Here is a 71,272-nt window from a genome sequence, read left to right as displayed (position 1 = left end):
TGCCCCCCCCCCCCTGGCATCTCCTCCTCCCCCCTTGGTCTCCGGTTCACCATCCTCATTCCCTCCCGGTGAGTCGCCCTTGTCACCCGTCCGTGACCAGCCCTCGTCTCCATCCAACTCCTCTTCCCCTCCTACCGCCGACATACACTCCTCATCCGGTGTGTCGTCTCCTGCTCCTCCCGGGGAGTTCCCCCTTGCTTCCGCTCCTCCTTCTGTCGATGGTGACGATCAGTTGGGATGGCCTATTGCTCTACGGAAAGGGGTCCGTCAGTGCACTAAGGCCTCCCTATACCCTCTCTCTCATTTTATCTCCTTTGACCAGTTGAGTCCTCCCTACCGTTATTTCTTTCCCGCATCGAGTCCGATGCCGCCTCGCCGCTTAGCCGATGCTCTCGCCTCCTCCTTGAAAGCGGTGATGGATGAGGAGATGCAGTCTCTCCTCAAGAACCACACGTGGACGCCGCTCCACTTCCCCTGGCAAGAGGGCTGTGGACTGCAAGTGGATCCACGCCAAGAAGCATCATGCGGACGGGACTCTCAACGCCTCAAGTCTCGGCTTGTGGCTCGGGGTTCACTCAGTCCTATGGCGAGACTACTGAGACGCTCACCAGTGGCGAAGATGGAGACTGTCCGCCTTCTTTGGCTCTGCGGCCCATTTCCACTGGACCATCCGCCAGTTCGACGTCAAGAATGCCTTCTTGCATGGCGATCTGACGGAAGAGGTGTACATGCAACAGCCGCCGGGCTATTCTCTCGGCCCCCCCGGTCACGTGTGCCGCCTGCGGAAGTCTCTCTATGGACTCAAGCAGTCTCCGCGCATGTGGTTTGGGCGGTTCTCCTCCGTTCTGAAGACCGAAGGGTACACTCAGAGTAATGGAGACGCCTCCCTCTTCTTCCGTCACAGCCCGACCGGGATCTCCATTCTTGCCGTGTACGTCGACGACATCCTCATCACGGGGTCTGATGCTGCTGAAGCTGTCCGCCTGAGCGCCACCTTGGCTAAGGAGTTTGAGATCAAGGCCCTCGGCCTTCTTCGCTACTTCCTTAGTCTCGAGGTGGCCTACTCTCCTCGTGGGATCTTCGTCTCACAGCAGAAATACACCGTCGACTTACTAGCACTGACTGGGATGACCGATTGGGCGCCGGTGAGCACTCCCATTGATCCCAACGTCAAGTTGGGCAAAGGGGAGGATTCACCACTGACGAATTCCCACCGGTATCAGCAACTGGTGGGGAAACTCCTCTACTTGACGCACACTCGGCCTGACATCGCCTTCGCCGTAAACTTGCTCAGTCAGTTTATGCATTCTCCCCGGGAGGTTCACCGTCAGGCCGCCCACCGGGTTCTTGCGTACCTGAAGGGCTGCCCCGGCAAGGGCCTGCTCTTCCCTCGCAGTACTGATCGGACCGTCAAAGTATACACTGATGCTGACTTCGCCGGTTCCGTTGTGGATCATCGGTCTACCACGGGCTACTGCACATTTGTTTTTGGCAGTCTTGTCAGCTGGAAAAGCAGCAAGCAGAACAAAGTGTCCCGTTCTAGTGCCGAGGCCGAGTACCGCGCACTCGCCGATGGGGCCTCCGAGGGCCAGTGGATCTATGGCCTCCTTCACGATCTCCGCGTGGAGTACGCCGGCCCGATTCACTTCTACTGCGACAACAAGTCGACGATTGCGTTGGCCAAGAACCCTGGACAACAGGGACGTATCAAGCACATGGAGCGCAACCGCTACTTCTTCAAGGGGCGAGTCGACGAAGGGATCTTTGACCTTGATTTTGTTGCCTCCGCCGACCAGGCAGCGGATGTCCTCACTAAGGGCCTCTCCCGCCCACTTCTTCAACGTGCCATCTCCAAGCTCGGCATGGAAGATATCCATACTTCGCTTGCGGGGGGGTGTTAGTGAGAGACTAGCTACTATGGGCTATGTTAGTGAGAGACTAGCTACTATGGGCTAATGGGCCCTATTCTATAAGCCCATTAGCCCATCTATCCTTCTCTCTCTTAGGGTATACATACCCACCTATTTACTCAGTTATGTGCATGTCATTATCTTCCTCTTCTCTTCCACAACAAGAAGATTAGGATGAAATTCGTAAACAGAAACATATATACATAAATTGACTGATAGGCAGGTTTGTGGCTTGCAAGCTTGATAGATTGACAGTGTGTGTGTGTGTGTATATAGTGCAGGGACACGGACGGGACGGTTTTTTCGTCCCAGGACGAAAAAACCATCCCATCCACAAGGTTGGTTGAAAATCGGGACGGAAATTGGTCCCGAGACCTCTGGACGTCCGTAGGTCTCGGACGAAAAAACCGTTCCGTTCGCGTCCCTGCACTGATTCTGCACGTCAGGCTGGGCGATCTTCGTCCCGTCCATCATCCACATCCCAGACAATCCGGAACTATACTAGTGCAGGGATGCAGACGGGACGATTTTCTCGTCCAAGGATGAAAATTGGGACGGAGATTCGTCCCGAGACCCCCGGACGGGACGGTTTACGGCCACTCAGACAAAAAAACTGTCCCGTCCGGAGGCCTCGGACGAAAAAACCATCCCATCTGTGTCCCTGCACTGATTCCGGACGTCGGACGGGACGAAGAGTCCATGGTCCACGTCCCAGATGATCTGGAACTATAGTGCAGGGACGCGGCGTGACGGCTTTTTTGTCCCAGGACGAAAAATGTCCCGTCCGCAAAGTTGGACGAAAATAGGGATGGAAATTCGTCCCAAGACCCCCGGATGGGACTGTTTTCGTCCACCCAGATGAAAAAACCGTCCTGTCCAGAGGTCTCGGACGAAATAACCGTCCCGTCTGCGTCCCTGCACTGATTCCATACGTCGGACGGGACAATCCTCGTCCCCTCCCGTCCATCGTCCATGTCCCAGACGGTCCGGAACTATATATATCAGGAAGAGAGATAAACAGGAAGAGCCAGATAAAAAGATAGGCATCTACCTTGTTACACAGATGAATAGCTGGCTAGCAAAGCTAGATAGATTAGATGTATTTACACAAATAGGATGAACATAAGTATATAGACTGGGAAGGTTAGCTACTTCCTCACAAACTAGAAAGATAAATAGGCAGAGAGATAGAGAGAGAAACAGGTACAAAAATAGTGAGATAGATAGCTAGCTAGTTAGATAGAAAAACATATAGATACAAGGTTAGACAAATAGGTAAACTAGTAGCTGGCCAGTAAAGCTGGATAGATGTGCATATAGATACATGGTTTGACAAGTAGGTAAACTAGTAGCTGGCTAGTAAAGCTGGATATAAATAAGATAAAAATACAAATTAGATAGATAGGTGGGTTCATGGCTTACTTGTCCGCAAGCTAATTAATAGAGAGAGAGAGAGAATACAAACAGATACAAAGTTAGCAAGCTAGATAGCTATCTAGCCAGATGGAGAGATAGGTAGTTACCTTGTTAAACAGATTGATAGCCACAGCAGGCTAGCTAGCTAGCTAGTTCGATAGATAGATAAATAGAGAGAGAGAGAGAAAGAAATATAAATATCTGTTACTAATCTATGAACTGATATATTTAGAGAAAGATGGATAGGCAGAGATAGATAGGTAGAGAGAGAAAGATGATATAGATAAATATTTTATGCGTATGTATATATAGAGAGAGAGAGAGGGCGACAGCTGCTAGGAAGATAGATAGAGCGATAATAGCTAACAAACATAAAGCGAGATGGATATAACTCAAGAGAGATGGATAGACAGAAAAGATAAAGATAGAGAGAGAGGAAGATAATAGACAGACACATTTATAAATATATAAATGGTATAGAGAGAGGCGAGGACTGACGTATTGCAGGGTGGAAAGGAGAGCCCGCAGGTTGCCTTCTTTCCCGTTAGACCATCTCCGGATCTCGGCGTCAAGTGCCTCCGCGAGTCTCTGCAAAGGATAATCAATCAATGAAATTGGCTTATCAGAATCCGCGATCAGGTGAGTTATTCACATTTCTCTCGGCCTGTTCCCGCTGGGCGATGACGTCTCGCATGTTCTTCTCAGCCAGAGCCTTTGCCTGAGATCATCAAATCGCAACTGAGTTAAAGAAGAAAACTCTTGTGGAGGAGATGTAAGAACAGAGCCTACTGCTCTCTCCACGGTTCTCTGGTGCCTCTCCATCCTCGCCTTGCATCGAATGGCAGATTCCCCCACCTCAGAGACAGAGGATGCTTCAATCCAGCCATGAAAATCGGACTTAGAGATAGTTTTTCATCAACAATTGTCATAAAAAGTGGACTCAGAAGTTGTCTTAAACGTCAATTTCAAGACTAATGAGCTCAAACATTGTTTATTATATGATAATATGCACCGTCCGTCGGCGCTCCCTGCAATAACAAGAGAGTGAAGAACGAACGATCCTCCAAGATGGAATCCGACTCAAGCGAGTGAGTGAAAGGTTCTGATTTCTCAGAAACTTAAACCATCTTCACTTCAATAAGAAGCAAGTGGGCTATATGAAAAGTGATGACTCTATATGAAAAGTGATTCAGACATGGTTCCTTACTACTGTTTCATGAAAAGTGGACGCAGATAAGATATTTCAAGATCAGTTTTTATGAAAATCGGCTCAGACATTGGTTTTTAAGATCAATTTTCATGAAAAATGGGCTCGGACATGGTTATCTAAGACCATCAAGATTCATGAAAACTCGACTCAGATGTTATTTTCTAAGATGATTTTTAAGAAAAATGGACTCAGATACTGTTATTTAAGATCAATTGTCAGGAAAACTATATATGGGTTGAGAGCGAGGATGTACCAGAAGAAGTTGCAAGCTTATTATCTCCAGGGATTCTTCCTTCTAAGGTTGACTTTTCAGCCCTAATTCTAGCCTTGTTGACCAAAGATTTCTCCATTGATGCTGCCTTATCAGCCCGCTCCCGAGCTTCAGCGAAGGCTCGCTCATTTGCTTCGCGAGCAGCTCTCTCAGCAGCTTGCCGATCTTTTTCTCTTTCCCTCTCCCTCTCTCTTTCTTCTTCCAGCATCCTTTTCTCCCTCTCCTCCTCGTCTTCTGTTTCCTCTTCCTCTTCCAACTGTTTTTCTCGTCCTTCTATCACAACTTCAAATTTTCTAAACTTCATCCTTTCCTCCTCTATCTTCCACCTGCCACGCACTCGCTCTTCCTGTTTCTTTCCTTCTGGTTCAACTTTTTGGCTGTTACCACTTACTTCTTTGTTCACCTTGGTACTCTCTTTATCATCTAGTTTTCTCTGTCTCTCTTGCTGGTCTTCTAGTTCCAGCCTCCTCCTCTCCCTTTCCTTATCTTCCTGAAACATTTGTTCTCTTTCTCTTTCCTTCTCAAGCCGCCTTCTTTCCCTCTCTTCCTCTTTGATTTTTTTTTCCTCCCTCTCTTTCTCCTCCTTGATTCGTCTCTTTTCCTTCTCTTCCTCTTTGAGCTTCTCCCTTTCCCTCTTCTCCTCCTCACGTATCTGTCTTTCCCTTTCCTTCTCCTTCTCTTCAAGAAGTCTTCTTTCTCTCTCTTCCTTTTCAAGCTTCTCCCTCTTCTTCTCTTCCTGCTCCTCAATTAGCTTTCTTTCTCTCTCCCTCTTCTTCTCCTCCTCCAGTAGCCTTCTCTCCCTCTCCCTCTTCTTCTCCTCCTCCTCCAGTAGCCTTCTCTCGCTCTCCCTCTTCTTCTCCTCCTCCTCCAGTAGCCTTCTCTCCCTCTCCCTCTTCTTCTCCTCCTCCTCCAGTAGCCTTCTCTCGTTCTCCCTCTTCTTCTCCTCCTCCTCCAGTAGCCTTCTCTCCCTCTCCCTCTTCTTCTCCTCCTCCTCCAGTAGCCTTCTCTCCCTCTCCCTCTTTTTCTCCTCCTCCTCCAGTAGCCTTCTCTCCTTCTCCCTCTTCTTCTCCTCCTCCAGTAGCCTTCTCTCCCTCTCCCTCTTCTTCTCCTCCTCCTCCAGTAGCCTTCTCTCCCTCTCCCTCTTCTTCTCCTCCTCCTCCAGTAGCCTTCTCTCGCTCTCCCTCTTCTTCTCCTCCTCCTCCAGTAGCCTTCTCTCCCTCTCCCTCTTCTTCTCCTCCTCCTCCAGTAGCCTTCTCTCCCTCTCCCTCTTCTTCTCCTCCTCCAGTAGCCTTCTCTCCTTCTCCCTCTTCTTCTCCTCCTCCAGTAGCCTTCTCTCCCTCTCCCTCTTCTTCTCCTCCTCCTCCAGTAGCCTTCTCTCCCTCTCCCTCTTCTTCTCCTCGAGTAGTTTTCTCTCCCTTTCCCTCTTCTCCTCCTCAAGCAGCTTTCTCTCCCTCTCCCTCTTCATCTCCTCCTCAATTAACCTTCTTTCTCTCTCCTCCTGCTCGAACTTCTGCTTCCCCCTCTTCATCTCCTCTTGCAAGAGCTTCTCCCTCTCCCTCTTCTCCTCCTCGAGTTGACTCTTTTTTCTCTTATCCACCTCGAGCTTCTCCCTTTCTCTCTTTTCCTCCTCAAATAGCTGTCTTTTTCTCTCTTCCAACTCGAGCTTCTCTTTCTCTCTCTTCTTCTCTTGCTCCTTGAGCTTCTTTCCCATCTTCTCAGCTTCCTCTTCTTCTTCTTCTTTCTCTCCCAACTTTCTAACCACTTTCTCTGCTTTCTCTAGCAGATTATTTTTTTCACCCAGATCACAAATAAATGCCTCCTTGGAAGCGGACCACTTGGTTTCCTTCTCAGAGTTTGTGGAAGAGCCCACTTGAGTCCTGGAATCTTTCGAAATATCCAAGAACTTGCTGCTACCCTGAACAAACTCATAAAACTCTTCCTCTACTTTCCACTCCCCCTTCTCTCCCCTTACAGAGTTCAAGTCTTGTTCTGTTCTCCCCTTGCCAATAGATTTACACCTTTCGGCATCACCGACCTTCTCCTCTTGGAGCTTCATACTACTAAGCTCCTCACTTGAACCAAACTTCCAGCGATTGTGAAGACCACTCCTCTTTCTCTCCAGAGATACCTTTGCGCTCCTCAACCGGGCTTGGGCCAACTCCATGGCTTCTTGCATGGCGGCAACAGAGGCAGCAGCAGTAACCGAGCTCGGGCTTGCTCCTTCATTAAGGATGGGAGCCTTGAAGGAGTGATAAGAGGTCCTCACTTCTGACCCAAGCTTTGGGGGGGGTCTGCCAGGAGGAGGCCGGTTAGGGGGTGGGACTTTTGAGGGCTGGGTCTTGAGACTGATATCAGACACCTTTAAGAATGCAACCCCAGAGGATGTTTGATCGAGGCTTGAGAAGGAATTTGTGCTGGACGCACGTGAGTGACGTTTTTCTCTTTGAGAATCTGTCTCTTGATGTGGCAATTCACCATTTTCTGGGCTCTGTGTGGCGTTCTGGGGTTGACCAGAGTTTATCTCTTTGACCGTTTCAGTGACGAATTCATTAACCAACACATCATTCTCTGTACGTTGACCAGAGGACGAATTGCTTTCTTTGAGAGAAACAGAGGAGTCTTTGTAATGGCTGGATACATGCTCACAATTTTCCCTAAAAGTTTCACTGTTCACCGAATTCTTGTCGAGATTTGCCCCTTTGACAGTTGCAGAGATGAGATATTCATTTCCAGACACGTCCTTGGTTGGTTGATCAGATGAAGAACTGATCTCCTTGAGGAAAAGGGTGTCCTCTTTGGAATAACTAGAGAAATGCTGCCATTTTACCTTGAGAGCATCAGAATCAGAGATTGCTGGTTTGGTATTCTCTATGGAATTCTGCTTATGATTGTGATAATTGATTTCTGATGTAAACGGCATGTGACTAGCTTTTTGGACTTCTTCAGGTTGCTTTTGGCAACTTTGGGGAGACAACGGAGACACATTATTTATGAAATGTGGTTGAAATTCTGATGTGGCACTGCCCTGGATAAAGTCATTCGCAAGATCACTAGGTTTTTCTCCATTGACTAGGTTTCCCTTGCTTTTGCTATCATCACTGCCCCTGGAACTGTCACTCTCATTATCTTTAGGAATGCCATTTGATGAAGATCCGACTTGAACCTTGGTTTCTTCCAAAGTAACTGGGTCTCCATTGTTACTCCTGCAGAACCAAATTGTTAAAGAATAAGCAGAAAGTAAAGCAACTGATCAGATGAAGAACTGATCTCCTTGAGGAAAAGGGTGTCCTCTTTTATCGTATACTATTGATAGACCAAACCATTTCCGTATATAGTTCCTATCCGCATACCATGCACTGGGCAGGCATCAAAATAGAACTTAATTTTATTTCAAAGAGAAAAACTTTATTGTAATCTGCTGTTCTTAAAAAAAACTGTCATCAAATAATCTAGTAATGCCAAAGAATAGAGAAATCACAAGATCAAAGAATCCTGTTTTTTTATCATGTTTTTCCTTTGCAGCCATGAATTTTCTTTAGAAAAATGGACAGACGAGTTAAGGCTACCAAGAACAATATGCCATGCATTTCAACTAGAAGCTGAATACTACATGACATGCATTGAAAGAAAAAATAAGCAGATTCAGAAGTGTTGCGTCAAACGATTTAAAGATATAAAGAATGGTTAATGAGGCAGAAATGTTATAATGAATGGAAGATTAATGACATCGATTAATACCAAGAAGAAAGTCAGTTGACTGACAACAGGACGCTGTAAAATGCCCGCAGGATCAAAAGAGAGACGAATAATCTAGCTGTTTGCCATGTTCTCCATTCCAGTGACATGACTAAACGTATCATAGTTTCCAGACACAATATATCATGCCGTTCAAATGGAAACGAAAGATTACATGAGATGCATTTCAAAAAGAATCAACAGACTCAGCCGTGTTGTGTCATTCATCAAGAGGAATTAATTGGTCACCACCAAAGAAGAAAATTGAATAAATGAATTCAAAATTGAAGACATTGATACTAGCATAAAAATGCCCGCAGAAGCAAAAGAGAGAAATGAACAGGACAAAGATCAAACCTGAGGACAAGAACAAGAAGCCATGCATTTAAAATCTAAATGGAAGGTTACAAGGCACGCATTTCAAAAAAATCGACAAAGGTTGCCAGGTTGCGTCATCGATTAAAATAGAAAGAATGGTTTCCCAAAGCAACAAACTGAATGAATGGATTGAAAATTGAAGGCATTGATTTTAAGTAGAAAAGTGCCCGCAGATGCAAATGAGAAAAGAAGAGGACGAGAACAACATGTCATGCTTTTCAAAAGGAAACGGAAGATTGAATGACATGCACTTCAAAAAAAATTCAAAAGAGGCAGCCGTTAAATAATTCAATAATGGTTCCAAAAAAGCACCAAATTAAATAATTCAATAGAAAATCGAGGATATTGAGACTGACAAGAAAATTGCCCACGGAGCAAAAGAGAAATTCAGAGCACGAGGCTCAAACCAGCTGCCTATGACAAGAACAACACGACGCGCATTTCAAGTAGAAATGGAAGATTAAAAGACATGAATTTCAAAAGAAAAATTCAACATTGACAGTAGCGCTGAAAAATCTATTTAGACATAATAAGAATGGATTCCAAAGAAGCAAATTGAACAAATGAAAAAAATCGAAGACATTAACTGATACGAAGTAGCAGCCAACTCAAAACCACTGTTTTGAGTCTTGGATCGTCTAAATATTACACGCAGTAGACCCTGACCGACTTTTTTCCAATCCTTGAATAAAAAACATTCATTCGGTTCATTAAAAAAATGAACCAGACTAATTCGGCCAGCGTTAACCTTGCTAAAACGAAATAATTTAAAACTAAAACTTCAAATTATTCAGCTAAATGTGATAAACGCAGAGGAGAAAGACCAAACCTTCTGATGTTATCATCAATGGCACCGAAATCCTGAGAAGAGAAGATTTCCTCATACGAAATGGCGAAATCGCGGTCGTCAGCTCCTCCGAAGACATCCAAATAATCCACGGGCGACGAAATGATGAAATCACGACTATCTCCCGCCGGAGGCAGATCAAGAAATGGAATAGAACAAGCAGAAACCGCTCCAAAGATCTCTTTGTAGTTCAACGACGCCAACCGACTCGCCTGGTACTCCTCCATGGAAGCTTCTCTCTTCCCTCTCTCTCTCTATCTCTCTCTCTCTCTTCTTCTCTACGAAGAGAGAGAGAGGAACAGGAAGAAGTGACCAAAAGAGGCAGCAGGAACAGCTTATGTTTGTGCTGTGAAATTATTTTTTAAATATTTTTTTTGTTTTTTTCGACTGAAAGTAACGTCGTTGAGTGCGATTTAAGGGAATATTTAATTTGAAAGAAAATTTAAATGTGTTTTTTCTCCACAAGCCCCTCTTTTTTAGGGTTTTGTTCTGATGGCCCTGTCAGGACCTGCTTTTTCTTTTTCTTTCGTGTCCCACCCCTTTTTTAGAAGATTTTCGGATTTTAATTACAGATAAACATAGATCAAACGTTTTATCTACTAATAATTGCATATCAAACGTTTTTTCTGTAATTAAAAAATTGGTGTATATCTACATTAAAACGTTTTGATATGTAATTAAATGTAGGTAAAAGGTGGCAGAACTTGCTATGTAATTATTAGCAGATGAAAGGTCACTTAGAGTTAAGGTGGCAGAACTTACTATGTTTTAATGTAGATATAAAGTAATTTTTTATGAAATTTTTGTAGAAAAGATCTCTTGTAAATGTTTCAATGAACTGAACTATTATCTCCCTCTAATTTTCCATTCATATCTACACTATTTTTAATGAAATGTTGATTTTTTTTCTCCTGGTCTTAAGGTAAATGTTTCATTGAACTGAACTAATCTCTCTCTCTCTCTCTCTCTCTCTCTCTCTCTCTCTCTCTCTCTCTCTCTCTCTCTCTCTCTCTCTCTCTCTCTCTCTCTCTCTCTCTCTCTCTCTCTCTCTCTGTCTCTCCCTCCTCTCCCTCTCTCCCTCTCTCTCCCCCTCTCTCTCTCTCTCTCCCCCTCTCTCTCTCTCCCTCTCTCTCTTTATCTCTCTTTCTCTCTGTCTGTCTCTCTGTCTCTTTATCTCTCTCTCTCGCTTTCTCTGTCTATCTCTCTCTCTCATCTTTCATCATCTTCAAAATACCTGTGTCTCAGCAGAGTACCATTTTTAGAGAGAGAGAGACATTCCAGCTGGTTCTCTTTGTCTCTTTCCATCTCTTTTTCTCTCATCCTTCTAACTCAAAAAAAGTTGTAGGATAATCAGCTACCTGGGTCTCAGTAGAGTAGCATTTTAGAGAGAGATGCACTGTTCTCTCTCTCTTATCTTTCATCTCCTCCAAACACGTCACAGGAGAATCAGCAGAAAAGTATGAGAGAGAAAGACTCTGCTCAGCCAAAAGAATAACCGGTAGCAGAGTCTGCTGCTGGCTCTCTCTCTCTCTAACATGTTCCTCCAAACACATTCCTTGAGAATCAATTACCTGGGTCTCAAAAGAATAAAAGTTTAGAGAGAGATAGACACATCCACTCCTCTCTCTATCTCCTCTCATCTTCCACCTTCGGTTGCTTTTCTAGAGAGAGATAGGGAGCATCCCTCTCTCTCTACCTTCATCTCTCTACCAGTTATTCAAAAGAAAGAAAGCCTGAGACAGACAGGAGGAAGCCAGAAATGCATGTATTTCTTTTCAGGAAAAAAAAACAGAATAAAGAAACCGTAGGCAGCCATCTTTCAGTCACGGCTCAGCCCATAATTGATTATTGGGGCACAGGGCAGGAGGAAGAACAGACCCTGTTCTTCTAGAGAGAGAAAGAGGAGAGAAGAAGGCATGGTAAGTCTGGAAGAGAAACAGAACCTGATTTTCTGGAGAGAAAAACAAGAGAGAATGAAGAAGCAGGTTTCAGAAGACGTGGGCTTTGCTGGAAGAACAGGCCCAGTTTTTCTAGAGAGAGAGAGAGAGAAGATGAGGAAGGTTTCAGAGGACATGGGCTTTGCTGGAAGAACAGGCCCAGTTTTTCTAGAGAGAGAGAGAGAGAGGAAGAAGAAGAAGAAGGTTTCAGAGGACGTGGGCTTTGCTGAAAGAACAGGCCCAGTTTTTCTAGAGAGAGAGAGAGAAGGAGAAGAAGAAGGTTTCAGAGGACATGGGCTTTGCTGGAAGAACAGGCCCAGTTTTTCTAGAGAGAGAGAGAGGAAGAAGAAGAAGATGATGATGAAGAAGCAGGTTTCAGAGGACATGGGCTTTGCTGGAAGAACAGGCCCGGTTTTTCTAGAGAGAGATAAAGAGAGAGAGAGAAGAAGAAGGTTTCGGAGTGCAAGACAGAAAGAAGGGCCCCTGACTTTCTAGAGGGAGAAATAAAAGAGCCAAATTGAGGTAGAGAGAAGAAAAAAGACAATGGTTTCTGAGAGCAGGCTGAGCAGGAAGATAAGACCTGATTTTCTAGAGAGAGAAAGTGGTAGAGAGAGGAGGATTTAGAGGACGGCGGGCTTGGCAGGGGGGAGGACGTTAGAGGGGAGGACGAGCTGGGGAGGGAGCTCCCGGACGACACCAAGCATCGAATCGTACTCTTCGTCACGGTGGGCGAACTTCTTGCGCAGCGCCTTCTCGAGCTCGATCTCGTCAAAGGCCTTGGCGTTCTCCGCCGCATGCACCTGAGCCAGATTACCATAATTGGCCGCCGCCTGCACCATGAACGCCACCTCCTCCTCTGTCACCTTCCTCAGAAACTTGGCCGGATTCCCTCCCCACACCTGCAGCATCACCCCTCATCAAAACACACGAAAAAGATGATGATGATTATCATGTTAATCATGATGGTGGCGATTATGATGATGATAATGATCAAGCCGAAGAAGATGATGATGATGGGGATGATGGTGATGACAAAGATAATGAAGACAATAATGGTGATGATGACGACCGTGATGGTGATTATGATGGTGCTGATGCTGCTGCCGCTGATGATGATGATGATAATGTATAATGAAGAGATTGATGATAATAAGATGATAATCACTGAATAGGAAGAAAAATAATTACTAAATAAGAAGATGAAGACAACAATACAACGATGATTATTAAGATAATAGTGGTAATCATATTAAGTGGAAGAAGAAGAAGACAATGATAATGATGACAATAGCGGTGATGATGACGATGGTGACAGTGAGGAGAATGACAACAATGATGACGACCATGATGATGATGATGATAATGTATAATGAAGAGACTGATGATAATAAGATGATAATCACTGAATAGGAAGAAAAATAATTACTAAATAAGAAGACGAAGACAACAATACAACGATGATTATTAAGATAATAGTGGTAATCATATTAAGTGGAAGAAGAAGAAGACAATGATAATGATGACAATAGCGGTGATGATGACGATGGTGACAGTGAGGAGAATGACAACAATGATGACGACCATGATGATGATGATGATAATGTATAATGAAGAGACTGATGATAATAAGATGACAATCGCTGAATAGGAAGAAAAATAATTACTAAATAAGAAGATGAAGACAACGATACAATGATGATTATTAAGATAATAGCGGTAATCATATTAAGTGGAAGAAGAAGAAGACAATGATAACGATGACAATAGCTGTGATGATGACGATGGTGACAGTGAGGAGAATGCCAACAATGATGACGACCATGATGATGATGATGATAATGTATAATGAAGAGATTGATGATAATAAGATGACAATCGCTGAATAGGAAGAAAAATAATTACTAAATAAGAAGATGAAGACAACGATACAATGATGATTATTAAGATAATAGTGGTAATCATATTAAGTGGAAGACGAAGAAGACAATGATAACGATGACAATAGCTGTGATGATGACGATGGTGACGGTGAGGAGAATGACAACGATGATGACGACCATGATGATGATGATGATAAATGTATAATGAAGAGATTAATGATATATAAGATAATAATCACTGAATAGGAAGAAAAATAATTACTAAATAAGAAGATGAAGACAACGATACAATGATGATTATTAAGATAATAGTGGTAATAATATTAAGTGGAAGAAGAAGAAGACAATGATATTGATGACAATAGCGGTGATGATGACGATGGTGACAGTGAGGAGAATGACAACGATGATGACGACCATGATAATGATGATGAGAATGTAAAATGAAGAGATTGATTATAATAAGATGATAATTTCTGAATAGGAAGAAAAACAATTACTACATAAGAAGATGAGGATGACGATGAAGACGATTAAGATAATAGTGGTAACAATATTAAATGGAAGAAGAAGAAGAAGAAGACAAGAAAGAGTAGAGACCTCGCCAGACGGGATGCGAGTATTCTGCCGAACGAGGGAGCCAGCGGCAACCATGGCGTTCTTCTCCACTACAACACCATCAAGGAGGACAGCTCCCATGCCCACAAAGGCCTCATCTTCCACGGTGCACCCGTGAATGGTAGCACCATGCCCTATCCCACAAAATATCATCCCCTTACTCTTCAAAATTTGTTCTCTGGGTTTTGATGTTCTCGGGGCGCTTACCGACGGTGACATTGTCTCCGATTATCGTCGGAAAGACCTTTCCGGCAAGATTGGACTTGGCTACGTGGACCAGGGAGTTGTCTTGGATGTTCGTCCCCGACCCAACTCTGATGCTGTTCACATCACCTGTAGAACATAACCTCTGCCAGCTATAGCTTTTAACACAGTGGTAAGCGCTTGATCTTAACTAGGTCTTTATTCAAAGTTGATGAGATTGATGAGAAAAACTGAGCAACTCTGAGCATACCTCTCAAGACACAACCGTACCAGATAGAAGATCCACGCCCGACATGGACATCGCCAATGACCGAAGCGCTTGGAGCGACAAATGCGTCCTTCTCAACAACAGGGACTTTATCGAATATGTTCATGAGTGTCCGATGCCGGGATACTGAAAGAACACCCCCACAATATGGTATATTTCATGAAACAGGGAACAAAAGTAACAAAAAGCAAATATGGCTTAGAGAAAAGAAGAGTCATCATTCCCCTCCACTAATACCGTATTATACTATTATACCACGGGAATTAAAGAAATGCTGCCTCTTGATAGAACTGAAACTCATAATTATCAGCGTCTCAAGAAATTCACAATACACCCAGTCTTTCCAAGAGCTTATATCCCCACTGGAAATAGGGTTCCACATTAATGACGACAATGACTAATGGACTACAATGATGATGATGATGATGACTAGTTTTCTGATAAGCACCTTCCGAAGACTTATCAAAGAAGACGAGGCGTCGCATGCTGATAAGCACCTTCCGAAGACTTACCACAGAAAGACGAAGAGTCGCACGTACGGGTCGCTAGAAGCACGTGCAAGTTAGAATAAGTTCTAACTGACTGGAGGGGAGGCTATAAATAAAGAGAGAAAGGGGGAAGGGTATCGAGTTGGTTTTTTCTCAGTTGCAAGGGCGCGGGCTGGTGGGAGATTCTCAACGCCAGAGGAGAGGGGCCGATCTGGCCTTGATCCACCTCTATCTCTCTAGAGTTGCTCCTGCTCTATCCTTACTCTCTTCACCACGACACTTCTTCTACATTCCCAGTTTTCCCTCTTCACAACTCAGATCTGGGGTTTTCTTGATTGCTATTATATTTTCTTGAGATTCTTGATTCGGGAATTCGTGAGATCTACCGAGGAATTCTATCATTTCCATCGTTATTGTCATCCATTAATTCATGATGAATAGTCATTTTCAGAAGTCCAAACGAAAACATGAATGACAATAACAAGAACAAGTTTTGGGGATTGACGATGTCAATACTAAACAATGACAATGAAAAATAGTTGTCCTATTCATCATAATCATCAATGACCAGTTGATCATGAATCATCGTCAACATCCATCCAAGCCAAAACATGAATGGCTATGACGATGTCAATAACGATTACGAATTTGAAATCATCTGCCAAACCCAGTTAGGCGTGAAGAATGAAAATCATGAGTGAACGAGGACGTTTCATTACCATCCAGTTTCCAAGATGTTTCATCCGTATTGTCATTGTCTGCATCATCGAATTGTCACTGACAATTTCCAAGATTTTAAGTCCAAGATTCGTCTTAGGGATCCTGGCCTCCAAAATTCTTTTTTTCCAGATGTATTCTTATTTCTTCAAACTCGTGAACCACCAAAGCCCATTGGTATTCCATCAACTTATGAACTTTCCAACAAATGGCACTCCGAAGATAAACGTAAGCAAAGCCATGAGAATCCTCCTATGCCTATTTTAGTCAAATGAAAGAGTGAAAACATTTTAAATGCATACTGATCCATGAAAGCAGTAGCACCTGAGAATAAATGCTCAATTGATGTCTCGAAACTGAATTTTCAACTGGTAGATTAAAAAGTGATGTCTCGAGTGGAACGAAGAATACGTTCATCCACTACTCCATGAAATAAAATGCCAGATAATTCATCAATTAGGATTTTTCTCAACATCGATAACCGTTCAGTTCCACAATTGAAATGTTAAGAACGAATTCTACAAATAGCGGTTCCGGGACAATTAGAAACACTGAATAGATGTACCACGTAATCCATAAATATTTGCATAATCGTAAAAAATAGAGGTTTATAATTTCAAACTGAAAAGATGAAATAAAAAATAAAAAACCAAAAATGTTCCAGAAGAGGATCCCAACGAGCCAACTATAGTCAAATGCCGCGGTATAATACTTATTAGCATCACATAACTTCCAAACTGATGTAACATTTTGATTAAAAGCCCCTTTTATCGTTGCATCATACAAGCTCAAAAAGAATAACACCAAATTATCTCCAGATCTTTGAGTTTGGGATACCCGAAAAAAGACCTACTATTTCATCACTGTCGCTTAACAAAAAATCAAAATTTTATCGTACGTCCTGAAGATAATAACAACATCAAAAACAAAACAAAGAAAAATCAAAATGCAACAATGCAACACAGAACCATCTCGCAAACCGCGAGACACAAAGGGGAAATAACAATCGGCATTGGGCCTCCATTTAGCCAACGCAATTCACTGACAGAGATTACCAACCATCATCCCCGAAATTGATCGATTACATCAGAAACGGACCAAGACGCGAAAATCCGCAATCTCAACACATGTAACCAGACTCATACCCAGATGGGAAAAACCAAAGGCAAATACTTTTGGCACCAAAAACCCAACAATCCTTCCTATAAATTTATGTAAAATCAAGAATGATGAAAGATGGGTCGATGATTTTTACGCTGTTCTTGGAAGTAATAGCTCCCCTGAAGGCGGCTTCCCAGTCGATCGATCGCCTGGCCAGTCTCCCGGATCCAAAAGCCCACCGTGTAGATCGCCTTTCCCAGAGTACCCATCTCGTCAAATCCGATTCGAGAGCGATGAACAATCGTTCGGTCGTCTCCCTCTTCTAGTTGCCCCCTCGGCGGCGGCCAGTGTTCAGCTCATGGACAGAAATAGCTCGTAAAAGAAAATAAATGTTTTATAGAGAAAGAAAGAGAGATAGACCAACCCAATATCTGTTTAAGTTACTGGGCCAAATGGTCTGTACTAAAAGACCAACTAGTTGTTTGATTGTCTAATTAAGTTTAGTTTATCAGAGAAAATAGAAATGTTTTCAGGAGAGAGAGAGAGAGAGAGCAACTCAAGATCTAGTAGTTTGATAGTCTAATGAAGTTTAGTGCATCAAAAAAAATAGGAAAAATTTAGAGAGAGAGAGTGAGAAACTCAAGATCTAGTAGTTCGATAGTCTATGAAGTTTAGTGCATCACAGAAATAGAAGAAATTTTAGAGAGAGAGAGAGAGAGCACAGCTCAAGATCTGGTAGTTACTGGGCCAAAGGGTCTGTACTAAAAGTCCAACTAGTTGTTTGATTGTCTTATGAAGTTTAGTTTATCAGAGAAAATAGAAATACTTTATAGAGACAGAGAGACAGAGAGCAACTCAAGCTCTTGTAGTTTGATAGTCTAATGAATGTTTTTTTTAGAGAGAAAGAGAGATATACCAACCCAATAACTCTTAAGTTACTGGGCCAAAGGGTCTGTACTAAAATACCAACTAGTTGTTTGATTTTCTTATGAAGTTTAGTTTATCAGAGAAAATAGAAATATTTTAGAGACAGAGAGAGAGAGAGAGAGCAACTCAAGATCTACTAGTTTGTTAGTCTAATGAAGTTTGGTGCATCACAAAATGTAGAAGAAATTTTAGAGAGAGAGAGAGAGCACAGCTCAAGATCTGGTAGTTACTGGGCTGAATGGTCTGTACTTAAGGAACAACTACTTGTTTGATTGTCTAGTGAAGTTTATTTTATCAGAGAAAATAGAAATATTTCTATATATATAGAGAGAGAGAGATAGCAACTCAATATTCAGTAGTTTGATAGTCTAATGATGTTTACTGCATCACAAAAAATAGAAGAAATTTTAGAGAGAGAGAGAGCACATCTCAAGATCTGTTTGTTACTGGTCCAAGTGGTCTGTACTAGGGGACAAACTAGTTTTTTAATTGTCAAATGAAGTTTAGTTTATCAGTGAAAATAGAAATATTTTAGAGAGAGAGAGAGCAACTCAAGTCTAGTAGTTTGATAGTCTAATGAAATTTAGTGGATCAGAAAAAATAGAAGAATTTTGAGAGAGAGAGAGAGAGTGCAGATCAAGATCTGTTAGTTACTGGGCCAAATGGTCTGTACTATGGGACCAGCTAGTTGTTAGATTGTCTAGTGAAGTTCAGTTTATCAAAGAAAATATAAATATTTTAGAGATAGAGAGAGAGAGCAACTCAAGTCTAGTAGTTTGATAGTCTAATGAAGTTTAGTGGATCACAAAAAATAGAAGAAATTCGAGAGAGAGAGAGAGAGAGAGAGAGAGAGAGAGTGCAGATCAAGATATGTTTGTTACTGGGCCAAATGGTCTGTACTTACAGACCAACCAGTTGTTTGATAGTCTAATGAAGATTAGTGACATCGAAGAACTTCAAGATTTATCTGGTGATGGGGGTTTGATAAATAATAATGATTGATCATGAACCAGATGTAAATAGCGGATTTCACAGGCCAAGAGTCGAGTCCACATAAAAAATATAATTAAACGCATGATCTTATATCATATGATATATAGGTGTTATAGGGAACATATTTTGTATTCTTTGGGAAAGCCGAAGCCTCATAGTGAAGCTATTCCAATAGGACGTAAGTCATTGCATCATATTCAAATCATGTTCTGGAAAAAACTATAGCCCTTTCAAGTATTATGTGTTTCCGTATGATAAGCATAACCTGTACAACTAATTAGTTGTTCATCCATAACTACCTTATTATTCGAAACTATAATCATTAGGAGAAATATTTTTAATGGGAAGCATTAAAATTTTCAATTTTTTATTAAAAGATCATTGATTTATATTTTTGTTAAAAGATTGCGAATTTTGTCCTTGAGTTCATAAAGAATATTCAAAAGAATGTTTTGACTTCTTTCGCCGCAAAGAGCTAGATACTGATCTTTTTAAAATGAAAGTATGTTTATAATATGGGAAGTCAATTTACGCTTAAAAATGGACTTATATGATAAGGCCTAACAAGCTCAATGGGTCCATTGGACCTATCTATCCCCATCTCTCTATTTACATATATTTCCTATATGCCATAAGGGATACGTCTGTCTCGTCTTCCTTATCCTTATATGAGGGCATGTAATCTCTCCTTTCTAATCAATCCAATCTAATCAATCCATCTCTCCTAGAGTTTCCCTTGGCACTGCTCCTCTCATCGCCCTACCAACGTCTCTACTCTTTCTCCACTCATGCTTCCACTAATTTCCAAATGAAGGCAGATAGTGGACACCTGATTAAATGATCTTGAGATTCATTAGAGCTTAACAACTTGATTAATAATACCCATATCTAGTCATCCACAAAATTCCACCCACAAAGAGATCTCTTGAAACTCAGTGATCAATAAAAACATGAGTATACCGGCCTAGCTAGATTAAATAAGGACGTAAATTAAATAATAATGTGAATGAACACGAACATGAATGTAAAAAATCTGGAATGAACAGTGTTTGCGAATGGTTCACAAAGGGTTGGGGGAAAATGTAAATAAAAAAGCCATTGGGTGGCCCCCCTTCTTCTCATCCCCCTTCAACAAGCTATTAGCACCCTTTCGGCTTGCAACCAGTCTAACCCCTTCGGCGACTCAAAATTTCCCACAAGTAATGCATGTCTTCAAAAATGCAGTCTGTTTGCAAATGAACACAAACGAACCAATCACGAATGCTAACATCAATTTTCAGCTGTTCGTTTGGGGACGAACAACGAACTTCCAATCATTAACTTGAACTAATACCTTTAGGCCTGTGTCTAGATATGTGTATTTAAGGTTGACTGTAGAATCAGATGACACCTCATTATACTTTCTTAATATTGATACACCGATTATGCTTTGTATTCTAAAATGGTACTGGCTTGCTGCACCATTTTTTATGCTACGACAATACACCACTGGACTACGGAATAACATACACCATTAACAATTCAAAGGTTATTTGAAGCAGAAAATCAGCATATGATTCATTACAAGACAATATCTACGAAAATAATGAGTCACCAAAGAAATCATAAATGTAAACTGAAACACAGTAGGTTACCTTAGATGAATATTACAAATGAATCGGCACTTCCATAATGCACCGTATGAACCGGACAGGCGATCAAAGGGTCAGATAGACAAAGCCATCAGATCTAAGAGATCTAATCAACGATCAGATCAATCCTGATTGATGCATTCGACGGATCTATTTGATCATGATCGACCATGATTGACCTGTTAGATCTATCCATTAGATTGATCAAGATGGACTGAATCTTTTAAATGAATCGAAAATAATGCTTACTACACTGTAAGCTGAGGCTGATTGACAGATCTGATAGATTGGATGGATCAATCTTGATCGACTCCGATCGATCCTGAACGATAGACTGAATTGATCCAAGTGAGAGAGAAAGTGGAAGAGAAAAGGAGAGAGAGAGAGGGGAAAAAAGAGAATAAAAGAGGATGAAAGAAAGCTAGATAGATTGATAGAGGGCAAAAGAAAATGGAAAAACGATGTAGAAAAAACAGTGAAAATCTGGGGAGAGATAGGATGAGGGAGTGAGAGATCAAGATTGACTCAAGAGTAAAACAGAGAGAGATTGAGAGTTTTCCAGATGACAAAAGGAAGGAGATGGAGAGATATTGCAATAGAGGGGGTAATCTTGATTGCAATCTGGATGGACTGAAATCCTGATTCATTGATGCTATTTAGATGGTCTGAGTGATCCATACACTCAATCGGATTGCACGGATCACAATGGTAGTTTGTGTCTTCAGTAATAATGACAAAGATGAGAGGATGATGATGAATCATAATTGTCCATGTCATCTGTTTGCTATAGAATGACAATGACGACGGTGATGACAAAATACATCACCATCATCATCGCCAATATGATTCATGGATATGACAATTCCAAGGAGATGACAAGGAGGTAAAACTTAGGTATTTGTCTCTATACCCTTTTCTATATGACTTTTGAGTGACCACCATAGGTGCTGCCAATTGCTATTGTGGCAGTTGCCGTGGTTGCCCACCGTCATACACGTGCCGCCACAGCCATTTGTTTGATCTTTGTCATCATCATCACACACTGTCCTTGACGGCGATGACAATAACTAATTTTGATAAGGACTGTTTTTGTTCACACAAGGTGAACCCTAATCCCAAACTACGAAACACATCAGAAGGTAAATTATCTTATCGAAAACAGTGCAAGTAAGAAAATAGGCTTTGAAAATGTTTATGAGATTCATGTACAATATCTAAATTGAAACGTATAATTATGCTCAAAGAAGCCCGTCCAGCACAAGAATGGATGAATCTATGGATACACATAAATGTATATTTGGAAGTATCCCGAAGACAGATACATTAACAGACTGATAGAAATGATACCTCTTCCCTTCCGTTAGTATGACACACATCAATGATGCTTTGCAGTGCAGCCATGGAGAAAATCATGGAGCTTGGCTGAGTAGACGCGGGGAAAGGTCCGAAGATGGTCGACGTGCGGGGATACCCGGAAGTCATGTGCGTGGACCTCGCGCCCTTTGTCCCTCTGTGACTCTATAAAAAGCTCCACCGATCTTGCAGGGATGACGCGGTCCGCAGAGCTATACAGGTAGAGCTGTGGGCATGGCGGCTGTTCATGGCTGAGAATGGAGATGATCTTGCTCAGCCGCCTGTAAAAGAGGAGAGAGGTATGAGGACGGATGGTAGGATATTTATGGATATGGATGATCACAATCATTCTCTGCCTCATGTGTGGATGAGACAGATGGATTGATGGGTGTATGGATGCATCGATGTGTGTGTGGGAATGTCCATAGTCTGCTCAGCCTCCAACAAGAGTGGAGAGACATGAAGATGAATGGTTAGATATTGAAAAAAAAGATGGTTTGATGTAGAGGATACTGCCATCGATCATGCTCCGCATTCTGTGGAGTTGAGAGAGAGATGAAGTGATGAGTGAATGGATGCAGAATTGCATAGATGCCTGCGCATGGGAAAGATCATAGTCTGCTCAACCTCCAGCAAAATGGGAGAGAGACATGAGGATGAATGGTTGAATATTGATGATAATGCCATTGATCGTCTCTACCTCCTGTGGACTTGTCAGGTAGAAGGATTGATGAGTGAATGGATGCATGGATGGTTTTGCGTGGGAATGCCAATAGTCTGCACAGTCTCTAGCAAAAGGGAGATAGATGAAGAAGGATGGAGTGGTGATAATAATGACCACAATCATGTTCTGCCTCCTGTGGGGACTAGATAGAGACACTGACAGATGGATGCTTGAGCATGAGAATGACCATAATCTCATCGCACTCATGTAGACAGGGGAAAGAGACGAGAATCGATGGATTGATATTGGTGACAAAGACAATGATCATGGCCAGCCTCCTACAAAGACGAGAAAGAGACAGACTGAGAGATATCTGCGTGTGCATGAGGATGACCATAATCAGCTCAGCACTTGCAAATGGAGAGAGACGAAAATGGATGGATGTATGTTGATGAGAATGATCATACTTGGCCTCTGGTGAAGACGAGATGGAGACAGTTCGATGGATGGATGTATGTAGATGATCACGGCTGTGAACATGATCATCCTCCTGTCGGAATGAGATGGAGACAGATTGATGGATGAATGTATGCTGATGAAAGTGTCCATGAACACAGTCATCCTCAGGTCGAAATAAGAGAGAGGCATTTCATAAAAATGCCTATAATCTCCCCGACCTCCTGCCAATGCATGTTGATGATAATGACCATGATCCTGCTCTACCTCTTGTGGGGATTAAAGAAAGATGGAAAAATGGATGGATTCCTGTATGTGGGAACGACCACAATTTGTTCAGCCTCCAGCAAGAAGGGAAATATATGATGATGAATGGATGTTGAAGATGATACCCATGATCAAGGTCAGACTAATGTGGAGATGAGAGAGGACCAGTTTGATGGGTGGATGCTTGCGCACGAGAATGAACATTATCTGCACAGCTTCCTGGGGAGGTAACGCATAATTATGAAAATGGGTGGATGGATAGAAGAAAAGATGGATTGAATGATGGATAGGCGAATAGGTGGATGGATGGACGGGCAGATAAATAGATAAAAAATAATAATAAATACATATAGATTCATGGTAAAATTGATAGTGGGACATGAGAGAGGAAAAACAGATGAATACAATGATAAGTTGAAATATACCAAATAAATAAATAGACAGACAAATGAATGTTGGAATAAATGGAAAGATGGACAGATGGGCATAATGATGGAAAGAGAAAAATTAATGAATGCAGTAATAGGTTTTCTTGAAGCTAATATATAGATGCACAAACAAATAGATGGATGCATAAACGAATAAATAAATAGATAGACTGACGGATGGTTTTAAAAAAGAGAAGAATGGACGATAAAAAAGGATGACTGATTAGATAGATGGATAGATAGATAAATAGATGGATGGATCTACAAGACTATGGTAGTGACAGAAGGAAGAATGGATGGGTGGATTGTTGAATGGCTATATATATAAGGATACCGATAGATAGAGAAAATGAAGGCTAAATGAGAGGATATATGTAGACAAGTATATAGATAAATAGAAAGATGGACGGATGGGTAGGTACATAGATATATACTTAATTAGAAGAATGTATGGATGGATGGAAAGATACATAGATATATATATATATGGAGAAGAGCAATTGAGCTCACTGATTCACGTCTGGCAGTTTCAGAACGAAGGAGAAGAGCTTCTCTAAAATGGAGAGGACAACGAGCTCTGGCACGTCTCTCTCCTCCCCAACCGGTTCTGCAACAGCTGTGTCTCCCGGGAGAACCTCCTCCAAAGCTAGTGCCACCTGCCTTCGCTTTTTCATCAAAGCTGCCGAAAATCCCGCTGCCCAAACCTGCTTGCCAGAAATAGATCAATGATGTTCAGATGCTAGATCCTGATATTCTACTTCAGAACACTGAGAGATCAACCTGCGGATTGATCTCCGGATCCGCTCCAGAGTCCACCACACAGCCGCCAATCTTCTCAAGAATATCTTTCCTCGATCGAAGATTCTCAAGGATTGCACCATACCTTCAACACAATGAAGTAGACAGCGTAAGTTATCATGATCCTATCGATCAGAGTAAGAGGAACTAGTCAGCATTTGACCTGAAAACTGATAGAGACCCAGATGAAGTCTTTATAGAGGATGAGATTCTTCAAAGAAATAAAACAAACTATAGACAATAGACTTATGAAATAGAAGAATACAACCAAGCAGAGGCTGTACAAGTTTGGATTGCCTACAGAACACCTTCACGGGAGGATCTCCCTTGCCGACTCAACCCTCTCATAGGGAGCATCTCCCATACCAGGCAACACTGGCATCCTCCCCTGCTTTCTTGCTCTTCCTTCCTTCTTGCAGAATTGGACCCTAAGAACTACATCCTCTTGCCTGCTCTATACGGTGGGAGGCTCCCTCCATTTACAGGGAAACAGGCCAATGACAACGATGAAACTACCCTTGAAGGGATTAATGGTCAGATCAAGGATTACCGTGATCGGCAGGGAGTAGAATGCATCGATGTGCAAGAATGTAAGTCTAGGAACATAGAATTATGATCGATCAGGTTCACTGATCAGAATCAGGCATCCCAATCAGAGCACAATGACCAAAGGGCGATCCAGTCGGCAATCCAGTCGGTGATCCAGTACCCTATCCTTATTGCGAAAGGGATCAACTGGTAGGCATGGCCTAAATTATGAAGTAGATCATCTGAAAAACCCTTTCCCCTTTCCCGTAGGGGTCAAGCAGGGGGAGAGCAGCATTCAGCGATCAAGATTGGAATCAGCTGATCAATCGGATTGGGGATGATCCCTACAGTAATATTGATCCGTCCTGCAATCCAATATCAGGGGCTTGATCATAGCAACCTTCCCCCCTTACCACAATCTACTCCTATGAACAATCAGCAGAGGGTCAATCCAATCAAATACAATGCAACATGATCGGTAAAATCACCCAATTAGGGAATATCCAATCAAGGTTCAATCAATCAGATCAAATATCCGACCCCTAAAACCAAGGGGGTCATTGATCACATAAAGAACGCTGCAACTATCATAGATCAGAGAAGCACCGATCATAAATATCTGAGACTAAATACGAAAAAAACCCTATACCAAAGGGGTCAAGGATCGTATCAAAAAGCAACAAAAATCATACATATCAGAGATCAAATACAAAGAAATGCCTACCCAAAAAGGGATCACGGATCATTATAGAAAACGCCGCAACAATCACAGATTAGAGAAGCAGAGATCATACATATCAGAGATCAAACACGCAAAAACCCCTATAACAAAGGGGTCGAGGATCATGCAAAAAACGCAACAAGAATCGTACATATCAGAGTAGAAGAGATCATACATATCACAGATCAAATACACAAAAAGCCTACTCAAAAAGGAATCAAGGATCTTACAAAAAAAACGCTGCCGCAATCACAAATTAGAGAAGCAGAGATCATACATATCAGAGATCAAACACAAAAAAAAACCCTAACCCAAAAGGGGTCAAGGATCAAATAAAAAACGCTGCAGCAATCACAGTTTAGAGAAGAAGAGATCATACATACGTGAACCAGCCTGTGTTGCTGAAGGTATGAAAGAGGAGACGCCTCCTCGGACCGCCCTCCACCCAAGCCGCGAGCTCTGCCGCAAACCGACCGATCTTCTCCTCAACGCCTCTCCCCAAATCAAACGCCAATTCATCGACAGGAACAACGAAGGAGACCGTCCTCATCCCCCTCGATCCATACATCTCCGCGTACCTCCTCAAGTGCCTCTGTTCAGCCCCAAGCCACCCAAGAAGAACGGCAGTCCAGGCCTCTCCTTCGTCCTTCGCGACGGCCTCTGGAGGGTTCCGCCATGAGAGGAAGCTCGAGGAATTGCCAAAGGAGGAAGATGAAGAAGAGGTGTTGAGGGATTTGGAGGAGGAAGAGGAGATTTTGCTGAACCAGAGAGATGTCTTCGAGAGGAATTGGGCGGGGAAGCTTCGGCGTTGAAGGTGAGCGCGAGCGCCGGCGGCCATGGCGGAGACTTCCAGGGCTACGCGAAGAGAACCCATCTGGGAAAAGCTTCAATGGTGGTCTGGCTATGGCGGGTCGAGCTCGGTTTTGACGGAGAAGGGGGGATTTCAGAGGAGGAGAGCCGCCATGGCCGGATGGGCGGCTAACTCCCCCCCTTCTTCGGAGTCTAGTCGTTGAAGAGATGGTATTTATTCCTGGCGTTTTATATAAATTATGTGGGGATAATAGGGAAAATACTACGAAAGAGCATCAACTATTGATTTTGTCAGCTGGGCAGCATCAACTTTCATGCTTGTCCAAAAAATAGCAAAAACCAATGAGAAGACGCCAAGTGGCGTCTTCTTTTTCCCAGCCGCGGTCAAATGCTGACGCGGTAGCCACCGTGGCAGCCAGGTGGACTCCACGGTGGCATCCACGTCTCCGGCATGGTAGTCCGAGACATCAGTATTTTTAATATAATCAATATCAAAGGGCATCAAGTTATGACTGGATTTTAAAAGTTCAAAATTAATGCTAAAATGTATTTGAACTTAAATCACCCAGTCAACTGTGTCAGTGATTACTGCTGAATAAAATTCTGATGTGACGAAATCAAAGTTTTTGTTTAGAAACTAAATTATTTTCAGCTATTTTAATCACACTTGACCTTTGTTGCTAAATGTTTATGATAATGATATTAAGAAACAACACCAAATTACAGAAACTTAAGGAAGCTGATTCTCCAAATTTTATACAGATGGACCTCAATTTACAACATATTTGTGGCATAGTGAATTTATAGAAATATGATTTATGGCAGATGAACTGAAGGAATTAAAAATATATAAATGTCAATAAATTTGACATTTTACGTAGAAATGGTTTGTTATTTCAAATCCAGAAAATTTTTTCTTGATTTTTGAGAGATTTTAAATCATTCTAAAGTTTAAATAGGGAGATATTGGTATGGATACATTTCCAGGCCAGAGAGTTATAAAAAATTTATCTTCACGTTTCATATTTTTAAAAATTAGCTATTTATGAATTTCTCTATTTATGGAAACATGTTTTCAAATAATAATGGATGAATCACCTTGAGACTACAAGAATATCAAACCAATTTTGCAAAAGATGCTGACGATGAAGTTATTTGATTCTTGGTTTGTCCAGGATGGAGTGGGTGATGAAATTTGAGTTTTGACTTTCATAAGATCAACAGATTCAAGCTATTAAATCAATGACATACTAGCAATTAAAGAACTTGAGAATGACAGAGAAAGGTTATCTTTTTTCTTTCTAGAAGAGTAGAACTGAGGATCAAGGAAGCTTCCAGTTTACTTATTAAAAAATATAGCCATAATCACATGATATTTTGACAAGAGGACATTTATATCAATGCAGTTGAAAAATAAAAAAAATCATCATAAAAGGAGTTGACTAACTTATTAAAAAATACATTTACTCATAAGACTGTAAATCATCACTGATATGTGAATTAAGAGATTATGGGCCATGATTCACAATCCTAAATGATCTGTGCAATGAAGTAAAATGAATTGAAATGAAGCCTTCATACACAAATGAATGAATCACTACCATTATGTTCCTTGAGAATATAATCTTTGACGGGAAAATGTTTCGCCTCTAGACATATCCAAATGATCATCTTGTAATTGATAAGTCCCGCTGTTGATATGTGATGATCTTCTCACTGCTCTGGCTTTAGTAGGAAGGGAGAGCTCTCAAGAGAGATAGAAAGAGATGTGATAGAAGAACTTGCACTTAAATAAAAATATTTACTATAAAAGGATATGAATCCCCAAATGAAATACACTCTGCCCGCTAGGTCCGTGTACCAATATATTTAATAAGTTTTTTATTTTTGAACTTATTAATTAATTATGTCCAACATATATATATTCATATTTGATCTATTTAACCCAATTGATTGGGTGAGTCACCAATAAATGAGGTGCCAAGATACACTTTATAATCTAGAAGGTACAAACAAGTTCATCAACTCTTTCATACAGCCATGTATATGTAATCCGTTACTGTGTACATACAAGCTCTCTTGTGTGCAATATTTGTAGAATGACACATGATGCGGAACGACGGGTCGAGATTGTGCACTGTTCCGACGTCATTTAGGCAAGTGAACATGCTTGGATGCAAATGTGAAATGTATAGATAATGTTTAATGAGAAGTACAACTCGAAGTCGAAGTACCTGGACTATCACTCACGGTAAGTGGGACTTGGGAATGCCACTAGGCTCCCAATGACTCGGATGTTAGGTTGAATGCCGACGGTACGAGCATGACTAATGTTATTACTCTGTGCACCCTCAACGAGTCCAACCATGGGCGTATCGATTAAAAATCTAGCCCTCAAAAAGATAATCCTATCTATCACTACCCAAACCCCACTGTGGAGATGCGCTCAGATGTATTGAAAGAAATAAAGGAATATTCATAGGGTAACTGCAAGGGTACCTACAGGGTTGGGCTCAGTCGTTCAGATAATGGTGACATGAGTCCGGTGTGACCCCGTTTGTGTCAGTGGTGTCGTGAGTCGGGCGTGATGGCAGCGACTCGGGAAGTTGTTTGGCGAGCTAAGGGTTCATAATCAATATGAGGGCGGTGTAGGTGCATCGCACAACTGATTAGCCGGGAACAAGAGCACGCATGTGGTCGTGACTAGAGCGCTCCCTTGGCTTCCACAGACGTGGATGTAGTAGTCGTTGGTGATGGTGGCACAAATAGAGGTACGATGTCAACGGCACAGTGGCAGCCTGAAGGTGAAGCGTGGCTTCCTCGATGAGTGGTGGCGCAAAGGCTGGAGTAGTGCGAGGGGTGGCATGATGGCACGGCCACGAGCAGCAGCCGTGACAACATCGACCTGTGGAGGGTGGCATGATGGCAGCGGCAACCATGGAGGAGGCACAACGAACGACAGTGGCCGCGATGCTCTGGGCGGCGTAGCATCGGCGGCTGCAACTATGCCAGTCAACGACAAAGGCAGCAGCAGCTTGAATGATGGTATGTGATGGGCGTGGGCAGCGGCAATAGGTACAAGTGCGCGACGGCAAGTGCGGGTGGGCGTGGGCGAGCACGGGCGAGCGCATGCGAGCGCGGGCCATGATAGAGGACTGGGCGAGTGCGACGGGCATGCATGGAGCTCTTAGTGGCGGGCGTGGGGAAGTGCGAGGTGTGGCGACGGGCGGGGGTGAGGCTTCGAGCCGGTGCAGGGCATGGGTGGAAACTTGACCAGTGTGACAGTGGCTTGAGCTGTGGGAGGCGAATGGGGGACCAGAGAGGCGAGTGAAGCGTGGGTCGTGATGGCGGATAAGTAGTAGTGGCACCAAGGAATGCAAAGCGATGGCGGCTGTGGTGCGGAAAATGACGCGGTGGTGGCGGTGGTGGCCGTTGGGAAATTTTGTAAATAAGTGGAAATATAAAAATAATAATAATGAAATAAAACAGATTTTTTCTTCCCTTTTTTCTCTTGCAAGTTGGGGGGGGGGGTAAATTTACATATGGGTAAATTTGGGCCCTCTTCCTTAAGAAAAGACCCAGATAAAAGGGTCCTCGAGACGGAATGAGCCATCCATACCAATACGTAGGCCCACTGATGCCGGACGTCATCAAGACGTCGTCCGGTCGACGCCGAGGGTAGCGGCTCGGTATCGAATCAGGGTCTCGTTCGGACAACGACCATACGTGTCGTCCGAAAAATGCGGATGGACAGGTATGAATGATGACGAAGATGCGTGAAAGATCCTACTGTCGTACGTGCGTGCGCCGAGGTGCGGTGTTGTCGTTCCAGAGATTGACGGAGTCGCGTCTAGTGAGGTCAAACAGACCTCCCAAACCTCACCCGAGAGGGTCGAGGGTGAGTGCATCGCTGAACGGGGAAATCCCGCTGAAGTGCTCACACGCGTCGGGAAACCCGACTCGTACCGGGTAGGTAAGACTCTCGTAAAATACGTCATTTTCACCACCTGTCTCGCTCTCACCTATCTAACCCGAGCGCGGAGGAGGCAATACGAAAGCACACTGAAGAAAGTAAGAGACATAAAAGGGCAGGGTAAGGGGTACCTTCGTCGCGCTGGCGACGGATAGCTCGTATCACTGAGATCCAGAGGAGGCAGCTAATAGTGGAAGCCGGTGTCTGACTGGTACGAGGGTGAGGGAGGACGACGGTGCGGGCAGGAGCTGGAGGATGAGGTGAAGGCAACGCGCAGGGCACCGGTTGAGTTCCGGCATCCCGCCGGCCGCGAAGCGCAGGACGGGCGCGGCGCACCAGCAGGTGCGCGGCACACCGCGGCGCGCGCTGGCGGCGTGCGCGCGGCAGCGCAGCGTGCGGCGCAACGCGCGGGCGCAGAGCGGGATGCCGTGCAATGGGCGCGGCGCGACACGATCGTGATCGGTGCGGAGGTGATGGTACTGGCGGCAGGTGGCGGCGAGCTGTCTGTTGATAAGCCGAAAAATCACGTAAAATTACGTGGTCGTTGTGCTTTTTAGACTTATGCAATAAATTTATAATTCCCTTAATTACTAAATAAGAATATAGAGCAAGCAAGGGGTCGATCCACAAGGAGGCAACAATTCCGAATTTTCAAACAATTTTTATGAATCAAGTCAAGTAATTTTGAATTTTGCAATATTTAATTCAATTAATATTAAATAATATTCTTAAAATAATCAAAATTAAGTAAAACTTAATTTTGATTTCGGTCAGATAATTCCAGATAAGAATATTATTATTATTTTAAGCTCATAAAAATATAAATTATTAATTTCCCAATTTAATAAAATTTATAATATTTTTCAGAATTAAAATTGGGAATTTAATAATCAAGAAAGTGATTTTTGAATTGGAGTTCAAAATGGATGAATTTTCGGTTCAAATTTTATTTTTGGGTTTTTTATATATTAAATTAAATTCCTAAACAATAAAAACCGAAATCTAGAGAGAGAAACAAATCAAATTAACCTAGAGAGAGAAAGTGAAGAAATTGGGGAAAGCCCCAATTTTGACCCTAAATTAAAAATGTAATGAAGCAGAAATGTCCTAAAATGATTAAAAATTAATTATCAAAAGTCAGATCTCGAATCCAAATCAAAAAGAAGTGCTGATGCATTCAAAACATGAATCTAGGGCATGTACATTTCGCCCATGCCAAGGCGTTTTCGAATCGTTCTAGAAGATGATCAAATACAATTCAGAAACTTACAAATTTGATAAAGAGATCCAGATCTGACGACTTCCAGAATGCCTCCTATGTCCTTCCTGGCCAATTGCTTGGGGAGAGCCTCCAAAAGTGAATTTCGCCTTTTTTATGACCTCTATTTAAAGATCCAACCGTCCAGATTGTAGAGGAGGAAAAGACGAACCTGCCCTCAAAATTTCAGCCCAATCGGAGTTGTAGATCTCAAGATATCGCAGTTTTAGTGAGATCAAATGTGGGCCGTTGGATCTCTTTTATTTTCTCTAAAAAATCGGAATTTCCTATTGGCTGGGCTTGATTTTCTCGCTTTCCGTGTTTCGGGACACGTGCACCCTCGTTGTCCGCGTTGGCCGCACTTTTTTGCTGCTTTTTAAGAAAACAGAAAAGGACAAAATAGTGCTTTTCCTGACTTTTCTATCTTCTCTCTCTTCCGCCTTTGTTTTCTCTCTCCTCTCTAGCCGCTCTTTCTGACTTTTCAAATCTCTCTCCTCCTATTAAATATCTTTTCTTCTCTCTCCTCTCTAGCCGCTCTACTCTCTCTCCTCTCTCTTCCGCTTTTCTCTCTCTCTTTTAATCACTCTATTTGACTTTTCCTATCTCTCTCCTCTCTTCTCTCCTTTCTTATTTAATTAATATATCCCTTCATTCGCCCGAATTTCGGGCGAATGACGTGGATATTCATTTTAAATGCATTTAAAATGCAAAATAAATAATCAATATATTATTTAATTAAATAAAAATCATTTCTTGCCTAAATAATGGTCAGAAAAATTCAGAAAAATTCATAAAAATATGGGAAAAATTCAGAAAAATCAGGAGATGATTTACTGACCTTAAACCAAGCAAATAAAATCATGTAAAAATATTTCTTCACTGAAACAATGTCAAATTCCATGTAAAAAATGATAAAAAATATGAAATAATAGAAAAACGACATGTTAACTGATTTCAATGTATTATATCATGATAACATGCAAATATGACCATTAAAACACATAAATAGAATGTATAATTCAGTAATTAAGTATATTAATTTGCATGTTATCATCTGTGGCGGAGTGATGGGCTCCGCTATCAGTGGCGCCGACAGCGTCCATCGGGACCGGGTAGTGCGCGCACTGACGGTGGCAGCGGACGAATGCGATCGGCGGAGCAGCCGGAAGACCGAGCAGCCAGTGGCGGCGGCGATCTCGCGACGACGACCGGTGGGACGACCGGAAGTCCGGGCTGTGGCGGGGACGTCGGGCGCGCGGTGTTGTCCCGCGGGCAGCAATGAGGCCAGCAGGTCGATGGCGGGGCTGATCAGCGGTGGCGTATCGGGACAGCGACGACAGCGTGGAAGACGAGACGGCGGCGCGAACGGTGAGCGACGGCGGCCCGGGCGGCGGACAGGGCGGCGGCAGAGGGTCCTCTTTCCTCTTCCTTCTCCTCTCTCTCTTCTTCTCCTTCCTCTTCTTCCTCCTTCTACTTCTTCTTTCTTCTTCTTCTTCTTTCTTCTTCTTCCTCTTCTCACGGTCGTGACTCTTGGTCTCCCAAAACCTTATAAATTCCAAATGAAAAGTCAAGAGTGTCTTTTGGGGGGGGGGGGCGCCCCCCCCCTCCTTATATAGGAAGGATGACATGGGCCCCTTTAAACAAAACAAAACAAAACAAAAGAAAATAAAACAAAAGGGCTGTCAAGGCCCACTAGGATGTTGGGAGGGGAAGGAATCCTCATATGGGTTCTTCCCCTCCTTACAAAGGCAAAATGAAAAAGATGAAAAAGATGAAAAGCGATGATGAGAAGAGTAAGCGATCCGGAGGTGGCGTGTCGTCACGCTGTATATCTGAATCCAGAGTGGCGCGTCGGCGCTGCGGCTTGTCGTGTCGGCTAGATACTGATAATTCATATTTTGGGGTAATTAGTGATGAGTTAACTTCACTAATTAGTGTCGTTGGTTTATCCGAATTAAAACAACAAAAATTTATAATAACCTTACTAGCGTAGGGAGAGTAAGGGTCGATCCACAGGGAGCAAGGGTTTTTTTATTAGGAATTTGTGCTTTAGTTATGTTTTTTTTAATAATTTTAGAGGTAGGTTTACTACATATGAAGATAAATAACTAATGAAATAAAAATATATAACAAAGAAAAATAAAATATTATTATAATATTATAATAATATTAATAGGCAGAAAATATTTTTTTTGTATTTTTTAGGAGTATTTGAAAGCTAAAACAAAATAGGAAATGAAACAGTTTGGCGCTCTGGACTTGGTCAAAATTTGGCTAAGTCCGGATGCCAAATGGGGAAGGGGCCTTGGTGGAGGAGAGAGAAAAAAATGGACTGTACTAAAATCACTCTAGAATGAGTTCTAGAACGAATTTTAGAGCGTGGTTGGATGCACTGGAACCGTCTGGATATTGGCTAGCTGATCCAATACTAATCAAAAGACAAAAGACGAACATAAAAGAATGAAAAAGGAGAAATAAGAAGGTAACCTCTTTGTCACACCCGCTAAGGTCCAAGGGACTTCTTCTTCTCCTTTCCACCAGCTTCTTCAGCCCTCGATGCTTCCTGCTCAGCCTGGCACTCACTGAGGTGAATGGATCTATGACTCAATTGCACTTAGGCCACCAAACATTACTTTGGATTGAATCACAAGATGAATTTTACAATAGGGTGAAGGGGTTTATATAGGGAGAGAGAGCAAAGGAGAGCCATTGGATTTTTAATACAATGGATGGCCAGATCTTCTTTTTAGGGTCATTATCCACGTCCATTATGGTCCTCCAATCAGCATTGAGACCTTTGAAATACCCCCTGGACGTTCAAGGCTTCTTTCCTTAATTATCATTAAAGGTGCTATCTTTAAGTCTCCACCCTTGGATGTTTTGTGGATTGAATGGCTGGATCTTCTTCTCTGGCTTGGATCCACGTCCAAGGTTGTCCTCCAATCATCATTTAAGCCCCTGAAATATTCATAAATAATCATGACTGGACCTTCCCCTTGCCCTCCTTTCTTTGGCCCAACATGCCTCTCATAGTGGGCTTAGTGGAGCTTCCTTAGTGGGCCTTTAGACTAGAGCCAACTGTCTTGCTTTGGGCCTTCTTTCTTGGCCCAGGGTTGTGGCTGAGCCTGCTCCTCTGGTCCAAATAGCTTCCTCTTCATTTAATTATCCCCTTTATTCATGAAAGTTTCACCTAATTCCTACATCTTCCACATAAACTAAGAAGAGAGTGAGATTCATTCCACTTAACCCATTGAGTTAAGTGGGGTTAGTCCCACAAATGATAATAATTAACTCGAAATTAGAAAAAGGTGATTTTTTTTCATGATGTTTCACAACTTAACATAAATGTTGATAATATATCCAGATAAAGATAAAGAAGTACATAAATTAGCTGAAATTGCACATATATATTACTATCATTTTGGATTTATCAGATACGTGTCGGTGGCGGGCTCTATGATGATGCTGGCTCCTCGCGTGACGATCCTGAGGTGTCGGACGGTGACGCGCCATCACCCGCATACACAGTTTTCAAAATTGGAAAGAAGCGAAAAAAACATGACAGAGATAACGTCAACCTCCGAGGGGCCATTGATAATATCAATTTTAGGGGTTTAGTTCGTCGTTGGTAGTCAAGATTATTCAATGAAAATATATTTTTCCGTACTTAAGAATACCTAGTTAGGGATGAGTAAGAGTGGTCTCCATAGGGAACGGATATTAGGGAAAATACTATCTCAATTGGGTGAACCACAAAGATGAGAAGATTTACGTATACAGTGGTGAATGTGCGAAGAGAGTGACGAGAGATGGTTAATTAGGATTCTACTGATTAGGGTTTAAAATAGATGAGGGTGGAGAAACGAGATGGGGTCGTAACAACGACGTGTTAGATGGTGGATACGATGAGTGATGTAATGATATCGAGAAGGGATAAATATGAGAATAGAATAGGCGAGCTAGTGATGTGGAGTATAAGGATCTAATAGTTATAATTCAACTTAAATTATTAAAGAAAAGAGGAAGTAAAAGTAGAATTTTGAGGTGTGTTACGAGAATAAGGAAGAAGACGTGTCAAATACGATGTGATCAAATGCGTGAATAATGTGATGGTGGATCAAGATGACAAGATAATGAATATGTAAGGGAGTGAAACAATAGAGAAAAGATAAATATAAGGCTGATAACAAACTATAATTATGATAATGATGATTTCGGGAGAGAAACAAAATAAGGCGATGACACTTACATTATATCCTTATGTTCCGCCAGGATCATGGCAATTTGCGAGTGCGGGTAAGCTCCCCCCTCTTCTCTAATGCTTATTCCCACACACCCAAGACACCAAGAACACACTTGATGGATCTCAAAACTCACTATCTTTCAACCAGCCTACACAAGTAGGAAGCAAGTTCAAGACGAATTTTAAAATGATCCAGGCCTCTATTTATAGATCATAGGGTATAGAAAGAGGAAGGGAAAACAAAGCAACACTAAAATTTTTAGCTCAATCAGAGTTGTAGATCAAAAGTTATGGCCGTTTGAAATTGAAAAAATCCTAGCCCTTGAAGTTTTGTCTCCTTGTCATCATCATCATTTTTCGTGCACGTTGAGAAGTCAAAGCGTTCCAAATTTTGTGCTTTTTGTATTCCTCGTGGCGCTCGTCGTTTTCCATGCCATGTGCATTTAGGAGAAAGAAAAGACAAAAGAAATAAAAAGACAAAATAAAAATAAATAAAAAAGGAGAAGATTTGCGGCTGACGTGGCGGCACATTAGCATGCACCACGTCAGCGCGATATAGCTTTTTTTCTAAATCTTCGGTGGACGCGCGCGTGTCACATCGCTGATGTCAGAATTAGAGGAGAGGGAGAGCAAAAAGTAGATTTTTACTATTCGCCTCAATCTTTGCAGCATTTATTACAAAAAAATCTGTCCTTTTTTCTCATTCGTCCACATCGTGTCCTGCGTCAGACATTCAAAATCTCATAGTTAGCAATAATTGCAATCATCGCTTCGGGAGTTGCAAATCGATGATTGCGTGATAAAATTGATTTGCTAATGCCAATCATTAACTTAGTTAATGATTGGCTGTCGCCAATCATTATAATTATTTCTAATTTTTCATCGAATGGCGACACGTGGTGGCGCATTATAAAAGAGGTTTAAAAATATTTAAAAATTCATATTAATTAAAATAAAAGCCCAAAAAATACATATAAATATATATTTCTGCCTAGAAAAATCATATCTTTCCAAATTTAATGTTGAAAAATTCCAGAAAAATCATATTATGTCAAAAAAATTATATTCTTTTAGAATATGTGGTTATAAAAATCCCAAACAAATGCAGAAAATTCAGATATTCATTCTAAAAATAGATTTAATCATTTTACGCTTGATAACATGAAAATAAGAGTAATTTAATGCAGATAAACATGTAAATATAATCATATAAGGTACTAAAAATGCATTTTATCAGACCCCCCAACTTAAATCATTGCTAGTCCCTTAGTAATGGCATTTAAAATCTCTTGGTTGATACATTCACCTTGTAGTCCTAACAACATGAGCTTGAAGTAATTACGATATCAATTACACCTCTAAGTACGATTATACCCATGTAATGCTAGAATGCATATGAGAGACTCCCTTGTGGTTTTGGAAAGAGCTGGTGGTCATGAGGAGTGAAGCCTACTTCTCGCCGAGTATGATACTATAATCTAGGTAATGCTTTCCCTCATTTTCTCACATCCTCACTCACATATGATGGCTACCCACTAAGTTTGCTCCCTCATGAGAGTAAGAGATAGTCATTATTCATTTCTCATGTAAACACAGAATATCAATTGCCTATCAAGGAATTACGTGTGACGAGGCTCCTATCTGACTATGTGTAAAGAGAGAAGAGAACGAGGGATGGCTCAAAATAATGGTGAGAGGTATGTTAAGGATGGCTGGTAGACCTAGAATCCTTAGATAGCTTACTCCCATGACAGACGAAAAGAGTAGATGGCACCTCAATGGTATGAAAAAATAAGAGAAGATGGAATATATTGACTAAGCATGGATGATAATTTGATCAATATTGATAAAGAGCAAAGATAGATGCTTCGAAGACAAAACCTCACGGAAAAGTCACACATGAAGATAAATGGAGAGCATAGACTCAGGAGGAAGCCAACAGCCTGAGTGGTAGCATTCTCTCTCCGCGCTCTCAAGTCACATATCACCAACCACTCTTAGATGGGTGGCTGCCTACGTAGACAATGGCGTGAAGATACATGGTGAGTCCTTAACTTTAGACATATTCAATTTTTTTTATTTTGCAAATAAGGGGATTCGAACCTTTGACCTGGTGGTCGTCGGGTAAGAACTTTAGACATATTCGGTTGTCTTTCTTCCCTCTTGTTCGACGGGATGGGGGGGGGTGGTGGAGGTGGTGGATGCTGGTTTCTATTCACAGACCCAACATCCCTCTTCAACACATGCCATCTCCAAATCATTTGTGTTCTGTGATCTGCCACCATCAAACAATATTATTTCTCTACATCATCTGGAAAATCCAAGAGTTAGAATTAAATCTCACGTCTACCTCCCACTTAAACATCTTTGGAAGGACCATTTTCTTTATTTACATTTATGATGGTTCATTTGTTTTTCCTTTCATATATTTATCTTACCCTCTCTTCCTCAACCTTTCACAACATAAACTTGTCATAATATTTGAAATTTATAATTCATATTAATCTGAAACCAAATGATACACATTTTTTCTATGTATGTTCATTCCATCTCCATTTGCTCTTTAATTTTGTACTGAAACAAATAAAATATGGAGAAATAGGTAAGGAAAATACCTAGTTTAAAAACTCTCTAGGTTACTATATCTTATGTTTTTTGGCATTTTTTCCATGGCACACAATTATTCTGGTTTTTCTCCATTGAATTTCTTCTCTCTAGAGATTGGCTGCTCTGCTCATCATTGGATTCATGCCAAAAATTGATCAGCTTCACATATTTGCCTTCGTTGCGATGCCTCTATTCATATTTTTCATATGTGGATACTTTTAGTTGAGATTGTCCTTTTCATCTTTTCTCTTGTCTGCCAACATTTACTATCTTTTGACTTCCTCATCACTTTATCCCCCTTAGTCTATATTTATTCATCAGATTCATACTATCATAGAAGAGAGAATGGATCTTGACATCAGTCATTGAGGGTGATAAAAAAGTCCAAATATCATCAAAAGCTTCCCAATTCTTGGGTCCTTTCACCACAAGATATATGAGCAGTGATGCTTTCTTGTATGTAACAAACAATTGGGATTAATGCCTCGAGGTTGAGGCCCTTATACATGACTTCATGGTCTTTCTAGCTGGCTATTAAAAATTATAGGAGGATGTTTATAATCCTGAATTAGGGGATCAAATATCTGAGAAAAAACTTGCCTTTTTCAAGTGCAAGGGTATATTTCTAGATACATGAAAATTTCATTTCCATTATCATTTTGCTCATTTCCATCCTTTCTAATGCTGCCTTAGTGTAATAAAAGCCTGGGAATAAGATTTTAATCAACAAGCCTAGGTCTATTTGAACCAGTCAAGTCCTGAATCTACAAAACCAGCTTCTCCAACCCTTTAGTCTGTTATGGGGTTGTGCTTGAAGTCCACACACAATAAAACACTCTCTAACAAAGATAACACTTAGAGGGGACAAAATGTAGTTTTTTTAAAAAATCATTACTTAAATAATGATCCTTCATGGCTACAAGGGGCCTTATATAGGCCAAAAAAGGTGAATAATTGTCAATATTGACAGTACCCACTAAAAGACAACTCAAAACATTGAGAAAACAACTCTGACAAGATAAAGTACAATACCAGGAGAATGAAATACCTGAGTAGAGACATTTATCAGATTCTAGGAACTCAAGAAGAGCGTGACAAGAGAAAACAAAAGATATGCACCTCTAACAAGGTGTAGCAGGGATATCCTATAAATTATGGGAGAAGAAGAATATGTAAGAGGATCTTGTCAGAGAATTTATTTGATATAATAATCTCTCTTGAGTAGTGTAGTCTATTTAAGGTTGAACAGAATATCAAGCTTGTTCATGGACTAGCACTGTCACTAGAATACCATATTCCTAGATCAAACACCATCATCTAACTTGATATGTTGAGATGCTTTGGTTTCACTTCAAAGTTCATCACCGTTGTTAATGCTTCTAATTGAGATAGTCACTTTTCCCTCTTGGTGAATGGAAACTGAACTTGATTTTTCACTGCCATGTATTTATGTCAGGGTAATCCTATCTCACATATCCATTTTGTCTTGGTGGAAGAGGCCCTTAGTTGGTTACTAATATGAGTGATCATTCAAGGTCTCATCAAACCTTATTTTTATAGAAGGGTTTGCAAGATTGTTTCACATTCTCTATGTGTGTATGATGCAATCCTCAACCTTAATGTATTTTTTAATCCATTAAGGGACTCATTATGCCCATCTGCTAACAGAAAATTCTCAAACATTATCCAGCATTACACTATATACTCATCAGAATGTTATACAGATCAGTTCACTGAACTCTTTATGCTAAAAAGAATCCACTATCTATCCTTATTGTCTCCACTCTAATGGCTACGTGATTGACCATAGTCATCATATCAATGAGATTACATAGAGCTATTATATATGGATTCTTCAACGTCTTTCTCGAGAGTCCTTTAAATATGACTATTTATAATACAAGCCTAAGGACTAGTGATCTTCCTATTATGATCTTATCATAATTCACTAAATCGCATCGTACGGTCATGGATTTCATTATAAGCATGAAACATGCACTATAATGAATGTAGCATTAATAAACAAGATAAGAAATTTTGGATTGGCTTGTTGGCCACATATATTTAGGGTGGCTATAATGGGCGTCAATGCTAGTTAGAGTGGCCATCATTTGCTCCAGCATCAGTAGGAGTGGCCTTTAGTGCCAGCTCCAATGCTTTGGGGTTGCGAGATGTAGTGGCTAATGTCCAACAGTCATTAGTGCAAGACGCAAGTGCCTTTCAAGCTCCAGTTCAAGCACATGTGCTAGTGCAAGCTTGGGTGTGTGGGAAGGCACAAAACTGTCTGAAAAAAACTTTTACCACCTACTTCAAAGTTAGTACACAGTTTTCCCATTAGCTTTAAAAGTCAATCAAATACGGCCACCAACTTTGAAAGCTAATGCATAGGCATACTGGTTATGACTTTAAATTCAGTATAAGTTGTGGGGTCTCGGATTGGGTTTGAACCAATTCAACCCGAACTGATCAGATCAGGTACCCAAGCTAGTTCAGACTTAAGTCACAATTCCTGACATCATTTAACGACGACACCATCCCCATATCATTTTGAATGAGTAGACTGTCATCCACATATAAAATCACAAAAGTGATTACACTCCTAGTCTTTGTGTAAACATTTAATTCATTTTGATTCTTAATGAAGCCATAAGATGTCATTTCCTCATCAAATATAATATTTGAACTTCTCTATTGTTGCTTAAATCATATATAGATCTTTGAAACTTGAACAAATTTTCTAGAAATTCGTTGGAAGGATAACCCTAAGGTTGAATCATATGCATGTCTTCATCATGTTTCCATCGGGGAGAGCAGTCTGGACATCCATTTGCTAGAATTCAACACGTCTTTTGCTCGTTGCTTCACTCTTGAAGTTGCTTGTAAACTCGCGCCTAGTCATAGTGTACACCTATTACAAGAAGGGTTATGATTGACTTAATGATGGCAAATAGTGAGAATGTTTTGTCATAGTATACTCCTTGTCTCTAAGGATAACCATTCATAGACAATCTTGTCTTTCCTGGGTCCACTTGTCCATCTGCACTGATATTTCTGTTAAAGACCTACTTACAAGAAATATAGTATGCTTCTGGAAGGGGTAACCAAGTACCAAACTTGTTTTTGGTTGTATAGGCTGAATGTCAGAATCCATGGCTTCTTGCCATGGATTCTTGAACCACCTCATGATGAGTCAAATGATCATCATCCTTTAGGTGTAGTCTCTTGACTTCATCCATAGCGATATATCTTAGCTTTGTCCATCATCTATCCTTGTCTTTCGTATGTTGTTCTCTGTCCATCATTTGTCATCTGCTGGCTGTCCTTCGCCCATCATCCTTTGTCCATATTTGTATTGCATGATCTGTTTTCCATCATTCATCATCCATTGTCCATTGTTCATGATTTATTTTCTGTCATCGGCTATCATCCTTCATCTGTACTCCTTCGTCATTCGTCTGTGGTCTGTCATCCATCATCGATCATCCATCATCTGGCGTCCATATTTTGTGATCTGTCATACATCATTTGTCCTTCATCCTTCCTCCAATCATCTGTCCTATATCCGTTGATTGTCCTTCATCTTCCGTCATCCGTGGTGTATCATCCATCCTCGGTGGCCAATCGTCAGTCCATCTGTCATCCATCATCGACGGCTTATCATCAGTCCATCTTTCATCCTTCACCTGTCTCCCTTGATCCATTTTTTAGGCTGGTACTCCATTGTGAGTCAACCTTTTTCCTCGGCTGTCAACCAATGTTCGTGGTCTGTCATCTACAATCCATCATTTTTTGTCCATCAATCATCATCCATCACTCATCAACCGTTATCCCTCAGTCGTTATCCGTCATCCATCAATCGTTTTCTGTCACTCATCAACCGTCATCCTTTAGCCATCATCCGTCGTCCATCAATCATCATCCATCACTCATCAACCATCATCCTTCTGCCGTTATCCGTCGTCCATCAATCATCATCCATCACTCATCAACCATCATCCTTCTGCCGTTATCCGTCGTCCATCAATCGTCATCCATCACTCATCAACCATCATCCTTCAGCTGTTATCCGTTGTCTGTCAATCGTCATCCACCACTCATCGATTGTCATCCTTTAGCCGTTATCCATCGTCCATCAATCGTCATCCATCACTCTTCAACCGTCATCCGTCAGTCGTTATCCGTCATCCCTCAGTCGTTATCCGTCATCCATCAATCGTTTTCCATCACTCATCAACCGTCATCCTTTAGCCATCATCCGTTGTCCATCAATCGTCATCCATCACTCATCAACCATCATCCTTCAGCCGTTATCCGTCGTCCATCAATCATCATCCATTACTCATCAACCGTCATCTTGCAACCATCAACCATCGTCCATCAATCGTCATCCATCACTCTTCAACCGTCATCCGTCAGTCGTTATCCGTCATCCCTCAGTCGTTATCCGTCATCCATCAATCGTTTTCCATCACTCATCAACCGTCATCCTTTAGCCATCATCCGTTGTCCATCAATCGTCATCCATCACTCATCAACCATCATCCTTCAGCCGTTATCCGTCGTCCATCAATCATCATCCATTACTCATCAACCGTCATCTTGCAACCATCAACCATCGTCCATCAATCGTCATCCATCACTCATCAACCGTCACCCTTCAATCGTTATCCTTCGTCCATCAATCATCATCCATCACTCATCAACCATCATCCTTCAGCAGTTGTCCATCATTCCTCATCAATTATCTGTCATCTATCAACTGTCATCCTGCATCTTCCGTTATCCTTTGACTGTTATTGGTCGTCCATCAATCATCACCCATCACTCCTTCAGCCATCATCCATCCTCCATCAATTGTCATCCTTCAGCCATCATCCGTCGTCCGTCAATCCTCATCCATCACTCATCTACAATCATCCTTCAGCAGTTGTCCATCATTCCTCATCAATTATCCGTCATCAGTCAACCGTCATCCTTCATCTTTATCCGTCAATCGTTATCCTTTGACCGTTGTCCGTCGACCGTTGTCGTTGTCCAAGGAAGCACAATAAAAATCCTTGGGAGGAGAAGAAGGGGCCCCATGGGAGGAACTCTCCAGCGACTCGAACGATCAAGCTCAGCCATACCCACAAAAGCTTCACACGCAGGCCAAGCACAGCCATTCCCTGGAAGCTCCTCCTCCTTCACCCAATTCTCGCCGACCCTCCAAGTCTTCTCCTCTTGCTTGGGCAGCAAGCAACGAGGGTCAGCTCGAGAAGGGGAAGAAGAAGAAGAAGCGAGGAGGGCTTCTCTTAAAAGGGGATGTCTGCAGCAGCGGCGGCCTTCGCCGGAAACAACATCTACACCCCCAATCCTTCTCTCCAATCCAAGAAGCTCGTCCCCTTCTCCGCAAAACCCACCAATTTCAATGGCGGCAGGCGGAAGAACTTGACCCGATCGCCTGGTTCCATCTCCTGCTCTCTTCTCACCGAAGAAGCTCCAGCTACAGGTTTTCTCTTTCGATCTTCCTCTTAAAATTTGTGGGTTTTTCTCTGTTGATCGATTCAAATGGGTTAAAATTCAATTGGGTTTTAGAGATGGAGCGGCTCCCTTTCAAGCCAGATGGGTACAATTACTGGACATGGAGAGGCCGCAAGATCCACTACGTTGAGCAGGGCTCTGGCCCTGCCGTCGTCCTCATCCATGGCTTTGGCGCCTCTGCTTTCCACTGGAGGTCCTCCATCTCTCTCTCTCTAGACTCTCTGTCTTTACCTCTCTTTTGAGTTTCATGGATTTTGTTTTGAATTCAGATACAATGTGCCTGAGCTGGCCAAGAATTATAAGGTATATGCGTTGGATCTGATCGGCTTCGGGTGGAGCGAGAAGGCGATCATTGAGTATGATGCCACTGTGTGGCGAGATCAGGTGGCGGACTTCGTCGCCGAGGTGGTGAAGGAACCCGCAGTTCTTGTGGGGAACAGGTGGGTTAGGAAGAAGATGTTAAGATTCAAGTGCTTACCACTGTGCTAAAAGTTATAGCTTATAGCAAGGGTGCTACTTTTCCTCTTAAAATTTTTGCAACATGGTGTCGTTGCGAAGCTTGATGCTAATATGTTAAGATTCAAGAACCTATCATTATGCTAAAAGTTATAGCTTTTAGCAAGGGTGCTACTTTTCCTCTTAAAATTTTTGCAACATGGTGTTGTCTCCAACATTCGGATCGAACCCTGGTTCTAAGATGTTAGGATTCAAGTGCGTACCAATGTTCTAAAAGTTATAGCTTATAGCAAGGATGCTACTTTCCCTCTTAAACTTTTGGCAACATGGTGTTATCTCCGGCACCTGATGCTAATATGTTAAGAGTCAAGCACCTATCACTATGCTAAAAGTTATAGCTTATTAGCAGGGGTGCTACTTTTCCTCTTCAAATGTTTGCAACATGGTGTTGTCTCCAACAATCGGATCGACCCTGGTGCTAATATGTTAAGATTCAAGAACCTATCACTGTGCTAAAAGTTATAGCTTATAGCAAGGGTGCTACTTTTCCTCTTAAAATTTTTGCAACATGGTGCTGTCTCCAACATTCGGATTGACACCTGGTGCTAAGATGTTAAGAGTCAAGTGCGTACCAATGTGCTAAAAGTTATAGCTTATAGCAAGGGTGGTACTTTTCCTCTTCAAATTTTTGCAACATGGTGGTGTCTCCAATATTCGGATCAACACCTGGTGCTAAGATGTTAAGATTCAAGCACCTATCACTATACTAAAAGTTGTAGCTTATAGTAGGGGTGCTACTTTTCCTCTTAAACTTTTCGCAACATGGTGTTGTCTCCAACACCCCCCCTCAACACCTGGATCTTATACCACGTTAAGATTCAAGCACCTAACACACTGCAAAAAGCTTTGGCCTACAGCAGGGATGATTCTTTTCTTCTTAAACTTTTCTCGGGTTTCGTCTTGTACATTCCCCCCCTTCAACCCTTCCCACTATGGCACTGAGTTTTGTGCCTAGATATCAGAACCCTGAACCCAGATCTAATACCATGTTAAGATTCAAGCACCTAGCACCATGCAAAAAGCTTTGGCTTACAGCAGGGGCGCTACTTTTCTTCTTAAACTTTTTGAGGTTGTTTTCTTCAACATTCCCCCACAATGCATGCTGCTAAGGCTCTGCCTGTTGTGCCTCGGATAGAACCCTGAACCTGGGCTTGAATACCATGTTAAGATTTTCCCTACCCCCTGTGCTAAAAGCTATAGCCTATAGCAAGGATGCTACTGTTAATCTTAAATGTTTTCAAGTGCCTGCCGTTGTGCTAAAAGCTATAGGTTATAGCGAGGACATTAGTTTTACTCTTCAACCTTTCTTGGCAGAGTGTTGTTTTCAACAATCCTCAACACCTGCTGTTAAGGATCAAAGTGTTGTGCCTACGAATCAAACCCTCAACCCAGGTTGTGATTGTATGTTAATATTCAAAGCCTACTTCATGTTTAAATCTGTAACTTATTGAAGGAACACTCCTTTTACTCTTAAAATTTTCTCTGCAGGATATTGTCGTAAGAAATTTTCTTTGCAGAAGGAACACTCCTTTTACTCTTAAAATTTTCTCTGCAGGATATTGTCGTAAGAAATTTTCAAGTCCCTGATTTGTTTCTAACTTTTTCTTTTGGTGTCCAGTTTGGGGGGATTCACAGCGTTGATGGCGGCATCAGAGCTTGGGGAAAGCGTGCGGGGTGTGGTTTTGTTAAACTCGGCAGGGCAGTTTGAGAACCAGGGAAAGACATCCTCTGGGGAGGAGAAGACAACGAAGAAGAGCCTACTCAAGCCACTGCAGGATGCTCTGCAGAGGGTAATTCTGGGATTTCTCTTCTGGCAAGCTAAGCAGCCAGCGCGGGTGGAGTCTGTGCTAAAAAGCGTAAGCTTCTGCTTCTTTTCCTCTTCTTCTTCTTGGATTTGGGTTTGTTATATTGAAGGAGATGACTGGAGCGTGGTTGGGTTGGGCAGGTTTATATCAACTCCACCAACGTTGATGACTATCTCCTCGAGTCCATCACCAGGCCGGCTGCAGATCCAAATGCCCGTGAGGTCTACTTTCGGTCAGTATATTCCTTTTCTTTCTCTCTCCTGCACACAACTAATCCATCTCTCTATCTAGCTTAAAAATGAGCTGTCTCTCTGCCTGCACAGGATCTCTCTCTCTCACTCAAATACAAACATATGGGTTATACTTTTTTCTCACGGGCCCAGAAACCATCTTATTCTTTCAATCTCTTTTTTCGACATACACACATAAGACGTATCTTTCTCTCTTTCTGAAACGCATACTAGCAATCTCTCTCAAGGGCGCTAGCCAGCTCTCTACCAGTCACGAATGCACAAGCTGTTTCTCTCTCATGGACAGAAGCCATCCTTCTCACGCAATCTCTCTATTTCCTACAAGCACAAACAAATGCCATCTCTGAATGCCTATCACTAGCACACAGACAATCTGTCTCTCTCTCAAGCCCTTGCATGCAATACATATCTGTCTCACGTCCACGAAAGCCATCTTTGTCTGTATCTCATTCTCACATTCACAAACAGTTCATTATCTCCTGAAAACACTCAAGCCATCCCTCACTTGAAACTCATCATCTCTCTCTCTTAATTTCTCTTTCCCAGAGTCACAAACATAGGCCATAGCCTTCTGTCTTACGCCATGTCTAGCCATCTCTATATCACTATCTCTTTCCAACACAACAAACAACCTACGTCTATCTCTTTCCCCAACTAACAAACTCTATTTCTCAAACACACATGAAAGCTCTGTCTCTCTACTCTCACATGACATATCTCTCTCTCTGTGGGTTTTCCCACAAGCAATACCGATGTTTCTCTCTCACGCTCACATGCCATCTCTTTGTCAATTTATCAGTCACTGGCTCTCTCTCTCACATTCTAGTGATTTCTCTCTCTTGCTCAATACTGTCTTAGCTTTTTCTTGTTGTCTTTAACCAATGGAGTGTGTATATGGCAGGTTAATGTCAAGGTTCATGGCAAACCAAAGCAAGTACACGCTGGACAGTGTGCTCAGCCGACTGAGCTGCCCGCTGCTGTTGCTGTGGGGGGATCTTGACCCCTGGGTTGGCCCGAGCAAGGCTGAGAGGATCAAGGCCTTCTATCCTAACACCTCTGTGGTCAATCTTCAGGCTGGCCACTGCCCCCATGACGAGGTCCCCGACCTTGTCAATGCTGCGTTGGTCAACTGGTTATCCTCTCTCTAACATATATATCTCTCTCTCTCCAGATGATGGGTGAGAATGAGAGAGAAGGCTGGTCTTACGTATAAGTCCTCTCTCTAATCTCTCTCTCTCTATAGATAATGGGGGAGATTGATAGAGAACACTGGCCTTCTAAATGAGCCTAGTCACTTCCTCTGCATATAAGTAATGCCATACCTGTTTTGTGTGCAGTTCATTCTAAGACAGAGAAAGGCATAAAATGGGTAGATTTATTCTTTCGTTTTTCCTCTAAAAAGTATAATATATTGAGATTTATTGAACTCATAATTGTGCACACATGAAGGACTATTAATTGACTGTTCCCCTTGGTTGGATATTGATAATCTCAAATTTAGGGGTTTTAATTTTTGTTGTTGGTAATTGAGATTAATCAATAAAAATTATATTTAATCGTACTTAAGAACACTTAGTGATGAGTAAGGATCGTCTCCACAGGGAACAATGATTGAGGAATTAATTTCTTATGATAGTGATGATCAACGAGAGAAGAGATGAAGACGATAGTAGAGGATATGAGCTAGTGATATCGAGTAAAAGGATGTAAGTTATATGTCAATTTAAATAGTAAGTGATCGTTAAGGATACGGTGATGGTCGACTGCGTGGACGATGATAGTGGTTAAATGTAAATGGTGTGATGGAGAGGATAGAGAGAAGAGATAAGAGAGTATAAAGAAATAAAATGTGAGTGAAAATATGATGAAGAACATTCATTAAGCGAATTATGATGTCGGGAAAGAAAAAACGTAAGGCGAAGACTCTTACCTTAGATCCTTATGTTTTGCCAGGATCACGACAATATACGAGTTCCGGTAAGTGATAACTTGCAAATTAATATGATTAATTAATGAATTTTACACTCTATTTATGTGTTTTAATGATTTTATTTGCATGTTATCATGTTAAAATAAAGATAAATCAGTTAATCTCTCATTTTATTATTATTTCAGATTTTTTATCATTTTTTACATGGAATCTAACATCATTTCAGTGAAGAATTATTTCTTACAGAGCTTTAATTGCTTGGTTTAAGGTCAGTAAGTGATCTCATGATTTTTTAGAATTTCCCACTATTTTTATATATTTTTCTGACCATTATTTAGCCAAGAAATGATTTTTTACATATTTAAATAACATATATATTATTTATTTCGCATTTAAAATCTATTTAAATATTTATTTATGAATATCCACGTCATTCGCCCGAAATTCGGGCGAATGAAGGGATATATTTATTAAATAAGAAATGAGAGAGAGAAAAGAGAGAGAGAATGAGCGGAGGAGAGAGAGAGAAGAAAGGAGGATATTTTATTATTATTATTATAGAAGGAGAAGAGAGAGAAGAATGGTAAAAAATAACGGCTGCGGAATAAGAAGAGAAGAGAGAGAAGAGAATAGCGCCTATGATTTATTATTATATAATAAATAGAGAGAGGAGAGAGAGAGGAATAGTCAACATTAGAGGTTATGATTTAAATAATATAAAGAGAGAAGAGAGAGAAGAGAATAGCGCCTATGATTTATTATTATCTAGAGAGAGGAGAGAGAGAGGAATAGTCAACATTAAAGGCTATGATTTAAATAATATAAAAGAGAGAAGAGAGAGAAAAGAATAGCGGCAGAAGAGAGAGAGAAGAACGTGGCATTTAGATACCGAGAACAAACGTTCTTTTTTTGTCTTTTTGTGTTTTTTTTTAAAAGCAGTTCAAATGACGAGCGGCCGACGCGGACGACGAAGCCTGCACGCGATCCGAGGACGGGGAAAACGAGGAAATCAACCCAGCCAACCAAATAAATTCGGTTTTTAAGCAAATTCAAGAGACCCGATGGCTCAAAATTACCCTCACTAAAACCTTGATATCTTGAGATTTACAAGTCTGATAGGGCTGAAATTTTGAGGGTAGGTTCGTCTTTTCCTCCTCTACAATCCAGACGGTTAGATCTTTAAATGGAGGTCTGGAAAAGGGCGAAAATCACTTTTGGATGCTCTCCCCCAAGCAATTGGCCAGGAAGGACACAGGAGGGATTCTTGAAGTCAACAGATCTTGCTTCTGCACTCAAAACTGTAAGTTTCTGATTTATATTTCAATCATCTTCTTGAACGATTCTAAAACGCCGAGGCAAGGGCGAAATGTACATGCCCTAGAAGTCTGTTTTGAATGAAATTAGCACTTTGTTTTGATTCTGATTCAAGATCTGGCTTTTTATCCTTAATTCTAGATCAATTTAAAACATTTCTGCTTCATTAGAATTTTGATTTAGGGTTGGATTTCATCTTTTCCCCAATTTCTTCACTTTCTCTCTCTAGGTTGATTTGCTTAGTTTCTCTCTCTAGATTTCGATTTGTATTGTTTAGGAATTTACTTTAATATATAAAAAATCTAAAAATAAAATTTGAATCGAAAATTCATCTATCTTGAACTCCAATTTAAAATCCTTTTCTTGATTATTTAATTCCCAATTTTTATTCATAAAATTGTTTTAAAATTTATAATAATTGGGAAATTAATAATCTGAATTAATCTGAGCTTAAAATTATAATATTCCTATCTTGAATTTTCTGACCAAAATATTAAAAATCAAAATTAATTTTTACTTAATTTTGATTAATTAAAGAATATTATTAAGGATAATTAAGATTTATTAATTGCAAAATTAATTCATTCTTGAATTAATTTATGTAAATTGGATAAAAATTCTCATTTTTTGCCTCCCTGTGGTTCGACCCCTTACTTGCTCTATATGCATATTTAGTGATTAAGGGAAATTATAAATTTTATTGCATAAGTCTAAAACCCAAAACAACGACATATTTTACGTGCATTTTTTTAGGCTTATCAGTAAGCTCCCTCTTCTCCAATGCTTCTCCCCACATACCTAGGACACCAAGAACACACTTGATGGATCTCAAAACTCACTATCTTCCAATCAGCCCACACAAGTAAGAAGCAAGTTCAAGATGAATTTCACAATGATCCAGGCCTCTATTTATAGATCAGAGTATGGATGGAAAGAGGAGGGGAAGATAAAGCAATGCTGAAAATTTCAGCTCAATCAGAGTTGTAGATCAAATGTTATGGCCGTTTGAAGATGAGCCAATCCTAGCCCTTGATTTCCTTCTTCTCCTCATCAGCGTCCTCGTTTTCCATGCCCGTTAAGAAGTCAATGCGCTTGAGATTCCATGCTTTTCGTATTCCGCATGAGCGCCTTTTGTATTCCGCGCCACATGTACCTGGAAAAAGGACAAAGAGAACAAAGGAAAACCATTAAAAAACTCTTTCTCGAGGATGACGTGGCGGCGCGTCAACGCGCCACGTCATCCTCTTTCTTCTTTCTTCTTTTTTTTCTTTTTTTTGAATGAGTGGATGTGAGCGTGCCATGTCACCCGGCGCAAAACAAAATCCAAAAATACTTCAAAAAATTCATATAAAATAAAATAAAAGGCCAAAAATACATATAAATATATATTTTGACTAAGAAAAATCATATCTTTTTCAAATTTAATGTCAAAAAATTACAAAAAATCATATTCTGTCTAAAAAAATTATATCATTTTAGAATCTATTATTACAAAAACCGATGATGTTCTTTCCCTCTTAAATATACCCTTTGCTACAGTTCGTAATACTTTTATGCAATTTTGTTTTAATTAAATACAAAGTGTTTTTATTTCAACATCAGTATTTAAATTTTTTTTTATTAGAATAATTCAACAATTAGCTCAAATTTTTATCAAGGTAACAACATAATAATATTAGAACATTAACACATAGGGAAAAAAATCAAGTGGGGTAAGACTAGAGATAAAATCAATCAGAAAATATTGTATATTAGAACTTAAAGAGTAAATCACATTGATAATATTTAGAATATCAAATCACACAACCCACTACCCAGCGCTCGCGAGTACTACCTTATTGTACTCTGGTGTGCCACCTCCATGTGTCCCCATGATCTACCATGTCACCCAACTATATCTCCATGCATTCTTTATCTGCTGATTTCCAACTACCATTGTGCCATTTCTATCACACAAATGGGTTTCCAATAAGCCTTTATATTATGTTGTTGAAAAAGTTCTACGTATCACCCAACACATTTGGTGCTTCAAATTCATCAGCCCACGCATGTGCAAACCACCTCCAAGCTTCTTCTAATTTTTTTATATTTGTCTTCTTATAACCCTAAATTATATAATAAAGTATTCCAGATTAATATTATTGATAACCCATTAAATTTATTCCAGATTAAGTAAATTAAACTGAGAAAAATATTTCCAACTTTAAAATTTGAGTATAAAGTTTCCCTAATTAATTGGATTAAAAAATTTGAAAATAATTATTTATACATAATTTAGTAATAATGTAGTGCCGTATTTGTTGTTGATACATTTATTTCAATTTAAAATTTAGTGGATTGGTTTCTATCATATTTTTTATCTTATTATATTTCTGTATTGTTGGTAAATCACACTCATAGAAATTTATTTTTAGTTAATATTTTTATCATTTGACTATAACTGGAAAAACTGATGAGAGAAAACACTAAAAAATGTTCTCAACCTAATCCAAATACTTCCCTCTATCCCATACAGATTACAGATTTGAGATGTGGACATGGATCCAATATCAGAAAAAGATAATATATTAAATAAGTTGGATAAAAAATGTGTTTAAAATATTTATATTCCTTGAGTATATTACATATGTGCATGACTATGCCTCATATAGTGCTATTCATTTTTGATAGTTTGATGTTCACGTTGAATATTCATCGAATATGAATATTTGGACTAGATGTTTTAAAACTTGTGATCACCATGAATATGGTGGCCTCACCATAATTTAATAAGTCACTTCACGTAATAAGGGTCTTCATAAACTTTACATGAAATAATAATGAATTAATATTAATTCAGTGAACTAAAAATTATATGTAGTAGTGATTAGCTTGACAGCGACTTGATCTCCACCAAGTCTGGTGACTATTCCCACTATGACACAGTTATGATTGTCTTTCTGCATCGGGAATGGGAAGTCAACCAGATCAGATGCCATGCTTTTATTGGACCAAATGGAGGAGAAGAAGAATTTTGTGCCGTTAGAAAACTTCAATCATAATCATCATACACAGAGCTTGAGATAGAAGAGGCAAGTCATTAGAAATACAATCTATAACATAGAATTTTTGAGGTCTCCTTCATCTGAATCTCTGTATGAGAAGTGGCAACCAATTGTAAATTGATCTTTGAGCTTTTCCTCCAATAGAGGTTTGCTGGATAGAGATAAACTCTGTATTCTACTCTGACTATAATTAAAAATATTATTTGTTTTGATTCTTACATTGCAGTCAGAATCCGCTTGTCTTGTGAAAAATGTACACACCCACTTGTGAGTTGCTAAATAGAGAGTGCTTCTAAATTAAATTAGGCCACAATAAAAATCAATAGAAATAAGTTAATATCTTTTCATTAGAATATCAGGCTTAGGTTGGTTGTCATTAAAACTACACATAATAATCTTCCAACATTCACATAGATTGTCTTGATCATTAAAAGAGTATCAATGCATTGATGATCATTCTTGAGAGTTCTTATCTGGCCCGCGGGCCGCCACATGAATGAATAATACATATAATTAAGACTTCGGGCTTCACTTTGACCCAGCCTGAAGCCCGAGGCTGAATGGGCTTTTACTAAAACAAAACATTTAATCCTGGCCATTGATTTTCTCTAAGGAGATCAAACGGTCAAATATTCAATTGACATTCTTCAATGTATTTCCCTCTCTCTTTTACTGGTGTCAAATCAGTGGTGGCAGCTGACACATCTAGTGGCCTAGGGGCAGGCTTGTCTTCTTCCTACCCTTGACCGCCGCGTCCGTTGCTGGTGACCCAATTTCGGCAATGAGAGGATAGATCTCTGCCCATTCGCCACTGAAAAGCAATGGGGATTGGTCTCATATCGATCAGACACATCCTTGGAGCCTTCCCGTCCTTAATTCTCTAATCTACATATATTATCATAATACAAAATTCTATCTTCAAATAAAAATTACCTTAATTATCTAATCTAGATATACTATCAGAATACAAAATCTATCTTTCAATAAAATCTCCATGGGAAATTCTATTTAGGAATATATATAAGTTTACCTTTTCTATTAATCATTTCTACAAACACCTGGGGTGCTCTCGATCTTCTTCGACTAGAATCTCTATCTTCCTTCTTTCTTGCTAATTCTCATCAACTTAACAATCTCTTAATATTTCCGTAAACCTTTTTTTGAGATATCTTCCACATATTTCTACCTGGATCACACATAAAAATAATAACGACATTTACTCTTAGTATTGATATCCTAGAAACTCATAACCTGTTCTCTAACTCACTGAGCAATTCTATCTCTAAGAGCCAATCCCTGTGGATACAACCTTTTTATCTGTTTTACATGTTTGAGTGAGGTTACAAATTCATAAATATTATTTTGTAGAAGTGAATTGATAATAAGGACATTAACACACCCCTTTTTGCTCTATCACATAGCATCTTGTGTTTTCTTTCAACAATTGTTATATTCTCTCCATTCATCACATTAATTGTGCTCTTATTTATAACTTCTGTCAATCCTCTTATATTTTACATAATATTCTGATCAACAAAACCTTTTTCTAAGAGTATCATCTAGTTAATCATCATTATACTCTATTGCAGGTGCTGCGAGCAAACTGTAAATTTGAAACTACAAATATTTTCACGCTAGAAATGAGCTTTTCACTTTACCCACTGATAAAAATGAAAATATCTATCTCCATATGTAAAAAATCTGATGAGCCATCTTTCAATTACTTAACATGTTGATGGAACAATGATACTTTTCCATCTATAAAATTTGGTAGGGATAGCTCTTTTGTGTACTGCTGATGTGATAAATGGAAAGAGAGTACAAATTTTTGAGCAATTATTGATCATAACACTTATTTTTCCCCCGTAACACATAAATTAAGGGGTTAATCATGGGAATTGTGGAATTTTTTATGGATTAAATAACTAAAAATGTGTGTTATAAAATTTTAAATGATTAAACCTATTTTTAGGTTGATATTCTGTTTTTTGTTGATTTAATTAGATTTTAATGGGTTTTTCCAACATCATATTATTAAAGAACTTAATTTTCTGATTTAGAATATATTTTTATGAGTTTTTTGAACTTATATTCAGAGATATTTAAAGTTTCTATATTTAAATACATATTTATTATATCTTTATGAGTTAGTCTTCTTTTATAATGATATATTAATCTATTTTTTGGCTTGAAAATGCACCCATCATGTGGCATCATTCAATTTTTTGAATGGCATCTAATGAAGAGCATCTGGAATGAGTAGCTGCAATAATCCTTGTTTGAAAACTTGCTATTATGGTATCGTGAATTGCGGCGCCACAATTATAAAATTGTGAATCATGGTGCCAATCAATATATGACATTTGATGCATTTTTTTCTCAGAAGGAAGGGTCAACGATTGAAAAAAAGAGATGATCTGAATCACAATAAATGTGATTTGTAAACCGAAAAAAAGAAATAATAAAAAAGTAATGATGAAAGTCAAAACTTGTGGTGGTACACTTGGCACGCACATGTACCACTATAAATCATTAAAAGAGGAAGAGAATACATATGAGGCACATAAAAACACATCAAAGAGAGAAGCTTCCCATTTTTGTAAGGCAAATGACATGCGCCAGCATGTCATTCAAGGAAAAAGGGTAATATTGTGACGTGGTGATGCAATTTGCCACCACACCACAATATTCAAAACAAAATTTAAAGTTAGTTTTTTGTCTTTTTCTTCGACAGGTTTACGTGACATTCTTGAAGCATTGTGATCATGGGAGATGAGATGATCGTGAAAGCATTAAAATATCTGATGATTTAACTATTAAAATAAAAATGAAAAAAAAGGAAGCATCAGCGCCCATGACAAGGACAGAGAAAAAATGGATGGCTAGGATTGCGTCAAATTCAAAGCACAATATCTGATGATTCAAAGGCCCAATTAAGCTGAAATTTTCAGTGATGCTTTGTCTTCCCCTCCTCTTTCCATCCATGCTGTAATATATAAATAAAGGTATGGATCACAATCAAAATCATCCTTAAACTTTCTTCCTACTTGTGGGTTGATTGAAAGATAGTGAATTTGTGAGATCGGTCAAGCGTGTTTTTGGTGCCCTAGGTGTGTGGGAGGTAGCGATAGTTAAGGAGGAGCTTAACTACACTCCCACATTGCCTCGATCCTGGAAGAATATAACTATTTTAGTACACTAAACTGATTTTCTACTCAGTCTTTGAATTCAATAAATGTGAATTAAATATCACTCTTCTTTTTAAGAGGGTAAAGCCAAGTATACCTGCTAAAGTCATTGATGATACCATATATTAGAATACCCAAAATGTGAAACAAGTGGGGAAGCTCCCTAAAGATCAGAATGGATAATCTCCAGACATTTGCTACTAGTATGATAGGTTGTAGAGAAAGGCAATTTAGGAGGTTAAGCAATGTCGCAAGGTTCACATATAGAATTTATATCTCATTGTGAAATAGGAAGTCCAAAATTTTTTATTTTTGAATTTAAAATGCAAAATTGTGGATATCCAAGTCTAGGATGCCAAGTTTCTGAGGACGCCTTCTCTCCAAAAAAATTCGTAAAGACTGCCTTTAAGTATGTCTCTAAGTAGTAAAGACCGTCATTTAGTGTTCCTGTGAGTAGGATCTAATGAGTTGTTTTGTCCTTAACAAGACAATAAAAGTCATGAAATTTGACAAATACATTGTTATCTCTTGTAAATATGTGAATATATAATAAATTCTTTGTAATTTCTGGTACGTGCATAATATATTTTTAAATAGAATATTCTATTTGAAAAAGTTATTTTTGAAGAACCAATTGACAAAATTCTCAAACCTGCACCATAATCTATCTGGATTTGATCATCTTGTTGATCACCATGTTGTTGAGCCATTGCATTTTGATCTGTTGTTACATGATGAGTTGCTCCACTATCAGGTGCCACCCTTGATTTTATGAAGAATTTGCAGAATAGGCTTGAGCATTAGGCGTTCATTTGTGATTCATATATCTTTGAGGTCAAAATATTATTTCCAGATTTGGAAATTCTCTTGCTCTATGGCTGAATTGTGAGTAAAGTTGACAACAAGGTTGAAATATTTGATTTCTGTCTCTTCCACGTCCTCAATTCTGAATGAAGTTTCTATTCTGACAATAATCTCTTCAATAACTTGTGTATTTTATGAAACCTCTGAGTCTGCATATTGTTAGCCATTCGAGGAAAAGAGTTTCTTTCCTCTTCTTGCTCTACCATAAAAAATGCTTCATGTGTTTTTAGATTAGCAACGATGTGATCAAACTTTAAATGATAGAGTTTTGAGTTGATACTAACCACAAATTGAGAGTAGGCGGATCCTAATCCTCTTAGAAATGTTAAATTTGTGGTCGACCATTTACCTGATATCCCATTACTTCTACTGATTCACCAACATACTTGAAATGTTTTATTTACTCATCTATGGTTAATGATCCATTCTTGATATTGTGGAATCGTCTTTGGAGCTCCATCATTCTGACTTGATTCCACACAAAAAATTTACTTTCTATATTTTCCTAGGCTTCTTGTGATGATTGGCCTTGGTGATGTATGTCAAGACAGTCTCAGATATAGTTTATTGAAGAAATCCTAAAATCTGTCGATCTGTTCTCCACCACTTCCTGAATTCTGGATTTTCTATCATGTTCCTTTGAGCATCTTCAATATAAGTTGGAGGAGAAATGCCTTCTGTAAATTTTGAAGACTTGCGAGCATTTCACTTTTCAACATATGGTAATTATTGCTGCTAAGATTTGGATTGATCATTATTGCCATAGAAATAATGGCTGGGATTTGTCCAGCAGCTGGCAGGCTGATCTCGCTAGTTGATATGTTGGGATTGAAGAGTTTGATTCAGCCATATCAATTTCTGCCTATCACTCTGATACCATGAAAGAAATATGATGTTGCTCAAGAACAAGAAGAGATGAGAAGAGAAGGAACAAGAGAAGAAGAGAGAGATGCACAACCAAGATTGTTGTTTATTCCCACACATATAAATTCTACGGAGCTCCTATGTGTACAATCTCTAATTAAATAAACTTGTATTCCTTATTTCAAAACTCCTGCAGTTTAGTGTGGTAATCTTGGTACGAAATATCTCACAAGAATGTTTTTTTTATGAACAAATAGGTCATAATGACTTAAAGTTTTCCATCATCCCTACCTGAGATAAAGTTCCTGATGTTTTGTTTTGACCAAGCCACTAAGTAAATCACGCTTCCATTGGAAACTACCAAAGATTTATCTCAATCAAACCTTAAGTATTTTGGGGTGTGTTAAAGATATGTTGGACGCAAACACTCGCGCAATCATTCTTGGACATAACAACTGCAGAAGATGTCGAGGATGATCTCAAGACGATATGAGGAGAAATACCAAGGTGTAGTCATTAGCTTTGTTACGTCCCCGCGTCGTCATCATCAAGAGAGCACAAACTCCAAGAGAAAGAGAGAGAGAGGGAAGGAGAGAATTCTAGTTCAAATGAACTTTCAAGAAACTCAGCTCAACTCAAATGGAGAAAAGAGAATACATCAAGGGTTCAGTGGTGTAGAGGGTGAATAAAACATGAGAAATGGGGGGCCTTTCATAGGCACAACCCATGGCCTAAATGCCCCTTAAAAACTGGCATGATCCGAGAAAGTAGGCACCATCATCTTCTCAAGGATGTGCTAAGTCATCCTACTTTCTAGTAGACATGGTTGTTCTGTTCGTTTTAAACAAATAAAAAATTCGCACAAAAGAACCGCATAGGGCCGTGTTCTTTTTTCTGTTCTTTTTTTTTCAAAAATGAACAAAATTCGCACATTCGCACATTCACACAAAACTAGAACAAAATTCACACAAAGCAAACAAAAGAACCGCACACGGGTCTGTGCGAGGTTCTGTTCTAATTTGTTTTTGTTCTGTTTGGAAAACTGAACCAAATGAACAATTCGCACATAACGACCATGTCTATTTTCTAGGATGTACCGAGTCAACCCCACAATTCTGAACCATAATGATGGGGGTTTGACATTTTCAACAAGATAACATGATTGTCGCTACATCTACCATCATCAAAAGTGTCAAGTCAAAAGACTCAACCGATACTAGGAAGAAGAATGTTTCCCATTAAAACTCATGATTACCAGACACGGTGTCAATGCGGCCAACCTGTCATTCCCTTTCTTCCTTCATCTAGAATCTTCTTACAAAGCAGATGCCAACGTCTGGACTTTATATTGGAGATATACTGATACCCTATTTATACGTTGTGTATCTCCATTATACACTAACCCTTTAAATAGGACATTGATGTATCTCTCATTTACGAATTACTTTCCTACACTCTGCCTCCATATACTTCTCTTTGGTTCTCTTGCTAGCTATATTGCTCTTCTGAAGATGAGAGGCCTCCCTCCGTCTTTGACTACTTCACTGTCCTTTCCAACAGTACCTACATATACCTATTCTGAGTACGATGTAGTTTAATTTCTACAGTATCTCTGATAAATGAAAAAAATTCAAAGTATAAACTTTTATTGTCTTAATTTTCAAATTTTCAATGTCTAAAGTTTCAAGAAATATACTATATTTTAGGGTGATAAAGTTTGATATGAACCATACTTTTATTATGAGGGAACTACTGCAATAATTTAAGTTATTTTGTGCTTGGATTAATTCCTCACCCAGAGAAGAAGCACTTCCCTATATTTACTATTCATAGCACAGTCATAAGTGTTTTATCAAGCCTTTATTCAATAAAATATTTCAACTGGGGTTAAATATCATGGAAGTCTTTCAATTTATGCTGCCTTTAAAGATTACAATGCTACATTTAGCAACAATGCAGAATACTATTTAAGACGTCTATGCTGGAAAGGTTGGCCCAAAAAAATATGGCCTCGCTTACATACTATTTCCAGCATGGGGAAATTTTCAAATAGAGAGATAGATGACGTACCTGGTCTTGCTTCCAAAATCTCTGTGCCTTTGTCATGAATGTAGCCGATATCTAGTCTACGTTCCGGTAGGTGAAGGGGGACGGAATATCAGTGGTGGTTGTTGAGCTTGAACATGGACTATAAATAGGGTCCTTCCTCTCCAGAGAGCTGGACAGCAAAGAAAGGGAGGAAGATCAATCGATAATGGCGACGACGGGGAAGAGCAGGGTGCTGGTGATCGGAGGGACAGGCTACATCGGCAAATACATCGTCCAGGCCAGCGCCAAGGCCGGAAATCCTACTTTCATTCTCATCCGTAAGAGCTCTGTTGACTCTGCCTCCCCAGAGAAAGCCGCCCTTCTTCAGAGCTTCAAAGACGCAGGCGTCACCTTCCTCCATGTAAGAAAAAACCCTGATAAATTGACGATAATCGCAAGAACTCAGTCTCATGTCTTTCTCAGGGCGATCTGTTTGATCACGAGAGCCTGGTGAGCGCGATCAGGCAGGCAGATGTCGTTATCTCTGCCGTGGGTGCCGCCCAACTCTCGGAGCAGAGCAGGATCGTCGCTGCCATCAAAGAAGCTGGCAACGTCAAGGTGAGGAACTTATCTGAGGAACAAGAACATCAAATTAGGAATCTACATGCTTTTTCGGAAGTTTCAAGAAGAGAGATAAGAACTAGAATGAGATAGGATCTAACGAAGAGAGATAAGAACTAGACAGAGATAGGATCTAAAGAAGAGATTTAAGAACTAGACAGAGATAGGATCTAAAGAAGAGAGATAAGGACTAGACAGAGATAGGATCTAAAGAAGAGAGATAAATACTAGACAGAGATAGGATCTAAAGAAGAGAGATAACTAAAAGGAGAGAAAATCATCCAAGGTACAGGAACAATGAATTAGATTGAAAGTTCTTTTTGTAGAGTTTTAAGTAAGAGATAGCAAAGAGAGATGAGATCTAAAGGGCAATCGACGGAGAATACAAGAGAAGATACTATTCAGGATAGATGTGATCTGTCGTCTTCCATACTTTACTTTCCTCTCCCCCAGAAAGTCAAAAATATTGGAAACTTAGCTCTCACCAAGAAGTAAAATTGTGGATCGGCGAAGAGTGTATCTAAAGTTTAACATTTTCTGCTCCAAAAAAACCCTATTAAATTTTAGAGAAAATCTCTCGCCAGAGAAAACTATGAACAAATCGAAATATATAGTTCAACCATTCGAGTTAGCCCAGGTATTTTGAAGGAATAGTGTCTGATCTTCATAACGTTGAATAATCTGCAGAGATTCTTGCCGTCAGAATTCGGCAACGATGTCGATCGCGTCCACGCGGAGGAGCCAGCGAAGTCGGTGTTCGAGGTCAAGGCTCGATTCAGGCGCCTGGTTGAATCGGAGGGCATCCCCCACACCTTCGTCGCCAGCAACTTCTTCGCCGGCTACTTCCTTCCATCTCTTTCCCAGCCCGGTTCACTATCAACGCCACCGCGCGACAAGATCGTCATCCTCGGCGACGGCGAAGCCAAAGGTATGAACATAAATCTCCCTCTCTCTCTCCTTTGCCGTCCCTTACAGATAATCTCTCGCACGAAGAACAACGAACAGAGACAAGTAGAGAGAAAGCAAAGCAGAAGGAGAAATAGAACAGACCACTCCAAAACTGCATATTCATCGAGGATAATTGACTGTTTTTTATATGGGCGTTTCAGTTTCTTAGCTCCGAAAAAAATCCCAACTCGGGTTTCCAAGTTTCAACATGCAAAGTCCTTAGCCAAATAAGGGACTCTATTTAACCTAAATCCTCTGACAATCGTTGTTGTAGGGGTTTACGTTATCGAGGAGGACATCGCTGACTACACTATCCGTTCTGTGGACGACCCCCGCGCGCTGAACAAAATACTCTACTTGCGCCCGCCGGCGAATATCCTATCGTTCAACGAGCTTGTGAAGTTGTGGGAGGAAAAGATAGGGAAGACGCTGGAGAAGGTCTACGTGCCCGACGAGGAGGTTATCAAGCAGATCAAAGGCGAGTACCCAAAATCTTATAATTTTTGGATGATTGTGCTAGAAGACTATTGAGTTCTTTTTTGAAGGATTAATGTATTTACTTCCTTGTTCTTCGCTCCTCAGAATCGCCGTTTCCGGAGAGCATACTGCTTGCGATAAAGCACAGTGCGTTAGTGAGAGGAGATCAAACAAACTTCGAGATCGAACCCTCGTTTGGGGTGGAGGGATCGCAGCTCTACCCGGATATCAATTACACCACCGTCAGCGCGTATCTCGATCGCTTCGTGTAAGCTTATCATGTTAGTCTGGGGTTGTATTATCTTCATCCTCTGTTCTGCGACGTTGCCTTCTTATCAGTCAAGCGGCAACGGTAGTGTCTGCTTGCTAATGGTCTGTTGGGTGTATAATATAGAAAGACATTAATAAAAACTTCTTTAAGCGTATTGCTCGAGAACTATCAATTTCTTTGCATTTCACAAATAGAATGGATATCAACATCAAGTTACATCAAAAGGAACACGAAGAAGTAGAGAGAATATTAGACATAGCTGAAAATTCTTGCATATGATCTTGTAAACATCGTATTCAGGGTCAAGAAGAACTGAAACAAGATTGAATGGAAGAAGATATGTTCCTTATATGCAATGTGGATTGCGACACAGTCTGTTAAACTTATGAGTCTTTTCTAATTTACCATTGAAGAGAAGAAGAGATGTTTCCGTGTCCATTTTGTACCACATCACTATTTGTAAAAGCTATGCACGCCATAAAACACAGTCCACGAATTTATATGGTTTACTCAGCAAGACATCAACATGGTTGACTGGATGTTGACTTAGGATATCATTAATTATGTTCGCGAAAGCATGATATACTCTTCATGTCCATTTTGTACCATTTCATGATGGCTGAACGCTATGAAACATTTAAAATATAGTGTATGGACCTATAAATTAATCCAGCGATACATCAACATGTTTGAGTTGATGCTGACTTAGCTTGCTTGTATTTTTGTCTGCAAAAGATAGACAAATTTGAGTTTGTATTCTAAAAAATATATTATACGTCCTCCTTGAATTTGAGTTATGACGCATCCTTAGTACACGAACGGTAAGAACAGGACTTGAATCCACAAGCCTTGCTCTATTTGAAGGAGCCAAGTCCTGAATCCACAAAATTAGCTTCTCCAACCCTTGAGTCCACAAGGGGTTTGCTTGAATCCACAAGCAACTAAGCACTCTCTAGCAAAGAGAACACTCAGAGGGGAGAAACAACAGTTTCAACAAGACAATATATTTCAATAATGCTCTTTCAGAGGTACAACAGTTTCTAAATGGTCAACTGTCAAACCCTAACCGATCATTCGGAGAACTCTTCTCCAATATTTCACTGCCTTGGCCAGACTTCATCACATCATCTTCCTTGAGCTGTCACCTCTTACACCTAGGGTGGACGACCCCATCTTGACCACTCAATCGACTTCGTGAACTTCTTGATGTACTCGAACTAAGACCATTTAGAAGCCCATGATTAGAGACTCGTTGGCCATAGCCAAAGTACAACCGTCCGTCCACAAGACGTTTTTGTTGTCTCAGTTCTAAGGACCACTTACACAATCGTGACGTGAATCAACCTGATTGACAGATCAGTATAATACCATTCAGGGATTCATACGGATCAATTCAGCAAACTCTTTCCACTAAAGAGCACCCACTATCTATCCTTAGTGTTTCCACACTAATGGTTGTGGGAATGACCATACTCATCATATGAGTGATGCTAGATAGTGCTATTCTATCCGGATACTTTGATGCCGTTCTCACGTATCCTTCGAATATGAATTTTTAGAACACATGCTTAAATTCTAGTGATCTCCGTATTATGATCTCATCATAATTCACTAAGTCCGATCATGTATTCACGGAACGAGATGTGGAATATGTTGTATTAATGAACATGGAACGAGATGTGGAATGTGTGATTGGCTTGCCGACCACATATATTTCCAATAGAATGCACATAAAGAAAATCCTGCTCAACTAAAAGAGAATTTTAAGATGAGCATATCACCCTATTCAGAACATATTGTGCCATCAGTTGATTCTTTGGATGAGTCTCTTTGAGCTCTGGTTTCCATCTTCTAGGTGTAGCCCCAAAATCTTCATAATGTTGGACCTCCTTGTTATTCCCTTGAAGAAATATGTTTCAAATCCCAGAGGATCTCTAATCATTTCAGTCTTACTAGAAGGCAGCTTCGCGTGAGAAAGAGAAGAGAGTGAATGGTGCTGATGCCAACCTAACATGTTTCACTTCCCCTGTCTATACATAGGTTATTTTTCATAAAGATTCATAAAATGATATTATATTCTCAATGTGAAAATATATTATGAGTATCACCCTCAAGGCCCAAGTATCATCATAGTCAATACATCTGATGTCCCAATAATATTTAGAGGACAACATTATTTATTTACTATGTTAACATATAGATTAGTAAATAAAGAATCTCTTAACCAATCAATAGGTCAAAAGGCCAATCTATGGAGTGTCAAGCTACATTGATGCCTAAAAGATACAAAAGGATTATGTCAGGTCTTCTGGGAACAGTGAACAATATCATTTTTTGCTTATCTATGCATGACTCCTGGCCAACATAGGGTATGGTTCATCATCAAAACATAATTAGTGATTATAGAAAGCATTGATGCAGATAAAAATAATTTAGAACACATTCTATGATATTTCTGATACCCAGGCATAATTTAGAACATAATTTAGAATATAATTTCTAATTTAGAACAAATACTTCTTGTTCCTTGAGCCAATCTGCCCTTATAATGAGGGCAGATGATCACATCTCAACCATCCAATCACTTTGATTGACTTCTTGCTACATATGACCTACATCTGATATGAATTCCACGATAGATACTCATAAGTCATAGTCATATCACAACTGAAGTAATCCTAAATGGCCTTTGGTGTATCAAGTTTCAAAACCACTTACAAAACTATCACCTGAATCAACCTGATTTATAGAATAGTCTAACTAATAAAATACAAAATGCAGCTGTAACAGAAAGGTTACTTATTAGATGACAATAAAATAATTCATACACATGGATATGATCACCTCATGGATATCATAAAAATTGGTGAGTAAAAATTCAAGGGCCTAACCAACAAAAAATTGTCCCAAGATATCTCTGAAGTAAAAATTAAGTGGAAAAGACGAGGATATAATACTTATTTTGTTTTGGTTAGTATTTTTATATTTGTGGTGTAATTGAGAATCTATCAAGTAAGATCATCCATTTCTTTAAGTATGCTTACACTCAGATAAATTCATTTCATGTTTAATAACTAATAATAATATACACACAAAATAAAGTGAAGAAGAAACTGTGTGGATAATGATTAAATATAAAGTCCAAACGAGCAAGTGTGAGTGCATAAATATTTCCTATGTCAGATAAAACGTATCGTGGCGTACGTTCCCCCATATAATGTGCTCATTTATTCACATAACATACTCAAAGAGATCACATAAGAACTACTGAATTTGAAATAAGTACCATGTCTTTTTTCTGTCTCATTATCAAGTTGTAAAAAACGTAACATTTTCAAGATTTTCACCGCATGTAGATAAGTGATATCGAGTCTATGTCACCTCTCGATGTAGACAAAAATAATATTTTACTATAAAAGTGTAAATTCAGATATTATTTATGTGTCATTACAATAGTATAAACATTTTATTCAATGTGTTATTTTTCTGGACATCTCTATCTTCTTAAACGAGAAAGTATATCAATCTAATTTGTAGGGTTATGATATGGTAATATCTAGGCGCTATAAATAACCATAATCAATTTTTTTAGGATCATACGCCTTATTCTTATACATTAACTGAATTAGATGATCTATGATAAATATATTCACACACAAATATATATATTTATAACAATTGAAGTTCTACAGTGAATGGGATAATATGTATAAACTTATACGCCAATGATCCTATAAAGGAACAACATACTTCCACTAATTTATTGTGTTGTGGCAAAAACTGAAATGTTCTTGTGAGTAAAAAAACATGCATTCGGTGGAAAAAATTTAGCTTGAAACTATTTATCCTAAAATATTCTTCTTCTTCTTCTTCTTCTTCTTTCTCGGAGATCAATACCAAAAGCCACGTGGATCTCTGGATATCTGCCGTTAAGATTTTCCGCGACGAGCAGCTGGCCATGCCCAGAACAAATCCATAGTCGAAATTTCTCGCATTCTCTTCGTTTCCTTAACGCCACAGCATTCCCGACCAGGAAACGTCTCGCTGTTAAAAATTTACTGTAATTAATTCAGCACGATCCCCGCCGCCAAAAACAAGTCTTACGATTGTTTGTCATGTGAATCCGCCTTGTTAAAAAATGAATTTGAATTTGAAATATAACATATGTTTTTCCTTGCATAGATTAGACCCGCCATAAGTTGAGTAAATTACTTAATAATCATCTCTCGTGCAAAACTGAAGTTTAGCGAGTTCTATTCGAAATATAATCATCACTACCGGGATCCATCAAGGTACCAAAATTCTGGTTTAATCTACAAAGTGCTATACTATGGATCAGACATGTCATTGACTATTTTTTTGCGTCTTAAATATATAATTAATACCACCTGATACATAAGCAGGCCATTAATGAAATGATACTTCAAACTACAAAATTACAGATGAGATTCCTCGCCATGTCTTCGTTTCTTAATCCCTCAGGAGTTCTCATCCAGCAAACATCTTGCTGTCACAAATATACAGCCATAAATAAAGTACCGGAAACGAATATCGTAATTAGGCATGACCCCGGACAACTGGAAACAACCAATACAAGCCCTGCTCAAACCCGAACAAATACTGTCGCTGGCATCTTTATGAGATAGTAATCATAAGGATGGATTGACTTGTGGTCAATTAGATATTATCATACGAGTAGTTTTCAATCGATTTTACTTGAAATCCGACCTGTAGAAGTGATAAAACAGATCGATACTACGAGCTGACCTAATTTTCCATGCGTTTATTTTATCCTCCATAATTTCGAAACCAATTATCTCCCACGTAATGGAACGGTAACTGAATTCCAAAAGAAATATAGTCCTCACTACTGTGATTCATCACTAAATGAAAGTCTTGCTAATTCTACGCGCAATATTACTTACGTTTTTAATAGAGGAATAATAAATCATCAATGTCAGTAAGCAAGTGACACGTCAAATAAGAATTCCATAGATGAAACCCCTCGCCATCTCCTGGTTTCCTTTATCGCCACACCTGTCCCAAACCGACAAACGCTTCGGTGTCATAAGGAGTAAGATCAGGGATGTCTATTGAAAATTGATAAGTATTCATTCTTATTTATTAGTATAAGAAAACTGATATTTGATAATATTTTTAGGTGTCTATATCATTAATAATTATCTGTTGATAGATGACAGTTTCGCGTAAATTAGATAAGGCATTTACTAAGCTAGCATGTCTCGAAGATATTAATAATAAAGCACTTTATTCACAAATATAGCCAGGTCGTTAACCACATAAAACTTCAAAAACAAATACATAAACAAGATCCTTCGCCTTCTCGCTCTTTGTTTCCTTAATCGCGGCAGCACTCCCAAATCTCATTTAATCAAGACAGCATGATCCCCGCCACTGAAAACCGTTCATGCGATCCCCGCTAATACCCCAATAATATTGTTGCTGGTACCTTCGACGCCCTCCGTCATCTCCCTCTCTTTCTCAACTGATCAGCTAGAGATCTTATGGATGTATTGACTTCTGGTGATTTTGTCATAAAACGATTTTCAAACCAAGTTTACTTGGAAGGTTACATGTATAACGAGTTCATCTAACTCCGTCGCAAATAATTATCTCCAAGGAACCATTAAAATTAATAACTTATTTTAGTAACATAATCATAAATAATGTGATTCATCAGTCAATGAAAATTATATTTAAACCTACGCAAAATGTTACGATTACACTGTCTTCAACGGATAATTAATAAAGCTGGTTACTCAAAGACACATCCACAGACCAAATGACACCTCTCAACACAAATTCACAGATCAGATATCTCACCCTATCTCTTCGTTTCCTTAATCGCCGCAGCACACTCAAACCAGCGCACGTTTCGCTGTCCCAAATCTCCTGTAATAAAGTCTGCATGATCCCCGCCACCGAAAACAGCTCATATAATTCCCTCTCAGACCCGAATAAATACCGTCCTCCCTCGCTTACTTCTTCATCGCTCATCTTCCCTGAACAATGGAGAGAGGACCTCGGAGAGTGGAAATCAAGAGAATCGAAAAGGAAGCAGCCAGAAAGGTCTGCTTCTCCAAGCGTAAGTCTGGGCTGTTCAAGAAGGCCGCCGAGCTCTCCGTTCTCTGCGGCGCTGAAATCTGCGCCGTTGTCTGCTCTCCCGGCGGCCGTGTCTTCACATTCGGCCACCCCTCTGTAGAGGCCATCGCTGCTCGGTTTCTTGGAGAGTCATGGCCTGAGGAAGGCCCGGTTATAACGTCAGGTCTTCAAACTGAGCACTTACACCGGCAATGCACAGAGTTGTCGCGCGCTCTGGAAGAGGAGAAGATAAGAAGACAGGGGCTGGAGAAGAAGGTGAAGGAGATGCCTACAATGGGGGGGTCCTCGCTTGAGGACATGGAGAGGCTTCTGCAGTCGGTGGAGCTGCTAAGGTGTAGGGTGGGGCAGAGAGCGGAGGAGCTTCGGTTTGAGGAGGTCATGCTTGGGTCTTGGGGAATCCCCTTGGCCACCATTTGAGGGAAGAACATAGAATTCTTGACTGGATCTTTGGCAGGACTTCTCGTCCTCGTCTGTTTCCTTCCCTCCTCTCGTGCGCGCAAAGAATAAATTGCCGTAGGGAAATTATTGTAATTTATCTGTCTTGCGTACTTTTAAGAGTTGTGAACGGGTAAATGTTTCTGATTTATAAATACCAAATGGAGCCTAGTGTGATTCAAGGATGAATTTATGAACGGCCCTGACCTACTATATCGCCTGAGCCCACTATAGCTGCCTGTCACACGGTCAAATCCCGAGCTAGGTCTCTTGCTCGAATTTGGCGTGTGCCGGCCTCAATGTTCAGGGCAAAACAGTGAGCAGCCTTGATCTCTTGCAGCGGAAGCTTTGTAGATTGCTTAAGATCGCATAGAAGGGGTTAGAGGAGATGGTGGTGCACAGCACCGTGAGGGAATAGGGTCGTTGCATTAATATCATCAAAAGTTTATCATCGTTACATGGGGGAAGACGAGGGGTGATACAAGGAACGATACGAGGTGCCTTACACCGAGGTAGTATTGCCACACCCCCTCAGGGCCGCCGCTCTGCGTGCGCACACCCGCTCTGCCGCTACACAAGTGCGCCGGGCCGGGCGCCGTGCACCCGCGGGTGTGGCGATCACACACGCCGTCCCTGCCTTGACGATCACACACGCCACCGGCACTTGTGTCAACACTCTCGTGTGCAGTCCGCGTGACGATGCCGCATTCGACGCCCCCGAGCTGGGCGCTGCGTGCCCAGCACTATCCGCAGGAGCGCTACGCGCCCGCTGTGCCGTCTCGGTGCTTTCAGGGCGCCACATGCCTTAGTCTCCCGGCGGGATGTCTCTCGGCCCCGCGCCCCGCACACGCAATGTGCGTGCTGCCCGCGCGGCCGCTGCGCGGCACCCTGCACAACTCCGCGCGCTGCAACTACGGCACGCTGCCCGGCCTGTGCGTCCCGCACCCACGCGCAGCGCTTCTAGCCCCCACGCACAGCGCTCGGCGCTGGCGTGTAGTGTTGGCGCCCACGCGTGGCGCTTGGCGTTGGCGCCCACGCGTGGCGCTTGGCGTTGGCGCTTGGCGTTGGCGCGTGTGCACACACCGATCAGCCCGCGCGCCCAGCATGCGGACCGTACCTGATCCGTCCCACCTTGGGCATGGATGGGCACGTGCATAGTCTGCTGTGAATCACCATGAGCAGTGGCAATGGCCAGAAAGACCAGGTATTTTGGCATCACTACCCATAATGACTCTGTCCTTTAATGTCGTGAGCCGATTTATACGGACATGCCCTCCCAATAAGCACACACGCCTCTGGGCAGGGAATGCCGCCTAGTTAGGGGCCTAACACTGCCCCTTAGTGCCTCATTCCTCAAGTCAAAAGATACCACCGATAATGAAATCGATCCCCTTTGCAGCCTTCAAAGACATTCCAGATCTCTCTGACCGATTTTCTCTCTCTGAGTGTCTCTTGTTCTCTCGTTCTCTCGTTCTCTCTCTCTCTCTCTCTCTCTCTCTCTTTCTCTCTCTCTCTCACAATGTCCCTCTTCCTCCCGTTCTCACTCCATCTCTCTCTCTCAGTGTCCCATGTTGAGATTGCTGGGGTTTCACGAGCCAAGAAGAAGAAGAAGAAGAAGAAGAAGAAGAAAAAGAAGAAAGAGAGAGAAGAAGAGAGGAGAAGAAGAGAGGAGAAGAAGAGAACACAAAATGACAAATGAGTTGATCGTTAAGATCGTTATATCCCGCAAATGAAAGAACACATGTTGGTTCTTATTTATAGTAACTTATGTAATAACAATATATACGTCTAAGTTGTTTCCTAGCCGTCTATATTTTCCTATCTATGTTGAATCCTAGCCGCCTATATTTTCCTATATTTATTCCTAACCACTAAATCTCTTAATGAGTATAGGGTACGTGTCTTCTTACTAGTCTAGTTTTATAATAAGTCCTATTGGCTGTTTCTTTGCTGATGTGGCGAGTCCATGGCCAGTAAAACTCCTCAATATTCCACTTTCTCTCGCTTTCTCTCCATCTCTCTCTTAGTGTCCCTCTCTCTACCTCTCTCTCTCTATCAGAATCCCTCTCTCTCCCACTCTTCTCTCTCTCTCTCTCTCTCTCTCTCTATTACCAGAGCCTTCCCTCCTCTCATCGAAACTCTCGATCAATTGAACTATCTTTCATAGAAAGTGGACAAATCAGGCACATCACAGGTTTGTATGATTTGATATCAGATCTGCAAGAGAGTGTACCTCAGTCCCGAATGCTAATATTAGTCCACATCTCGAATCATATATCGGAGGGAGAACAACCAACATCTGCCATAATCCATATCCTGATATTCATTGGGGACATCAGATATTGATTTGTACAATATCGATATTATATATGAATTTACGTCCCTATATTTGCATCACCTGCATTTTTACATTCGGAGTCCATGTCTGACATCTGA

At 40.5% G+C, this 71,272-nt stretch overlaps 6 protein-coding genes across 7 annotated transcripts in view; 3 read left to right on the top strand and 3 right to left on the bottom strand.

The window, feature by feature from the left end:
• Positions 1–10,067, bottom strand: part of LOC144709756 (Chaperone DnaJ-domain superfamily protein) — a 15,974-nt gene extending 5,907 nt beyond the window's left edge. For both annotated transcript variants that reach the window (XR_013583099.1, XM_078583387.1), the window contains exons 1-5: positions 9,750–10,067; positions 4,790–8,010; positions 4,116–4,198; positions 3,979–4,044; positions 3,825–3,914 (exon numbers count right to left, since the gene is read on the bottom strand). Coding sequence is in view for 1 of the 2 variants with exons in the window: in XM_078583387.1 (XP_078439513.1) it covers positions 3,825–3,914; positions 3,979–4,044; positions 4,116–4,198; positions 4,790–8,010; positions 9,750–9,994 (3,705 nt within the window). In the remaining variant the exon portion in view is untranslated. The remainder of the gene's footprint in view (positions 1–3,824; positions 3,915–3,978; positions 4,045–4,115; positions 4,199–4,789; positions 8,011–9,749) is intronic.
• A 1,441-nt stretch (positions 10,068–11,508) lies between these two features.
• On the bottom strand, positions 11,509–17,359 carry LOC144709233 (gamma carbonic anhydrase 1, mitochondrial-like). The gene is made up of 5 exons (XM_078582703.1): positions 17,135–17,359; positions 14,657–14,800; positions 14,410–14,535; positions 14,185–14,336; positions 11,509–12,603 (listed from the first exon to the last, which is right to left on the bottom strand). Exons 1-5 carry the CDS (start codon positions 17,247–17,249, stop codon positions 12,325–12,327), a joined length of 816 nt encoding a protein of 271 aa, XP_078438829.1. The 5' UTR covers positions 17,250–17,359; the 3' UTR covers positions 11,509–12,324.
• A 2,510-nt stretch (positions 17,360–19,869) lies between these two features.
• On the bottom strand, positions 19,870–26,760 carry LOC144709162 (alpha/beta-Hydrolases superfamily protein). The gene is made up of 5 exons (XM_078582589.1): positions 26,130–26,760; positions 24,480–24,582; positions 24,210–24,403; positions 21,879–22,165; positions 19,870–20,125 (listed from the first exon to the last, which is right to left on the bottom strand). The coding sequence occupies exons 1-4, from the start codon at positions 26,618–26,620 to the stop codon at positions 21,907–21,909; spliced, it is 1,047 nt and encodes a 348-aa protein (XP_078438715.1). The 5' UTR covers positions 26,621–26,760; the 3' UTR covers positions 19,870–20,125; positions 21,879–21,906.
• Positions 26,761–43,792: 17,032 nt separating this feature from the next.
• On the top strand, positions 43,793–48,065 carry LOC144709197 (alpha/beta-Hydrolases superfamily protein). Its single transcript, XM_078582647.1, has 6 exons — positions 43,793–44,125; positions 44,212–44,350; positions 44,427–44,597; positions 46,292–46,529; positions 46,619–46,710; positions 47,631–48,065. Exons 1-6 carry the CDS (start codon positions 43,939–43,941, stop codon positions 47,875–47,877), a joined length of 1,074 nt encoding a protein of 357 aa, XP_078438773.1. The 5' UTR covers positions 43,793–43,938; the 3' UTR covers positions 47,878–48,065.
• A 12,079-nt stretch (positions 48,066–60,144) lies between these two features.
• LOC144709588 (phenylcoumaran benzylic ether reductase POP1-like) lies at positions 60,145–62,432 on the top strand. The gene is made up of 5 exons (XM_078583163.1): positions 60,145–60,382; positions 60,445–60,579; positions 61,270–61,510; positions 61,805–62,008; positions 62,113–62,432. The coding sequence occupies exons 1-5, from the start codon at positions 60,188–60,190 to the stop codon at positions 62,277–62,279; spliced, it is 942 nt and encodes a 313-aa protein (XP_078439289.1). The 5' UTR covers positions 60,145–60,187; the 3' UTR covers positions 62,280–62,432.
• A 5,876-nt stretch (positions 62,433–68,308) lies between these two features.
• Positions 68,309–68,871, top strand: LOC144709548 (agamous-like MADS-box protein AGL61). Its single transcript, XM_078583125.1, has one exon. It carries the CDS (start codon positions 68,309–68,311, stop codon positions 68,816–68,818), a length of 510 nt encoding a protein of 169 aa, XP_078439251.1. The 3' UTR covers positions 68,819–68,871.
• Positions 68,872–71,272: the final 2,401 nt, after the last annotated feature.

Source organism: Wolffia australiana, chromosome 11 (assembly GCF_029677425.1).
Source record: "Wolffia australiana isolate 7733 chromosome 11, ASM2967742v1".
In the NCBI taxonomy this organism is placed as follows: domain Eukaryota; kingdom Viridiplantae; phylum Streptophyta; class Magnoliopsida; order Alismatales; family Araceae; genus Wolffia; species Wolffia australiana.
The sequence above is the reverse complement of the archived record's forward strand: the minus strand, read 5'-3'. Positions and strand labels throughout refer to the sequence as shown.

Excerpts from the sequence above, each read along its gene's own strand:
- LOC144709233 (XM_078582703.1), bottom strand. The coding sequence starts at position 17,249 with ATGGGTACTCTGGGAAAGGCGATCTACACGGTGGGCTTTTGGATCCGG. Across the intron at positions 14,337-14,409 it reads CGGAGACAATGTCACCGTCG|GGCATGGTGCTACCATTCAC; the intron begins GTAAGCGCCCCG and ends TTTGTGGGATAG. Across the intron at positions 12,604-14,184 it reads CTCGCATCCCGTCTGGCGAG|GTGTGGGGAGGGAATCCGGC; the intron begins GTCTCTACTCTT and ends GTGATGCTGCAG.
- LOC144709162 (XM_078582589.1), bottom strand. The coding sequence starts at position 26,620 with ATGGGTTCTCTTCGCGTAGCCCTGGAAGTCTCCGCCATGGCCGCCGGC. Across the intron at positions 24,583-26,129 it reads AGCAACACAGGCTGGTTCAC|GTATGGTGCAATCCTTGAGA; the intron begins GTATGTATGATC and ends ATTGTGTTGAAG. Across the intron at positions 22,166-24,209 it reads AAACTGCCAGACGTGAATCA|GCGGCTGAGCAAGATCATCT; the intron begins GTGAGCTCAATT and ends CCTCTTTTACAG.
- LOC144709588 (XM_078583163.1), top strand. The coding sequence starts at position 60,188 with ATGGCGACGACGGGGAAGAGCAGGGTGCTGGTGATCGGAGGGACAGGC. Across the intron at positions 60,580-61,269 it reads AAGAAGCTGGCAACGTCAAG|AGATTCTTGCCGTCAGAATT; the intron begins GTGAGGAACTTA and ends AATAATCTGCAG. Across the intron at positions 61,511-61,804 it reads CGGCGACGGCGAAGCCAAAG|GGGTTTACGTTATCGAGGAG; the intron begins GTATGAACATAA and ends TCGTTGTTGTAG.
- LOC144709548 (XM_078583125.1), top strand. The coding sequence starts at position 68,309 with ATGGAGAGAGGACCTCGGAGAGTGGAAATCAAGAGAATCGAAAAGGAA.
- LOC144709197 (XM_078582647.1), top strand. The coding sequence starts at position 43,939 with ATGTCTGCAGCAGCGGCGGCCTTCGCCGGAAACAACATCTACACCCCC. Across the intron at positions 44,126-44,211 it reads CGAAGAAGCTCCAGCTACAG|AGATGGAGCGGCTCCCTTTC; the intron begins GTTTTCTCTTTC and ends ATTGGGTTTTAG. Across the intron at positions 44,351-44,426 it reads GCCTCTGCTTTCCACTGGAG|ATACAATGTGCCTGAGCTGG; the intron begins GTCCTCCATCTC and ends TTTTGAATTCAG.